The 52,500-nt window shown below is 42.1% G+C and overlaps 2 protein-coding genes across 10 annotated transcripts in view; both read right to left on the bottom strand.

The window, feature by feature from the left end:
• Positions 1-13,977: 13,977 nt before the first annotated feature.
• On the bottom strand, positions 13,978-43,645 carry LOC113575188 (Na(+)/H(+) exchange regulatory cofactor NHE-RF2). 4 transcript variants are annotated; one of them, XM_035527796.1, is made up of 6 exons: positions 42,971-43,645; positions 41,316-41,558; positions 20,895-21,098; positions 17,043-17,196; positions 16,277-16,461; positions 13,978-16,039 (listed from the first exon to the last, which is right to left on the bottom strand). In XM_035527796.1, the coding sequence occupies exons 1-6, from the start codon at positions 43,175-43,177 to the stop codon at positions 15,872-15,874; spliced, it is 1,161 nt and encodes a 386-aa protein (XP_035383689.1). In that variant the 5' UTR covers positions 43,178-43,645; the 3' UTR covers positions 13,978-15,871. The 4 variants fall into 4 exon arrangements, with proteins under 4 accessions (XP_035383689.1, XP_035383698.1, XP_035383692.1 ...); XM_035527805.1 differs by having other exon boundaries at positions 16,277-16,386; XM_035527799.1 differs by having other exon boundaries at positions 20,895-21,095.
• Positions 43,646-51,317: 7,672 nt separating this feature from the next.
• Positions 51,318-52,500, bottom strand: part of LOC113575187 (ras-related protein Rab-37) — a 28,859-nt gene continuing 27,676 nt past the window's right edge. For 4 of the 6 annotated variants that reach the window (XM_027006544.2, XM_027006546.2, XM_035530394.1 and 1 more), the window contains one exon: positions 51,318-52,500. This exon is cut by the window's right edge and continues 1,214 nt beyond it. The gene's annotated coding sequence lies outside the window, so the exon portion shown is untranslated. The other 2 variants (XM_035530395.1, XM_035530396.1) reach the window with 1 other exon arrangement.

Raw genomic sequence — 52,500 nt, 5'->3', positions numbered from 1 at the left:
GGAAGACAGAAAGCCTTTGTGATAAAGTGACTTGACTGCACCTGAGCACAGCGTGGGTTGGGAGAACCTCCCAAAACACACCTCAATGCCTGAGAGGTGCTATGTGTCTAAGACATACCAAGACATACCAGAGTAATCCCTCAACGAGAAAGCTGGCTGCTAATACACAAACTCCTCCATGTCCACATAAATAGATATAAAAAAAAAAAAAAAAAAAAAAAAAAAAAAAATATATATATATATATATATATATATATATATATATATATATAATTATTATATAATATATTATCTTTATATAATATACTCTTTTAAAATATATGTAATATATATTATTATATTTTATTATATTAGAATATATATTAAATACATCTCACTCAGAATTTTGTTAATTTGTTAGCTAAATTTGTCAACATAGTAATAAAATTCCAGGACTGGGGAGTCTGGTGAATAATGGAGAGCTCTTGAACAGAGCTGTGGCTGGTTCAGAAGAGGCTCATGGTCTCCTGTCTCGTATCCGCTATCATGAAGGATCCCGGGGGGCCCTGGGGAGGCAGAACTTAACCACTGTGAACATAGGGATCTGCTACACTGTTCACATGTGGGTTAAGTCCTGCTACCGCAGAGCCAACAGGCAATAGTATATGGACTGAACGTTTGTTGTACTGTGTATGCATGGATGTGTGTTGTTTTGTGTGTGTTTGTGTGTGCGTATATGTGTGTGTGTAAGTTTGTATGAAAGTGGCTTTTGCATGTGTGTACTGGCTCAAGAGGGTGTGTTGGCAGCTTCCCGGTATTCACAAGCACACACACACACACACACACACACACACACACACACACACACACACACACACACACACACACACACACATTCCATTGGGTTTAGGAGCTAGTGTATTTGTGAATAGGTGTGTGTGTGTGTGTGTGTGTGTCTTTGTTTCTGTCTGTGCATACACTGTAGGTCGTTTTCTTCATACCAGCCATTGGAAATCCCTGGCAATGTGATTCAGACATTAAGGTTAAAAATCACTCTGCCAGGAATTCCCCTGGCCAGTAGTAGGGCAAACAGGGGGTGAGGTTGGGGGGGGGGGGGTCATCCTAGCCGAGCGGACTCCAGACGGCCTCGTGATGCTATATCCATACCCATCACGCACACACACCGCAGGGGCTCACAGTTCAGCAGAACCACAGACTTATCCTCTAAGAACCTTAAAAGACCACGTTTTTATGTGTGTGTGTGTGTGTGTGTGTGTGTGTGTGTGTGTGTGTGTGTGTGTGTGTATGTATGTGTGTGTGTGTGTGTGTGTGTGTGTGTGTGTGTGTGTGTGTGTGTGTGTCTGTATGTGTGTGTGTGTGTGTGTGTGTGTGTATGTGTGTATGTGTGTGTGTGTGTGTGTGTGTGTGTGTGTGTGTGTGTGTGTGTTTTATCATGCTCCTAGGGGTCATTGTGGCTGTCGCCCTCTCTTCCTAGTGCTTCTTAGGGCCCGAGGTTTCTGTGGTCTTATAAAAATAGCTTTTCAATGACAGACATGAATGAGATCAGGCAGGAAGGCTGAGCTAATGTGAAGTCAAGATGCCCATACATTTGGGCCCTGTAGCCATTTAAGCAGACCTTTTTGGTATTATAGTAAATACATTTCTGAGAATATTAAAAAAAAAAAAAAGTACATTTACATTTTTTTTTTTTTTGGAATTGATATTGGAATTGTTCTACTGGGGTTTTTTTTGGCTGTTTTGTGTGGAATTCAGTGAATTTCTTAATGTGTCTACACAAATGTATTCTTTGTTATACTTCAAGATCACTTTTTTCTTGTAACTCTATTTTAGTACTAAAGTACTAAAATGTTTGTAAGGTTCAAATCTGTTCAAATCCTCTGAACTGTGTCTCAGTGTCCTATAAATCCCACACAGTCAATGACATTCCAAGACTGGAATCACCCACATGGGGAACTCCCACCCAGAACAAGGTCTTTCTCTTATGTCTGATATTTGTTCGTGTATGTGCTGTGTTAGTGTAACTGCAACAGGCGAAGTAGGAGTAAGCAGTGTCTCACCACCTCGTCTCCCAAGATCATGACAGCCACTGTTTCTGACTGCTCCCTTTAATGATCTCAATGCCGTGTGGTTCTGTGTGGAGAGATCTTGCTTACTCTCTCTCTAGCTCTCTCTTGTTTTTTTACAGTGGTGGAGAAGGTTTCGAAGTCATGCATGACTGCCTATGAAGGAAAAGCTGATTAGATTAACCGAGTTATCTTTTCCACACGATGCCATTCATCCACAGACAAAGAGGCGGAGCACTGCAGACTGGGACAATCTGTCTCAGCTGAAGGGAAAAAATGGCAAAAGATGAAAAAAGAAAAGCAGGAACTGTATAACAGTAGTTTTCGTAGAGATGTGTTCATGCATTTTCCATATTCAAAAAAACCTGCCTTTTAAAGCCATTTTGAAGGGAAATGGCTCAGAGTGATCTGTTAAAAAACCAAATATTGCTCTTGGAGGAGAAGGGTCATTTGAGGTATCGAAGCTATTTGAAGAAGGAGAGCAAATGTATTTTCCTGATCATTTTGACCACTGAGCGATTTGCCCAGCTGTCTTTGCTGTTGATGGAACAGTGTTAGGCTTAGGGATCTTGACACTTTAATTTTTCTCTCTCTCTCTTCCTCTCTCTCTTTCTCTCTCTCTTTCTCTCTGTTATCTCTTCATCCATTAATATTTTCCATCAGATCCCTCCCCCAGCCAAAACAGCGGCTATTAACTCCAGTGAGCTCAGTCTTTCCTTCCGCGAGGGCCGACCCACATAGTGGTGCAGTGGGGCATGCTCCCTACCGCCACCCTGGGTGGAGTGGGTGAAGCAGGAGGAGAAAGGGCTCACGGCTGGCCTTCATGCCTTTGATTACTTCAAATACCTCTTGTGCTCCTAAGCCAGATCCGCCTTCTGCACTGGACACTATGGGCTCTGTGAGCTAATGTACAGCAGGTCTGATGTGCAGCAGTTCCACTTGAACCTGGCACTTAAGCAGAATCTGCTGACGCACCTCAATGCACAGAAATGAAACCTTACGTGTTAGGAATTATTCTTTTTAAGGATGATCTGTAGTAGGTGATTTGGCTACTATAATATAAAAGAGAACAGTTTCATGGTGTGCATGTGTGTTTAGGTCTACAGAAGTGTGTGTGTGTGTGTGTGTGTGTGTGAGTGTGTGTGTGTGTGTGTGTGTACATGAATGGCGGCTGTTTCCCAGATGCAGACGCTCTTCCCACTTGAACTAGCAGGAGAAGGGAAGAATCACTACTGAAACAGCTGGGTTCTTCACTCTGTGTGTGTGTGTGTGTGTGTGTTTGAAGTCTAGATACACAAGAGCCCATTTACAATACCGACTTTTCCACTTTTACATTTTTTTAAATTTGCACTGTGGCTATTTTTTATTTCGGTACTTATGGCTATTCAGTTGTAAAATTGCATAGTTTGATTTTGTTGGCAGTTTATGTGTTGATACTTATAATATGGACTATTAACACTATCCCACATGGGAGAGAATTCAGGGGAGCCATCCAACTGTAGTGAAACTCCTGCTGCGGAGTTTATGGGCAACACAAAAGGTCTTTTTTCAAACTTCATAAATCACCAGCTGTAAACAAGTAGATCAGAGGAAAGGGAGGAGAGGGAGTTCAATTAGAGTGATGACTCAGTAAAAGCCACCCAACTGTGCTAGCACGACATGGCAGGGTCCAACCACCTGCATGCTCGCCTCTGTACTGGATGAGTTTGTTTACATGCTTACTCTCTAAAACACTAAGCCAAATAAAGTTCGATTCACCGCCATTTGATGGGGGCACAATTTATAACCTCCTTTCTTATATTTTTTGATAGGAAAACATGTTTTGGCCCCAGTAATGCACTGATATACATGTACTGAGAACTACATTAATTACAGAGGAAGAATTTAGAAAGCTGTTGTTGATCAAGACTCATATCCTTTTGACTGGTGTGTGTGTGTGCGCGCATATGTGTGAGTGTGTAACCTAAGATCCTAGAAGCAGCCCTTTGCTTCAGGATGCCGTAATGGCATAGGGGTGTCAGAGGGTGAATTGTTCCCTCTCTCACGCACACACACACTTAGCCACACACCCTTACACAGGAGCACATTGCACTTGTTCCACTAGCACACTGTTTCCTGGTCTCTGTCCCAGCCTGTGGGACTCCACCAAGAACTACACGAAGAGAAGCCCAAGCTGAAGGCCAGAAACCTCACTGTCTACATCCCTCCTGCTCTCCCTATCTCCCTCTCCCACTTTCTGCCCTGAACACAAAATGAGATAAACAAACGCCTCACTGGGTTTCTCTCCTCTGGCAATCGCTCGACTGTCTCCCATACCTGATCAATGGTTTTAAGAATCCACTGCAAAGCTGCATGCCTGACCTACACCTCCCTGCCCCATCGGGTTTGTGCCTGTTCCTTTGCTGCTCCACTCCTCAAGAGTTGTTTAGGCTGTGTGCCGTCTGGATCGGCCTTCCGAGCCCTGAGAACAATGAGTGGAATGTCTCAGTGCTCCACGCAGCTCCAACTTCCTAGCCTGCACTTCTAGAGCCTTTTACGACCTCTGCTCCACACGGGCCAGACAAGCATCTGGCTGGCGGACACTCGCACGCCCACCGGCTTGGACAGACAGGCGTCCTGTTCAGAGGGCCTATTTGCGGATGACCTTTTCTGCCAGACGGGATTTCTCAACCACGGTGTCTCCACGTTCACCGTTTGCCGCCACACAACCCCCCCCCCCCCACCACCCTCACGACAGCTTTTGCATGCATGACCAACTATGGGAAAATCATCACAAGTCCGGCCTCCCTGCCAGCCCTAGAGCAGAAACCCTCCCCATAACACCCAACGAGTAGAGTCTGAGACAGGAGAAGAAGGGGGACAAAACAGCGCACAGACTTTATAAAGTAAACACAAGCACCAGGGGACCACCACGGCTCGACAGCTGCCCATGCCTGCTTTCGCTTTTGGAATAGTGCCATCTGCTTGCTTACCTGATGAGGCTCTCACTTTTCTGCACTTTCTCTCTCTCTCTCATCCACGAGCTGTGAGATCGGGGCGATCCTCAAGGTTGCAGCAAGTCTCGGGGGAAGTGCCCGGCAGTCTCTTAGACGGTGCGTGAGTGTGTGTGTGTGTGTATGTGTGTGTTAGAGAGACACAGAGAGAGAGAGGGAGAGGGAGAGGGAGAGAGAGACAGGGTGTCTGGGAGCCAGACAGGGTTAGAGTGAGTGTGAGAGTGAGTGAACGAGTGTGCACAGGGAAGGGAATTCCGATTTGTATAACGTCAGAAACCCAGTCCTCCCCCTGTCCTGTGGCGTGGAGTACAGGAAGAGGCAGGGTGCAATTACACCACAGTACTGCTAATAAAAGAGCAAGCCCTTTTCACCCTCCCAGTCAGCACACAGCAAGCAATAAAACACACACACACACACACACACACACACACACACACACACACACTGCTCTTTATTCTTTTTGTTTGATGAACTGTTCCAGCTCCTCTTGCCTCCCAGTCTTGTGAGAGTGTGCGAGTGTATATGTACTGTTTGATTCATCCAACTATATTCGATGCTTTGTTAAACTAACTCTTTACAAATGCACTCAATCAAATCAGTTTGTCCTGGTAGTGGAAAGACTACATAAAATGATGTTGTGCCATTCTATTAAGAGCAAAGTAAAGTCTCATCAATTTTTTAATATTTCAGGTCATAGAACTATGTGTTGACACATTAATTATTCCAGCATTTAACTTTGCTTGCACGCACACTTCAGCTGTTTTCATGAAGCAAGCTGGTAATTTGTCAGTGAGGCTCTAGAGCCAGTGGTGTAGATCAGGTTTTGTGAGTCTTGTGGGTCTCAGGGAAGGCTACTTAGCCCTTGCACCTGTCCAGTGTTGACAACACACACACACACACAGAGACAGACACACACACACAGACAGACACACACACACACACACACACACACACACACACACACACACACACACACACACACAGACAGACAGACACACACACAGACAGACAGACAGACACACACACACACACACACACACACAGACAGACACACACACACACACACACACATACACAAACACACACATATACACCTTCCCTTGTGTCGCAGAAAAAGCAACTCTTTACCGACAGAACTATTAGACGCTTTACGACCTGCTGCCCAGCCTCTCGTCCCGGGCCCTCCTCTCTTGTGCACGCTCCTCCCTCTGCTCCAGTCACGGGTCTTGGTCTCAACAGAACAGTGCCCTCTCAGACGTCCACGCCCCTCTAAGTGCTGTACGCACGTCACACATTCCTCTCCCTAGCACACGAACAGACACATACACACACATACACACACACACACACTGTCTCCTAGCAACTTACACAAATGCATATGTAAGCAGAATGACCTGGGAACTTCTAAAATGTGAGTGAGATTTTATATCGCTCATCATTAATTAACTTTTTTATAAGAAACTATTATAATTTTGTGACGTGTGTGTTTGAGTGTGACAGAAAGAGGAAAACCAGACAAACACAAACACATTCTGCCATATCAAATGCCATGTACTGGGTTAAGATTTGTGACAGAATCAGAAGAAACAATGTTAATCTCCTCTGCGCTGACAGGTCAAACTCATGTTCTTGCAATTATTTGTGAGATCTTACTGAGATGACATACAGACTTTGGAATATACAGATAATAAATCTTTTTTGTTTATTCTCTTTGAGCTCTCACTTGTGTGAGTTATGCGATTTATATTCGGCCCCCACTGTGTGTGTGTGTGTGTTTGCATGTGTTTATGTACAGTAGGCTTATGGGATTACACACACACTGAAATTTGAGTAGACTGTTTAGTGTGTGTAGGTAAGTGTTAGAAATTCAAAGTTCAGAGTTCATAGTTCTGTTCAGCTCATATGTTCTGTGGAAGGTGAGAGACTGTCAGACAATATATGTAAACGCTGCATAGATGCACAGGTATGTGTATGTGTGTGAATGTGTGTGGATCATGTGCAGTGTTGGTATGACTGTGTCTCAGACTCTGAGTCATACTGCTATAACTGACTCTAATCTCAGCCTCAGGCACCTAAAAAAATCCAGTTTGGTTGTCATGACAGTAGGGATCTAATTATACAAGCATTCCTGAGAGGAAAGAGGTCTTCCTTCATGCTCTCTCTCTCTCTCTCTCTCTCTCTCTCTCTCTCTCTCTCTCTCTCTCTCTCTCTCTCTCTCTCTCAATCTCTCTATCTATCTATCTATCTATCTATCTATCTATCTATCTATCTATCTATCTATCTACTAGCTACTAACTCAATATTACACAATTACCTATATTTCTGTTTTGCCACAGCAGCAGAGGATATTACACACAGCATAAATATTTTAAACTATAGATGGCAGGATAAAAGCTTGTAAATGCTAAATTCATATGATAATCCTCATCTATTTTGAATAATTATAATACATCATCCACACCTTATCACAACTAATATTTAGTTAATGGGTTAGTTAATCTGGTAGATTTAGAAAAGATGATCCACAAAAGAGTACAGGTTTTTAAGTCCTTTATAATGATCCGTATAAAATATGTATGTTGTAATAATGAATATATCACCAGGCACAAATACTAAGCTTTGTGAAAAGAAAGAAATTCCATTATTAAATTTACACCATTGGTTTTGCTGTGGAGGGTTGTAAGTCTTGGAATTGGAATTGATTTTATTGTATTACTTTGTGATGATAAAAAAAAAGTTACAGCACTAAAACTGATAAATATTTATCATGTAAATAATTTGTGAATGAAACACTTTAAATGTATGTTTTATATAAATGTATGTATGTATGTATGTATGTATGTATATATATATATATATATATATATATATATATATATATATATATATATATATATATACACACACACACACAACACACGCACACGCACATGCACACACACACACACACACACACCCCTGTAAAAGTTACAGCACTAAAACTGATGATATTTATCATGTACATAATTTGTGAATGAAACACTTTAAATGTATGTTTTATATAAATGTATGTATGTATGTATGTATATATATATATATATATATATATATATATATATATATATATATATATATATATATATATATATATATATATATATACACATACACACACGTGCACGCACATGCACACACACACACACACACACCCCTGTAAAAGTGTGTGTGTAGTGCTGTAAAAGTTACAGCACTAAAACTGATCATGTACATAATTTGTGAATGGAACACTTTAAATGTATGTTTTATATAAATGTATGTATGTATATATATATATATATATATATATATATATATATATATATATATATATATATATATATATATATATATATATACATACATACACACACACACACCCCAAGTCTGAGGCCCGAGTCTGGGTCAATTCCAGCCACATGGGTTTGTTCTCTCTGACCCCTCCCCACGACAGCTCTTTCTCTGGTATTTATGTGTTGGCAGTTGCCATGGATACAAGAGATACAAACATTGTGGCAACAGGCAGGAAGTATGTTTGAACCACAATGGCGTCAGTGCGGCTCACGCTTCGCTCAAGCTCCCGGCCTCGGCGTCCAGCCTCCATGCTATTATCGTTAATCCTCACGCCGACCGCACACTTCTCAGCGTTAATATTACTTTTTCAGCTGTGTCATTCACTCTGTCTTCTATTTATTTCTACGCTAGCTAGCTGCACCCGCGGCTGAACAGCACAACCGCTCCATCTGCTCGGCTGAAGCCGCTCGCTGGCTTTGGGCTATGCGGATCACACCGGGTGCAGCGTCTGGGCTGGGCAGCTCTTTTGATCCCTTAATATGTATATGTATGTGTGTGAGAGTATACCAGGACACTGTGGTTAATGCCTGTCTCACAGAGCATTATTCATTTGCAGCAGTGTGCTTCTCACATGAGTAGCTAAGCCAGTTTATATGTGCACGTGTGTGTGGGAGGGTTTGTGGCCCTATTGCACTGTCTTACATCAGACTCCAGTACTACTGTTTATACATCATTCTTTTTCTTCTCTTTTTTTTTCATGGATGGAGTCTAAATATACCCTGTTGGAATAAGCTCTTGAGAACAGACCTCCCTCTCCTCTCTTTGGCTAAATATATCCCACCCAGACCACCTTTCCCTCTCCATACCCCTCTGGTTCTCTTCTTCTCCCAGCCTTGTCCTCCTCCCGGTTCGCTCTCTCTTGCCTTGTCCCCTTTAGCAGTGGTAATTGAATTAAAGAGGGGCCTCTCGCGGTTAAAGAGCTCTCATCCAGTCGGATAATGCAAAATCACATTCTCCCACAAAGACTAACTGTTAAAGGCTTTCGAATCAGCAAACTTGAGCAATTTTCTGAGAAATATCTTTGTGGACAATCATAAAGTAGTACACCTGGTCACACTGCAGAGGAAGCGGTTTCTGTTCTGCGAGTGTATGCAGTGTGAACGGCTCCTTCTCTAGCAGCAGACAGACCGAGAGCACGCTGAGCTGTATTTGGCTGCTTCGTAAAGACAGAATGATAGTCATTGTGAAAGAGGAACGCCTGCAGTATAACATCACTGTGTAGAAATGAAAAGTGGAGTGATGCAAGTGCTGAGACGGAAACGAAGCTGAGAAAAGAGGAACTAGAAGCAGACACAGACCTCCTGTCTCTGCCCTTAGCAATGAGCTCATTCATTCTGCTATAGCAACCTACTGTCTTCCCCAAAATAATTGTTCACCTGTTTTTTCTTGCTCTCTCCCCCTCCCTCTCTCTTTGTCTGTCTCCTGTTGTTTTACCACCCCTCCTCCCTCAGTTTGAGCCTTCATGTTAGTATTACACTCATCCCTCTCAAACACGTGTACATAGGCTACACCCAGTATTGACTGCCTCGACACACCCTGGCAAGCATGCTCAGAGTTTACAGACAGGACACTGTCCATGAGTAACATATATTCAGTAACTCAAATCTGCAAGGGTCCTCTACACTGGGAGCATGTGTGATTTTGTGTGAGCCTGCACTTCACTGTCTGGTTTACTGTGGGTCACAGTACTCGGTGTGTCTCATTATAGCACTCTCTTTATGCTGAGAAATCCTCACTCAGTTTCCACTGCCATTTAGAGTCTCAATGTGATAATTGCCACAGTTTTATCTTTTCAGGGCTCATAAAGGCAGATGCGGCTATATTGCTTTCTCATCTCACCCATTCTCTTGGCCAAATTGGACCTGCCCAGAGACTGGTTTTGGTGAGCTCACACCAAAGCATGAGCTCTACTGGTGCATCTCCGGTCCAGACCTGCAGACCTGCAAAAACACCTCTGACCTTTTCCTGCTTTGACCCATCTGTCTGAGCTCCTAAAGGTCTGGATGATTAGCTGTAATGCTGACTCAGGTGCCCCAGCAAGTAAAGCATGGAAACTTGCCATGCATGTGACACACTAACAGCATCCATTAATCTCCACGGCATCCACTATCCTCCACTAATCTCCACTAACCTCCAGAGCATCCACTAACCTCCACTAACCTCTACAGCCTCCACTAACCTCCAATAACCTCCACTAACCTTCAATAAGCTCCACTAACCTCCACTAACTTCCAGCATTCACCGGCCTCCATCCACCGATGACAGCTGGGCGGTCTCAAAGACATTTGGTCTAATGCAGACATGTCACCTACATTTCCTTACACTATGCTAAAGAGCTAACGCTAGCCAAGGCTTGCATTAACCAGGTCAGCCGCCATGTCTGAGATGTGACCGGCTACATGTAAACCTCACTGGATACAAAGCTGGATATCCTGAGCCAGCTATAATGTAAATCTGGCTGACAATAATCATATACGCTTGAAACACCACATGGTGGGAAAGTAAACAAGGAGTTATGCTAGCAGGAAGGCGAGGTGGGGGGGGGGGGGAAGGGTATAGTGATATGTTTGTGAGATATGACACAAATGGAGAGTGAACTGTTTGCCCTGTAAACTGAGGTGTGAACAAAATAGGTGGGACCACTTCCACTCCCCTGTCTCCCTGTCTAAGAAAAAAATGACTTCTGCATGTCTGCCTGTCGGTCTTTCTTTCTCTCTCTCTCTCTCTCTCTCTCTCTCTCTCTCTCTCTCTCTCTCTCTCTCTCTCTCTCTCTCTCTCTCTCTCTCTCTCTCTCTCTCTCTGTGTGGTTGTCCTTATTTGGCTCCAGGGAGAGAGAGCGAGTCTAGGGAGAGTTCCCTCCTGACTGTGACTCACTGCTCCTCTGACTCATGCGCACGCTAACAAAAACAATTCATGTTGTCATGGAGACCCATACTCCCGCCCTCCCTTCACCCCTCCCGCTTCCCTCTCATGCCTCTGGTGTGACTGCCAGCAGCTGCCCTCTTGTCACCTTCAGGCCTGGTGCGCGCGCACACACACACACACACACACACCTACATACATACATGCACACACACTGCATTTACAACTGTATGTGTCTGCTTTTTCTCCTCTTTTTCAGTCCTTATTCTGTATGAGGTAACCAAATATTAAATGCAATCAGAACTGAATTACACGCACGCACACGCACATAGGGTGCATGCACAGAGGTGCACCACACAGAGTCCTTTCCATAAGAAATGTTACAGCAAGCTTTAAAAAACATTAAGTAGAGACCTACATACCTTTCATTAGGGCCTGTTTTGTTGCATTCTGAAGGGGCTATTAGTCTAGCTGGTTCATTCAGTTCAGTCACCCACAGGTCCTTTATGTGTTGCTGGTTTCTCCACTGCTTGGGTGACAGCCAGACTATGGCTTATTACATGTACATTTACCTTATCCAAAAAAAATTACCTGATGTGAGTTTTGCTAATTTTCTTTTGTTCATTACAAGATACACTCCAAATATATTCTCCAGGGTAATGCACTATACTTTATAATAATATAATGCAAAATATAATAATATTCTATAATCTTGAAATTCCAAATCAGATCATATCTAAAATCACAACCATCATGTAAGCAATAACTGTGCCATGTGACTTTCTACTTTTTTACTTACTGTAATGTTTTTAGGTTTTTTCTTTATTGTTTGTCTCCTGTGGGACTGGTCAATGCATCTCAGGGTCAGCAGATGAAGTTCAGATATATATTTCTGACAAGCAATAAACTGCTAATTCAAACTATACAGTTTCTCAAGAAAGTGATTAGTATAATTATTATCAATTATTTTATCTTGAACTGCTCTGAAGTTATTTAATATACCTGTCAACCAAATGTATGTATGTCTAATTAAATGACGAGTGAATAAATAAATGTTCCCTAAGACCAGAACTGAACACTATAACTTTTCACTTCAGTAATGGAAAAATCTCCCATTAAATAGAAGCAGATTTCTGTTGACTGTGGGTATATTACTTGTTGACTTTATGTGCCATGTTCCAAGAGTTATACTGTTACTTGATTTGAGCGAGTGTTTGTTTATTCAAATGTTCATTTGCAATTTTACTTAAATTTGTGCAAATTGCAATTCATACAAACATCGACTTCTTCCTACTTATTTTGCCTTGACTTCTTATTCGCATACTTTTGTGCAGCATATGTTTGCAAGTAAATAATCAGTTACATAAACTTCGTTCCTGCAGGGCTAGTAGCTGTGTTAATGTCTGTTGACTCAGCACTGAGGGAACGGAAGACTAGGGAAAGTCATCTCACCTGGTTTTTCAAGTGCTACAGGAATGCAACCAGGTGCAAAAGGTTAAGATCCCAGTACTTGATTTGTGTCACCTGCATGAACCTGCATATAAATAGATTATTGAGCAGTGCTAGTTGGAAATGAGAGTTACATTGACGCATGAAAATGTTTTGTCGATATTGGCAATGGAAACTGAACTTGTCGGTGAAATTGTAACGCACCTTATGTTGACAAACATTTTAAAGCGCTAAAGCAATTTTTGGGAAAAAAAACCCTACTTAGATGGAAGCGGGACCAATTAATAATGGTGTACTAACAATCCACTACTCTGCTTACCATTTTAAGTTACTTTATTTTTGCTTTACTTGTTTACTGATTAAATATGTAATGTTTTATCATATTCACTAGTTACCAATGCAATGTGCCACGCTTAAATGTGTGTAGCCTAAACCTTGCACCATAACTACTGGACTTTCACTCCAATCCCTAAGGAAGTGTGGCTTTCTTTTTTTTCTTTTTTAAAATAATTTGGCCGATTTATTTCTACTACTAATGAATACTGATGTGAAGCGTTTCAGCATTTCCTTTATTCTAATATTTTATGTGGGTACAACCGAAATGGAGTTACGAGGGAAAAATATTTTTAAAAAGCCTAAGTCACAAATCCGCAAACTTGGAAACGTCATGACGGCACCATGTCTCCGGAATGCTGCTCGGTTCTTCCCGCTGCTCCGTGCTCACTTTTTACTGTTTCTGCGATGCGTATTTGCGGACTTTCCGCGTGACTGAGGACAAGTCCGAAGTGACAGCAGCAGCTGGACTCGGAAGACTGACGGTGAAAAAAAAGAGCAAGAGGGGGTAGGAAACGCACTGCTCCGCTGGGTGATCTCGGAGACACGTCCGCGAGGTCGCGAAAGTGAGATAGCAAGCACAGAGAAGAAAGGCCGCCCACGTGCCATCTGCCGTCTCAACTAAGTGTATGAGCGTCGAGTTCTGTGCGGCAGACCACTTGCACACCTTTCTACCTGCCCTTGTTGGTCTGTCCCATTTACAAAACCGTAAGTCTAATGCCGAACCTGAAGCTAAAAGGGGTCAGAATTTTATTCTCCAGCACGTTATTTGCAAGACACATTCACTGTCCTGTCCTTAGAGTGAATTAGATCAACAGTTATGCTCACTATTAGGTCTAGAAAGAGTTGTGAAACACTATGTGTACATTACAGATTTAATATAATTTCTCAAGATAAATACATAAGAATTATGTAAGTATGTGAATATCACACTTTATTGGAAAAAAAAGCAACCTGGCATATATTCTCATACTGAATATACAATAGCAAACCGCTGAGCTCTGAATGCATATACCATCAGGACAGGAGGAACAAGGGGGGACCCACAATAAAAATGCAGCAATGTTAGCAAACATAAGAAGTAAAACATAACAGAAAAACTTATATGACTATTCAAAGGGAGTACAGCAACGTTCTTAGTATGCACGGGTTGGGTAAAAATATCTGCGCTACAAATGCACATGGAGCTCTTGCTAAAGATGGCTTTCAGGGGTGGAAGTCAGCACGGCCCAGCTGACACAGCCTATCAGGCTTGTAGAACCAGCCCCTAGCAAAGCTGGCTGGACTGTTCCACAGTTCCAACGATTAGGGGTGTCAGAGAGGAAGTTGAGTGGGTATCCAAGTTCATTTCTGTGACAAAAAGCAGCTGCTGCAGTGGTCTCATTAATCTTCATAAGCTCTGGGGCTCGGAGCAATGCTGATGTGCACCCCTCACAACACACCTCTTAGTCCACCTGCAGGAAGGTGGGATAAACTAGGCTATGAGCAGACATGCAGATAGAAGGCCAGCTTGTCCAGTCAGGGGTCAGCATCCCTGCCAATGCCACAGTCTGCCTTAGACCAGAGCTGTAAACGAGAATCGTGTGTTGCACATCATGTTCAGCTGTCTCCTTTACTTCTTACCTTCAATTTACTTCTGTTGATAAGATTCTGTGTTGCGTAATGTTTATCACATGGGTTTGAGTCTTGGCTCCACTATTATATTCTTAATTGTCCCAGTAACTTCAGTCTAATACAGTGTAGCATTGTGAGTACAGTGGACACACCTATCTGTAACAGACATGGAAATTTTGCCTTTGCTCATACGCACATTCCATCCTTTCATCATGATAAAATCAGCCTCAATTAAGTGACTTGCATAAATGTTTCCCTCTAGTGGTTGAAACGTGCAACGTCTGGCTTTTTTCTCACTCGTCCGCCAAAGTGGAAATCAAAAGTACTTTAGCAGTGCCCTCTAGTGTTAATGACTCGATACATCTAAAGGTTCATCAAAACATTTGTTTATACTTCCAACTGCCCATCTCCACAGTACATAGCATACTAACGTAATTTCCCTTTAATATGCTGAAATAGTGGCACATCCTTTTAAAATTGAGTGTCCTGGTGCATACCAAGAGGCTGATTATTTTGGGTTACCAGTTCATGGCAGCTAAAATTCCTCCTAATTGCTTCCTATGTAATACTGCTTTACAAAAAACACAGCGCACTTTCAATGGGCCCCATCCATTCAAGTCCCTCCCATATGGCTGGATTTTTTAAAACCTTGCAAGCACACTGTTTCACACTGGTTTCGGTTCTTCCCACTGATTTTTCAGGGAGGGGTGAATACTTCTGGGTCCTTGCTGTCCCAGCCTGTGTTTTGATCAGCATCTGCCAGTGGCAGTGTGCCTTTTACAGACTGGCCGGGGGGGGTGTCGCTGCAAAATGGGTCAGTCTGAAGTAGTTTCAGAAGGAGTGGTAAACAAAATCCAAGCTGAATGGTTCAGCACAAGCTCTTCCTTTTAGAGAAACCCGCACACGGTGCTTCTGGGGTTGGTGATTGTCAGTGGCAGGTCTGAGTCAGACAAACACAAAGCTGTTCTTTTTCCAGTTTGGGGGGTGGGAGGTTGTTGGTGAGGGGTACTAATGTTTGCCTTCTAACTGCTCCTACTCTGAAGTGGTACGCTTTGTAAAACACTTTTTAAAAAAAGGGTTTGTTATTTGTACAAAAATAACAGCTTATTCATCAAGCAATCGGGTGCAGGCAAGTTGGGATGTAGCACACAGGGGTGGAGGTCAGGGGACAAAAGCATGTGGGTGTGCTCAGAAATTGCTGAAAAGCTCATATTTCTTGTTCCAGTCCATGTGGGGGGCCCTCTTCCTGGCTCGTTTGGCATGCGCCTTCTCCTTGGCCTCTGCTGCTGTGGGGCTCAGCTTCAGGCCGATCTCAGCAAAGGGGTCCAGCAAACGGTTGCTGCCATCCTCCGAGTTCTGCCCCACACACACACACACACACACACACACACACACACACACACACCATTTGACGTTTTTTTTTGTCACACAACAGAATTGCACATCAAACTAAAATGTGCACCAGTAATAAGACAGCTGTCATGCAGGTGTTTCACTCATATACTGTACATCTATATGTCCACATACCCACCACACACACACACACACACACACACACACACACACACACACAGAGCTTTTCCGTGTGCACACCTGGGTGCTGGTGTCCTGGCTGCTGTGGTCTGAGTGGGTTGACTGGGACGTGGTACGGCCATTGAAATGCGGACTCTGTGTGCCATTAGTGATAGACTGAGCCTGGCAGTCTGTGTGAGAGAAACCAGTCATGCTGCTGTTAGTGCTGGAAGCTTCAGGACACTTCTGCACATGCCTTCTCTCTGCTAATACATGCAAAACAAAACATTACAGTACTATTATAATACTATAATAATTCTGTTTTAATATTACAAGGCATATCACAAATGCAAAAGAACATTTGTGATATGCCTTGTAATATTAAAACAGAATGATAATCTCAAGGTTAAAGGCTGGGATATATTATTTTAATAAAATCATTCAGAACATCTATGATAAAAAATGTAGTGATTAGCACCTTGCATATGAGTTGTACAAAATTCAATACAGCAATAATGATTAACAAATAAATCAATGCACCTCTTACCTGCTTCAGTTCCAACACAATTCAAAACTAAACCCTGGAATTACTGTGTCATCCCTTCATTAGTAATACACAGTGCAATTTGTGCACGGACACAAAGAGACTGGGTCTCTGAAGCCGAGCTCATATATACTGCTAAGCAGTGCTTTTTCCGTGTTCCCTTTTCGGGAGTCAGTTAGCAGTCCAGTTCACTGATGAAATTAATATGATCTAATATTTTACACAGCTTGATCATTGAGTGTGTCTGTTTGTCTCCTAGATGAGTTCTACGTGACCGGATGGGGACGGGGGTCTGGGAGGGACCTTTGGCCTGGTTGCTGGAAGGGATGATGCCCAGCCTTTTGAAATGCTCATCCGTGTCCGGATCCACCACCAGCAGATGTGTCTCGTCCCCGCTGCGCTTGATGAAGGCCACCACCTCAGCATGACGCATGCACTCAATGTTCACCCCATTCACCTGTATGTGTGTGTGTGTGTGTATATATATATATATATATATATATATATATATATATATATATATATATATGAGAGAGAGAGAGAGAGACAGACAGACAGAGAGAGAGAGAGAGGACAGAGACACGTGGTAATCAAATTATGGTGTCTCTATTACCTCAGATGTGAGAGGACATTGGAGTTGGGATTCTGAGATCAAATCAGGATCACATTCATTACACACCAGCAAATCAGCATTCTTCATCTCTATTCTACATTCTAGTTCCCTCTTGTCACCCCTTCTCACTTTCTTCCATAGAGAAAGACTGAGAGAAAGAACTGAATGACAGCTTTAAAGCAATTCATTTTTAATCACATTCATCACTTGGTCACCAGAGGGCGCTCCAACCTATTCAAAGTTTCCTATTGGGACCAGAGTTGACCAAAACCGTAGAAATAGGTCAGACATTTTCCATTTAACTGTCATAATGGTTACATCTGTCTTTAGAAAAGCTTTACTAAACTAAAGTAGTTTCATTTTCCTGCTAAACTCCCTCCTGACTGGGAGAGATGGGGGCCAATGTTTTGTTGTTTAATTAGGCCTAAAACCTCTTTCTTTCTTTGGTGTCTTTCACCAAATTTGTTTCTTTTTCCCTCTGTCCCTCTCTTTTAGTCGCTTAGCAACCAGTTGGACGGCAGTAGGATCAGGTTCACTGAATGAAAGAGGGAAGGGAAGAGATGAGGAACCGAATTAGGCTTTAATTCAATCTCAAAAAGCAGCTCCTCCACAAAACTACACCAATGTTCTTTTATGAGGCTTTTTTTTTTTTAATATATCAAAACATTTTCAGCAGGGTTGGAGAGGAGCTGGAGTACAGGTAGGACAGACCCATCAAATATTGATGCAAAGCTCCTGTTGAAGCAATAGCATGGGTTTCAGGTGACAGTAACCTGGTGTGTGTGCATGCATGTGGGGGGGGGGGGGGGTCACCTTCTTTTTAAAGGTCCCTCTGAAAGTGGAGGGAAAAGCTGATGAATGGTCCCTCTACCCATAATGGCAGAGAAACCCTAGAGTAGAAGAAAAAAGAAAGGGGGAAAAAATGGAGAGATCCAGCTGGGGGTTAGTGAAAAGGCTCAGCTACACAGAAATGGTCTTCAGCTCCCCATAGCAAGCAGGGAAAGAGCTCTGTAAGCCTAAATGCCTATTTGTACTAAACCAAAGGATGTTGTATAAGTGAGCAAAGATATAGATACAGCCTGGGGTATGACTACACACTGTATGAAATACATGATATAAAAAATTACGTGCCCATGTGCACACAGACAGAAGAAAAGAAAAGGCCAAGGGTTGCTGTTTGCATGTGTTCTGCGGCATTTAATGATGACTGGAGCCGTCCTGTCTGCAGAGCCCTCAGTGTCTAGGGTGAGAGCAGCATGACAGAGAGAGTGTGATCACAAAATAAAGGCCAGGAGGGGACAGAGATGTAGAGGAGTATCAGATCCAGGTGACATCAACAGGTCCTTGTTCCTTGTGGCTTCCCATAAGCACTCTCTTCCAGTGGTGCTCTCGTACGCTAGCTCTCCATGGAGCTCAGGACAGCATGCTGTGAGTCCACCACCCGTCTTACCTGAAACCCAAGCAGGTGAGAGGCAGAAGGAAGCAGGGGGCATCGCCTACCTACTGCCCTTCACTCAACTATTGGCAAGCACCGCAGGTGTGTGTGCTGTTGGTAGGTAGGGCAGGAAGGTGCCCAACCAACTCTGAAGCCTCATCTCCAGATGGAAAGGGGGCCAAGATGCAGGGCTCTGAATCAGTCACCTGCTCCATAGAGACTCAAGCCTGGCATAGACATGCCTGAGCTTCATGCCTACGGCCTGCCCTGGGGCCCAGGAGCACAACTACTGAAACACCACAGAGGGAGCAGGGAGAGGACTATGTAACCATAGATCAGCTGGGTTACAGCAGCTTCCATTTCTTAACATTGTTCATCATTTTTGCTGAAATGTGGCTACAGAGACACATTTGGCAACTCCTGTTATAAGTGTGTAAATAGATTATAGAAATATTTTCTTTTATGAATCAGCTCACACATCAAACCAACATTAAGATGTGAGTCAAAATGAGGTTTTTAATTCAGTATTTATAGGATATTTTGTGTGGATTTTTTCCTCTATACCTATTTACTTACTTGGCTACTTACGTGGCCAGCTGTCTTAGTACTAAGTGTTTCGAGGTGAAGCATTCTCACATGTATTCAAGGTCTTTCCACAACTTTAAACTGGTAGAACACTCCAGAAAGCCCCAGAAAATCCAGAAAACTAACTTTTACAACCTTTTACAAAAGGACTGTCAGGCCAAATAAATTAGTTCAGATACCCACCAATGAGAGCCTGATTGCTTCTCAAAGCCCCACTGAGGCTAAACCCACAGAGGGTTAGGAGTAGCCACTAGAGTAATGGGGTGGGGGGGTCAGCACGCTTGACCCCTCTAACCCCGACATTCTTTCTGACTGTGATGGACTACATTATTAGTTCTGCTCCACATAAAATACCTGCTTGAGGAAATTAAATGTTGTGTTGCAGGCTAATGCAGTTGCAACTAACCTAAACTAAAGAGTACTGCATTCTAGTGTATGTTTAAGATAAGGTGTTCATGAAAATTAGCTGAAATGAACAGCAAAGGGAATATAGATGGGGTCAAAGGTTAAGGGTCAAAGCTGAAGTCTAATATGACACTGCAGTGAGCTCTGATGTAGAGGTCTGTGTGAGACTGAGGTTAAATATTTCGTATCATACCTGCAAGGATCTCAATCCAGTGACATAAAGGATATGTGAAAGGTGAGCAAGTGCAGGTTTACACTAATGTATGTGTGGGCAAGTATGTGCATTAATCAGTGCGGGCGTAGGTGGGATTCCCAGAGTTATGTCCAGGTAGGTAGGAACGTGAGTGGCATGTTGTAGCTGAGCTGAGAGGCATGTATAAGTGTGTGTCTCCATGACTACAGCATGGCATTATCTCCTGGCAGCCAATCCTGGCTAAAGCAATCTCATTTCTCAGTGGTCTTCTCTCTGCCCATGGAAGTTTTCTTTTTTTATTTTTTCAAAATGTACCCTGTCTCAGAACCACACATTCCAGAAAGTCCATTTTGCACTGTTATAAAAAATTCTATTAGATGATAATGTCTAAGCACCATATATACACATCGGTGTAAACCAAACAGAAATGAACAATGTAAACTGAACAGCCGAATTGATGAACTGTCTCCCACGCACACACCACAACCCCTTGCACCTGAATCCTTGAGTGTATTTTTTGACGCAAGCATGGCATACATAATGGGACACACGTTTGAGATAACAGCTTAAATGTGTGGTACCGCATGGTACTGATAGCATTTGAGGATGCAGACACTCGTGTTCATCTGGCAAGCACTTCACAACTCTGATTTAATGCAACTGGTAGACTGTGTGAGAAACAGCTGCAAAATTGCAAAGATTGATGTGTACATTTGCTACATACCAGTAATTACTGGTTTTGCCCACCCCAAACACAAAGTGCACAGTTATAAAGTGGTGCCAAGTGCAAAGTGAAGTAAAGCTTTTCTGTGCCCATCAGTTCAGATATTTACCACAATTTTTTGATTTTACAAAAAGCAGCCTTCAGTTACTTCTGTTAACATATTCACACTGAAGGCTATCCTCCTCCTCCCCCTCACTCACCTCAATGAGTCGGTCCTGTGGCCTCAGACCGGCACGGTTGGCCGGAGAGTCCGGGTCCAGCGAGCGGATGTACTGGCCTGGTCTGGACTTCTCACTGTGCAGGTTGAAGCCATAGCCGGTGTCGGCACGCACCAGGTGGCACAGCCTGGGCACGAGATGGGACGAGTCTGCTGAAGAGGACTTCCCTGGGACCTGCACGTCCTGCTATACACCAGCCCCCCCGCCCCACACACACACACACACACACACACACACACACACACACACACACACACACACACACACACACACACACACACACACACACACACACACACACACACACCTGAGCATTATAGCAGAGCACATCACATGGAGCTACATTAGATTCCTATATTTCTTAGGGTAGGAATGCTCCAGGCCAAGAATGGGGCTCATTTCACATGTTTGAAAAGAAAGTCATTATGTCACAATAAGTCATTGAACTCAGTCTAAACCCTTTAAACCCTGGACAGCTTGTTGGAATTCACTGCTCACTCCATAACACACTCTTGGTAGGTATTTTAGTCTGTGCCACCTCCTACACACCCTTTTTGTTGTTTTTCTCCCGCCATTGCTTCTGCCATCTTAGACGGCAAGGAATGAAGCTGAGAGGAAAGTGAGAAAATATCAAGATTTCCCTTTCTCACAGTCTCTCAAGCACACACAGGACTCTTAGCTACATATTCTATACGTGGTACAACACACACACACACACACACACACACACACACACACACACATAAGCACACACACATATATATATGCCAGAGATGCAATGGCAATGTTGCATGTAAGCTAAAAATTATCAACAAATTCAGAGAGAGGATCATTGTATTCATTTATAGGGCTGCCAGACTCAATTGTGAGGACATGGCATTGACATAGTTCTCAAGCAGCAGTTGAGAAAGCAAGAGACATTCAAATTCCCAGTCAGAGACCTGTTACGGGAGAGAGACCTGGAAGCCTTCAGCTCATGACAGGACATTGCACTAGACATACGCTGATGCTACTCAACATAATGTCAGCCGGGGGGACAATGTTCTGTGGGCCTGGTGACAAGAAGCAGAGATGATAAGGGGTTTGATACGTGGAAGGTACATCTCATGCGACGCGGCAAACCCTCGGACGAGTACACCACCGCCCTTCACGAAGAATCCAGCTCATCAAGAACCACTGCAGAGCCTTAACTCCGTGTTAGGTGCCCTCCCTTTGTAACTGGCTTGAAAAAGGAAGACAGAGACTTTTATGAAAGTCCTATGAATGATCAATACCTGATGTCTGTGTAGTATCACAACCAGATGCTATGGAAGACCCCTGTTTTAAGCCACTACGTAGTCAAATGGTCAGCAGAGTCCCAGAGAAGAAGTCTACACAATGATTGCCACTACATGTTGCCCAGGTCAGAAAACTGGGCGCTGCAAGACTATATCACACATGCTTGAAATGCTTCTAATTTTCAACATGTACAATAAACTCAGATGTATGCTGCTTCTTCTAATGAGCTGTAATGTACCTCTGCTCAGCTCCCACCACTTTTATAAACATTTATATAAACAGATAAATGACTGAATTTAAAGTTGAATTTTCCCTGTAGGTTAGCTATTTAGCCTTTGTTTATTTGGGTTAAACAAATGCATTTTGGTTAACAGTAGAGCTAAAATATTGTTTCAAGACTGCAACGGAAAGAAAAAGAAAAAAAAAACCCCATTCAGAACAGAAAGTAGCCATGGAGATCCTAAACCCTCCCCTCATCCTCTGGAGGTGAACAGTTGGGCTGAGACTCAAGCAGCAAGACTTTCCAAGCCTGTAAGAAATGACTATAAATCAAATACCGCCATTTCCAGAATAGTCCTTCTGAAACCCCCCACCAGCATGCAGCAATGAGGAGAAAAACTCTAATGGCTGGCCAGGCAACTGGAGTCAGGAAAGGAGAGAGATGAAAACAGGTTAGCACACGGCATGTTAAACCCAGGAATGACTAGGAGGGGTGTCTGATTTTGCTCAAAACAAAACAAAAACCCTGGACTCCATCTTGGATCCAGACACTGGGAGGTCTGTGGAACCATGGTTAGATAAACAAGTGAAACTCCACAGCTGGTAGCCATTATGGCTCGGAGACGAGTGTATCGTCCAGTGTGGCTGCTAACTGCTCCCCTCCATTTGCTTGCATGTTCCCTAACCCCTTCTCTGTCAAAAAGTGGAGCTCAGTCTCTCCCTCCACAATGGGTACTTCTCAGTGAGCATTCCAGAACACAGATACAGATTTAAATATAAGAGTAGAATCTAAGGAGCTATCTAGTATATATCTATACTGCTATATATATATATATATATATATATATATATATATATATATATATATATATATATATATATATATATATATATATATATATATATAATTGCATTTGCTTTTATGGCATAAAATAAGCCGTCACGCGGACATCTACTGCCTCAGTGCAGGCTTACGTGCACTGTTGTACTCTGGCACTTTGCTGGAAGGAAATAATGGTGGCTGATAAAATCTGATGACTCAGACGGCCAGCTGACCTGCTCGTCACCTGTGTTTGCTGAGGTTGGGCTGGTTGGTCAATGCTGGGAAATTTAGATTGATGTCAGTCACTATAATGACAGCAGCAGTGAGATGAGCTTCGAGACGCACTGTCCTTGTGTTTGCCCTTACCTCAGTGTGTGTGTTTGTGTGTGTGTGTGGGCATGTGTGACGACAGTAAAACGAGAATAATATCAGTTCAGTAAACCGGTAGGATCAGAAAAGTGTGTATATGTTTCTGTCTCACCACCTTGATTCTCATCATTTGTAGCTGTAAGACCTGTTCTGAGATTCTGTATTGTTGGAGTAACAGTCTGATAGTCCTGAAACTGGAAACACTGGAAAAGCTTGCTGGATTTCCATGCCAGCAGTTTTGGAATGTTCCTCTTTGTCTTATTCAAACTCATCCAACTGCAGCAGTGTTGTGTAAATAAATGAATACACTGCAACTCAAATAACTCAAACTACACATTGCTTTGTTCTTTTGTAAGAACAGATCCATTAACCAATGGTCGTAAAGGGGAGAACAATTGTAGCAGATTTTCCCCTTCCACACCTTACATGGTGGGCAAACTTCCCACCTTATGCTGCCCGGCTCCCTCTCTCATGCCCCCTGCCCCATTCCCCTGATCCACTGTGACCTAGAGCTGGCAGGACACTGGAGTGGCCGCAGCCCTGCGATACATTCCTTCAGTGTTCTGTCCCAATGGGCCATTGTGCAGGAGAGTGGGAGAGGAGCTGGTGAGAGGAGGGGCGAGTGGATCCGTGTGCATGCGGCTTTGTTTTCTGGAGCGTGAGTACCATGCGGCTGAGGAAATGAGATTGACACCTTTGAATTATTCACGTCATTCAGGCTCCAGGGTATCTAGAGTCCATTAACCCTTCAACAGCCAAACATTACGAGCACTCCGTGACAGTCACTCTCTGATGTTTGTATGGGCTAAATTTAAGTGGTCACTTGTCACAGAACACGTGTATGAAATCGGGTGACTAACCCGTATCTATGAAATTTTCAGAGGGGAGGCATGTGTATACCGTAAACTGGAGAAACACAGTTCCCCAAAACAACTCCCACTTCTGGATCCTGACAGACCGGTTGTGCCCGGTTGCTATGGTGAAACATCACTAGGGTGCATGTTGTTGAGACCTGCTTTTGATTTTGATGGCAGAAGCAGGGGCAAATCAACCTTAAAAGTAGCTTGGCTCTGGGTGAGTGCTGAGAAATAAACTACCACTACTACTACCACTAATAATAATAATAATAATAATAATAATAATAATCTACTTATTATTTTATCACAGATACATGTCACTTGCAACTATAAATATGAACTGTCAGGATCTAAGCAAAAAATTGAAATTTAACAATGGGGCTTCTAATGTGAACAAAGCTTTTGAAGAGTGCAGTGCAGACTATGAAGTGGACATCTTAAACAGCCTAAGTTAAATACATGAGGTGGTTAAGACACAACTGTTCTATAATCTACTTCTGTACTTAGTGCAAAGCACGTACACATCTGACAGCTGTTATTCAGACCGTGCATCAGAATTAGGTTACATTTGAATGGATGCCACTAATTGTAATTGATGGGACAATTCTATGACACAAAAATGCAAAAGTGGAAAAGATGGCACAAAAACACAATATCCTAGAGGTGACTAAAGTTGAATATTTTCTATATCTTCCATGGATAAATGTTGGAATCACTAAACTAGACAACATTGCAACAGTAAATTCAACATGACAATCTACATAGCCTAATGCAGCATCACATCATTCCTCAAACATGTTGACATTGAGACCTTTTCTGATGACCTAACGTTAGATACCACTGAATTTCTCGCTTCTCTGACTCTGATGTAATTGGCTAGATGGCCTTTCAATCTATCTAACATGACCTAAGTGTGTGTGTTTTCAGATACAGAAGTCCTACTCTAGAGTAGTTGCGACACCCACGCCCCAAAAGGACAGCCAGTATTCTAATGGAAAACCACGTGGTTGGGTAACAGCCGTGTAACTGGAGTGCCCAGTTCCATCTGGCCCGCAACTGGGTGTGGTCCCAAGGGACAACAGACCACAAAAATATCATTGGATAATCAACAGAGTGTCACCCTCCCTAGACTTGCAACCTGCTTTCAGCCTCTGAAAATGTAGGTGAGGTGTGTGTGTGTGTGTGTGTGTGTGTGTGTGTGTGTGTGTGTGTGTGTGTGTATATATATATATATACATACATACATACATTTATATAAAACATACATTGTTTCATTCACAAATTATGTACATGATAAATATTTATCAGTTTTAGTGCTGTAACTTTTTTTTTATCATCACAAAGTAATACAATAAAATCAATTCCAATTCCAAGACTTACAACCCTCCACAGCAAAACCAATGGTGTAAATTTAATAATGGAATTTCTTTCTTTTCACAAAGCTTAGTATATATATATATATATATATATATATATATATATATATATATATATATATATATATATGTATATATATATATATATATATATATATATATATATATATATATATATATATATATATATATATATATATAAAAATAAAATTGTAAATAATATACAGTAGCAAAATTATTTACAAGGCACCAGAAGACTTAGAAGATGACTTATTCTTATTCTGTCCAAAATTGTCATATGTGTGCATTCAAAAGTTACTCCAGAAGGGGAGAGAAAAGAAAAAGCCAGATGGAAAAACACATTACGAAGAGAGAGCAATGAATCCTGGGAATCCAATATGAAATGTTATAAAATCCACTATTATTGATTTCAACATGAACTACTGCCCACATCTGGTTAGGTGCAACATATGACAGCAGTAAAACTTTCTCTGTAATCCCATGAGGTGTACTGAGTAGCAAATTGTCAGCCAGGCCCTCCAGACTTTTGGCTGTGCTACCTGGAATTTCCTTCCAAAGCCATAGTTTGAGATGCTCCAGGGAATGCATCTGTTATACCAGCCTTAATGGAACAAGAGACTAACCAGCCTTGTGAGGATGTCTTTTAACAACCATCTTCAGAATGTTATTAATCCAATCTTAAGTGCGATAGCCAGCTAAGGACTGTCAGACAGAGTCAGTTTAACGCAGTTGCTTGCTGTGAACCTTTATTCCCTCATCTTGGTGGACTGGTGCTATCTAAAGGCAGATAGGCTCTGCTGGGCTTTCTGGAACAGGCAGCATGGATAACTGGCCATCTTGCATTATTCGTGGCCTCAGTTCATCAACTGATCAATTAGTTATGGACCTCCACTGATCTGTGTCCCAGACAACAGTGAATTTGGACAAAATATGAAAGAAGGATGACATTTCGCAAGCAAGGAAGTGGGACATCTACTTGTTTTGGAAACCAATGACAAGATAACACTGATATGGAATAATATATGCATGAGTAATCCGACTGAAAGTCCTGCAAGTTTGACATTCCAGATGAACTTGGTCATGCTCAACAGCAAGATCAGTATAACACTTCACTTAGTTCAGACTGAAACAAGCTCATCCAATTAAACTGGCAACTGTGTAGAATAAAGACAAATCACACCCAGCCAACACACACAGGCTAGCCCTGCTCACTAACAGCCCAGACACAACCCTCACAAAGCCACTGAAAGAGAGCAGCTCAATGTGCCCTTAGTTAGGTGTCCAGTACAGAGAGATTTCAGTGGAAAGATATACCAAGTATTGACACACATGCATTCGGAATAAATGTCATTATTTGGGGAGGTTCAGAATTTTTGGCAAGCATTCCATTTATAATATGACACTACATGTTTGTGTCTACAAGGGTTCCATTTTCTCTTGTCCTGTTTGTGGCATGCAGCACTATGTAAACACTGAATGCCGAGGTTAGCGTGCAAGCGTCCACCATTCTGCTGCTGGTGGCAATGGTCCTGCATGCAGTATTTTCCTGTTGATTAACCTGCGTCTGACTCACGTAATGAGGGTTGGCGCATGCCAGGAAAAGAGCCTGGCAGGAGGAAGAAGGAAGAGGAGAGAGGAGAGAAGAGAGAGGGGAGAGGGGAGAAGAGAGAGAGAGAAGAGAGGAGAGGAGGGAGAGGAGAGAAGAGAGAGGGGAGAGAGGAGAGGAGAGGGAGAGAAGAGAGGAGAGGAGGGAGAGGAGAGAAGAGAGAGGGGAGAGAGGAGAGGAGAGAGAGAGAAGAGAGGAGAGGAGGGAGAGGAGAGAAGAGAGAGGGGAGAGAGGAGAGGAGAGGGAGAGAAGAGAGGAGAGGAGGGAGAGGAGAGAAGAGAGAGGGGAGAGAGGAGAGGAGAGAAGAGAGGGGGAGAGAGGAGAGGAGAGGGAGAGGAGAGAAGAGAGAGGGGAGAGAGGAGAGGAGAGGGAGAAGAGAGAAGAGAGAGAGGAGAGAGGAGAGGAGAGGGAGAGGAGGCTTAAAGGAGAAGGCCCTGCACTCTTGCAGCCGTTGGCGATCTCACATGATCAGTGCCCACCCACTCCTGTCACACTCTACCTCTGCTGACAAATGGTATGGATCACACCCAACCCACAGCACCTCTCTGACAAGTGAATGTACTGATCCTGGATCCTTTCCTTGCTGGTATCCTTGCTGGCTGTTTACCAGAATGCCCTTAGAGGCATTTCACTTTCGGATCATGAAATATTCAGATCATTCTGAAGAACATTCAAATGATTAAACAGCATGAGTATATATGATTGTTTGCGTATGTGTACATTGTGTAAGCCTTTGCCCAAGGGCATGAGAATAAGCACACGCTTTCTTTTGGCTAATGTGCTGAAAGTCACACAACAGATTGGGCACATGACCAGCGCACCCTAGACTTAGTAAATCGAGCTATATGACAGTCGAGTGTCATGCTGCATTCTGCTGGCAGTGGAGGCTGAGATATGCATGAGTGCAGCTGAGAACATCAGTAAAGTTTCTAGCCTTGCTGGGTTCCCAGCCAGTGCTATACAATATTATTGCATTTGTTTGTGACTGGTTCAGATGATTTGAAGAGACATACACTTAACCTGTATCTGTGTATCTCTCTTGGCCTAGAACATTGAAGCTCTTCATACTTGTTTTTTACTGTCAGTTTTGACTTCCTACGGGTATGTTGGTAGGGTGCTGATGACCCGCCTTTGGGCCCACACCCTTGTTATCAGTGTAGCACAGACCCCCTCAACCCCTGTGGCCCCACCGCATTACAGCACCCTGGGGTCGAGGCTGGGCCGTTCCGGACGGGAACTCCACATGTGCACACACTCATCCAGCACAGGGGCCCTGCACCTTGGCCATTTGAGCAGGCTGTAGTTTTGTGTAACAGCCACAAAGAGACTGCCATTGGATGTGCAGAGTGCTTTTACCCACTGGAAGGAAACTCGGGTGGAGCAAACAGGATGCACTTTGAGCAGGGAGGACACAGTGGAAACATGCATGCAGATATATACACACGTGCAGATATATACACGCATGCAGATATATATACACCGACATGCTGATATATGCACATGTGCAAATATAGACACACATGCAGATATATACACATGCATGCAGATATATATATATACACACACAAGCAGATATATGCACATGCGCAGATATACACGCATGCAGATATATACACATGCATGCAGATATATATACACACACGTGCAGATATATGCACAAGCAGAAATATATACACACACAGATATATACACACACACACAGATATATACACCCACATGCAGATATATACATATGCTCAGATATATATATAAACGCATGCAGATATATACACACGTCAGACAATTTGCTCCAAGTTGTGGCTCTCAAGTGACTAGTGATGTATTGGTTCTATAGATAACAATGCCCTCAGCAATACCCACCCCGTTCCCCACACTAATCAATCCTCTCTGTTCTCTTCAACCCTCACCATGCCAAAATGAGCAAGCTGAGGAACAGAATGACTGATGATCGTGTAGTTAAGGTGTGGCACCATGTCCTGTTTGTCCTCGTCCTGGAACTGGCAGACAAACTACTATGTAATGTTATGCAGAAGAAAGTGTTTGCATGAGGATATAGAGTTTTGAAATTGAGTTATGAATACGCCCTCTCCAAATACTTGAAAATGAAAATAATCTCTGTGCTATCTGTCCCTTCTCAAAAGGTGCATGAAAACCCCTTGACTGTGATGGAGCTGCATCTCACCTGCCAAATTCTGTCACTTTACAAAATCTACCGAATACCATTTACCCGATTGGGTGCAGTGTAACCATACTCCAACCATACTCCAGCATGTCCAATGCTCCCAAAATGATTAGGGCCTCTTCAAAAGCTTTCTGAATCAATTATCCAGAATCAGCTTGCAACACACACATACCCGACAACACCCGTACACCCCACAGAAACAGCTGTGTATCCGACCCGTGTTCCAGAGCGGACCTTTACGAAATTCCACTGGGCAAATTCTACTCTCCATGGTCATTTTTATGAACACAGAAAAACACTGAACTTAACAGACACAGGAAAGATGGATAAAGTGTATGTTTCAACAGGGACTAAAAGAGTCTCTTCTCCAAGCTGAGCCGAAAGCTGCAAACACAAGTGCTGATGAATTTGACATGTTTGCTTAGAGATGGGCTAGATGTCAGTCTGATGTCCGTTTGTGATCTGATCAAAGCAAAGTGAGGCTGCATGGATGACGGTAAAGAAGAGAGTGTGTCACTCATGATCCTGGGATGAACAAACAGCCCTGCATCCCATTACATACATCAGCGGAAAACCATTTTTATCCAGCATAAGTGATTGAGTGGGCAGTGAAGATTCCCTGGCACGCCTGTAGCCCACCCTGCCTGACCTGGATCGTTACATCAGTGCAGAGCTGGAGGGGCTCAAGAAACATGGTGCACTAGCTGACCTCATTCTCAGGCAGACAGCTGTGATGATGATGAGGAAGAGAAGATGAAGGAAGAGGAGGAGGATTGTGTTGAGCAACACTTCTGTTCCATGAGCAGCTGAAGGAATCATAGCTGCACAACTGAACGGCTGCGCAGGAGACCAGAGCCCACTCCAGCCTGGTGCCAAGACTGCCTGGAACAATTGCACAATGGTGACGTGATGTGTGTGTATGAATTTGTGTGTGTGTGTGTGTGTGTGTGTGTGTGTGTGTGTGTGTGTGTGTGTGTGTATGCATGTGCATTCATGTGTGTTAGCCAACTGCAAGCATGACGGAGAGTGACGTACTGAAAACACAACCAGCAGGCAGCCTGCAACTGATGATATCCCATGATTCCTGCATGGCTTTAACGGCATTGTGGGGGGCAGGTCTGGTTAAAACTAAGTGCTGGAGACAGAATGAGATTGCTGCCCTGCAGGTTAATCGGGGTAAATGACCCTCCCAGGGTTGCCTGTCAGCAAAGCGGCTGGAGCTTGCAGGGAAGCACATGCCTGTGTTCTCACACGACCCACCCCCATTCAGTCTTCTTCCAAACCTTCCCCTCCTACCCACGGCTGAAGCCAACAGAGGCCCTCCTCAGGCGCTCAGGCCCACAGGGCCCTGCAAGACACACATCTGGACACAACACAGCTGCCTTTCAGCAACCCCTCCTCGCAACTGGCTCCGGAGGGGGAGGGGCCTGACAACATGGCGTCTGGGGAGAAGCAGTACATGTACTTGCTGGAGCCATGCCTTCAACATGGGTCAACATAAACTACAGACAGGAGGGCTGAATCTGCCCTCTCACATTTGACTGAAAACCTGCACAAGCAAACTGAGAAGGGGTCCATGGGGAACCAGCCATGGGGAAAACAGGGAGAAACAGGCCTCTGCTATGCTTAAAAGGACAGGCCTCTGCTATATGTAAGAACACAGCCATATTTAAGATATCCACTCTTTTTTTTTCTATCGCGACAGCTCAGTCAATCTAAATGTCTTGACATAGTCTTTACAAGGTTTGTTTACACCTTGACATGGCACAGAAACACATAAACACAAACTGACAGTATTACTCCGTTTGATGACCAAGAAGCAAGATACATCAGAATTTACTATCGTCAAAAAAAGTCTCTGCAAATACCAGGAAATTATACAACATACATCCCCTAATGACAGGAGATATCTTTTTCCCATTAGTATGCCAATCCAAGCCCCACACAATCCTAGCTGAAAACCATGCGGAGGGCAATGCACAGCCTGTCACATGAAGAGCTGGGTGACCAGAACCAGAACCACTGGAAAGAACATGCACCAATGCAAACAAAAACAAAGCCAGACCAGAGGGCTCTGAATGGTTGCTCAGCATCAAGGGGATGGAACACAAATAGGAAGTGGCAGGGAATTCAAACAAGTTGTGAAAAACAACAAAACCAACAGAACAGTTCAATGCTGAGGAATGGCGTAATGCTCTGCAGTCTCTTAATGAAAACACAAAAAGCATGGTGTGCTGTTAAATGCTGAAAAAGCATGATGCACAGATGTTATGAAGATCAGAGACCTGCTGTTTGCCTACTCTGCTTTACTGGTTCCTTTTAGGTGCTTGATAAGAAGAAGGGCAGGACATACACACACATACACACTCACAAAATACACACACAAAAACACATACACACACACACACACACACACACACGCACACACACACTCTCTTCTGGGTTCCCACATCCAATATTAGTGTCTAGCTCAACTAGCAATTGTTTCTCAGATTATGACCTATAAACCTTAATTCTGAATCCCTGATCTTGGAAGTGTGTTCTCTTGAAGCCAAGTCTCCCACGCAGCTTGGGTTCCACCACTGGGCTAGTCTGCTCTGCTGCATACCATTCCACACTCCACTGTTCCATGCACAAACCTGCTGTATCTTTATTGGATTCAAGCTGAAAGCAGACTGACCTCGCCTTCTTTACAGCAAGCTCATTCAAGTCCACACACAAGCACATGCACAATTTTGTTTAGACAGATGTGCAAAGGTGAAATGCAAAAACACAAAAGGGAACAAGGAAAGAAATGAATGAGATTTGACTTACAATCTCACACTGAAGGAGAACATAACAAGCCCACGTGGGAGCATCTGAAGTACACCAAATCACGGTCAATCCAGACCAGATCTCAAGAAAGTTCTGGAACTGGATTTCTCCAGTGCAGGATGATAGTCAGTGCTCTCTCTCTCTCTCTCTCTCTCTCTCTCTCTCTCTCTCTCTCTCTCTCACACACACACACACACACACACACACACACACACACACACACGCACATACAGTGTGGGTTTAGACATGCTTAACTACCACAGGCTCGCTCACTCTCCACACCTCCTCAGTGCTTCAGGACCCAGACCAGATGTGCGTGTTCTTGTGCGAAAGGGGTCCAGCGTGGGTGTGTGCGAGTATGAAAATGACTTGGGAAGCTAATTATTTGATAGCCCACACATAAATCCATACCAACCAGGCAGGAAGGGTAGGAAAAGTCTGAATATAATGCTTAGCACTGATACCAAGACCTACTTTTTAGAAAGTGAATCTGAATGCTAAAAAAATGCATCATTAACCATCATGAAATTGGTCCCTGGGCCCTGTCTCATTACCAGACATCTTTTGAACTGACAACCATCAGGACTGTTCGTCTGATATAGGCAGTGATAAGTGTGAAGTTAAATGTAGGCATACCAGACAAACGTGCAGTACAAGAGTACAAACTCCATCCATACTATAACAAAATCAATGCGTCCTGCAAGCACTGCAAAAAGACACTACTGGGTGATGCGGTGTAAAGGGCAGTGTGAAGAGTGGATGAGAGCCAGAGCAGCACAGGAAAGTAGCAGTCACGTCAGAAGATGATGAACAAGCAGTGGCAGGGGATGTGACCATCCTTCTGATAGAGTGCAAAGATGTTGAGGACAGTAGATGTTGAATCCGTGGGCTGCTTAAGGGTGCCAAACTTAAACATAAATCTCAAAATCTTGTCTTTAGTATTGTGGCCAGAATACGTATGAACCAGAAAAGTGTTGAATTCTAGCCAAAGTACTTATAAAACTCATAGACCAGAATATTAATGAATTCTATCTAGAATACTTAAGAATCATGAACCAGAATACTCATGAATTATGACCAGAATACTTTATATGAATACACCATATGTGCAGGAAACCTTTGTGACCATATTGGTTTTGTTCTTCTATAATCACATAGGCGGCCCTGAGGCAGTGACTGATGCATCTTGTTCAAGGATGGTTATTTCTCAAAATTCCTTGTATTACTATGCCAGTTTCACTGGCAAACAGGTCTGTGGTGTCCCCAGTGAGTAATACTCCAATCTCCACAGTTGAGTATTTGCTCACTCTTTCCCCACCCTCTTTCACCATAGGAAGTGTACAGTGTTCAGAGCCCATGACAGATTATTTAACATTTTTTCCCACAGGAATCTGAAGCAGCTACCAGCTTTTAATGTTGCTCTATTGCCACCAAACAAACTGTTCAAGTCAACAACAAGTGCTGTTTTTTTGTTGGCTCTGCTGCCAGGTTGATGCAGTGGCATCAGTTTATCAGCTCTGCTGCCTCAATTCTGTATGCTCTTTTGTCCTTAATGTTAATTAGCCCAATTAGTGGGACATGCTAGCTGAAGTTGATGACATGGTGGTTGCTAATGCTTGGTAGTGCAGTCACAGTTCAGTCCCTGGCCGAAGCCATCTGGGGTGGGACTGGTATCAGGAACAATGCAATTAGTTCAATATACCTTTTTCATTCCCTGTAGTCTCTCTGTTGAGATCACTGTAAGTTTGAGCTTTCGTTTCTGATAGCTGGGAACATGCATATCATACAAGGGAAAGCTTCAGCTGGTAACCAGATACACGTGTTGTAATGGATGTGTTCTTAAAGAAAAAAGAATTACGATCTCTCCTCTGCAGAGATCTACTATTATGCATTTGAGTAGAAAAAGTGTGACAAAAAATGTAACAAGTTCCAAACAAAAAGTCAACAATCCCCTTTATGAAGCAAATATCTAAGTAAGACTGCTTTTCTGAATAGTGAATTACAGAATCACAGTCATTAGGATATAAAAGACAAAAACTGGTCAGCCTGCATATGAGCTCAGCTTTCACTGCAGTGAATCCAGGATCATAAAATCAACAGCCCACATCAAACGATAAAATATTTATTTCATTATATTTGTGAGATTCCCATACTTCTTTCTGCAGAGAAGAGCAAGATCAGAAAACTCTGTGGCAAACAAGGTAGTGCCATACGACAGCTGAGATGGTCAAAAAGAAAAACAGAGACTCAGTAAAGGGAGGATCTTAGGGAGGGACAGACTGCAAGAACAGCCCAAACATCCTTGAAAAGTCAATATCACAGAGTAAACTGAAGCCTCACTCCTTTTTTACCATTCACTTCTCTCCAGATGACTCCAACATACAGTTTTTTGACAAGTCATTGAGGTTAATTCACAACAGGCGAAACACTGTTGAAGTACTGCGTGAGGTAGATAGAGTTATTTGTAGCTAAACAAAACTTTAGCTACAAATCAAACACAGTAGGGAGAGAAATCATAAGTCTAAATCTCATGTCATTAGGACCAGTGAGAACTTAAATGCATGTCTATAGGACATTTGTACAGTGTACCTATACATTTGCTTAAGTGGCATCTCAACTTCCAGTCAGTGATGTAGTAAAAAGCATCCCCTCCTCCACCTGCAGCCCTCCACACATCAGTAGCCTCAAGGAACAGTCCTGTGCTTGGAAGAGATAAGCCTGTGTGATGAAAGCACCTGCTGTTTGGAGCTGTGTGCGTGTGTGTGTGTGTGTGTGTGTATGTATGTGTGTGTGTGTGTGTGTGAGTGTGTGTGTGTGTGTGTGTGTGTGTGTGTGTGCGCGCGCGCGCGCGCACCCATGTGGATGCACAGGCTGACGTCTCGAGTAACAGATTGGAAGAATGCAAAGTGTTGTTCTTCACGGTGAGAAAGTGACACTCAACACTCAAACATGGACTCTGGTAGTGGAGAAGGGCGAGGCCATGCCCCATCCGGTACAGAACAATGTGTTTAGCCAATCAGAGGAGGGGAGAGGGCATGAGGACTGGGTGGCGTGGGAACAGAAAGAGTACTGTGGAGAATATTTCTACCCGAATACACCAGGGTCAGGGTCAGTTCAAGTTCCATTCTGACAATTCAGGGTATGTACTTAAATCTGAGTTCAATAACTAGAATCCCCCCATAAATTTCTATGGAGATGTATCAAATTTGTTTATGTAGAGAAACATTGAATCAAATTAATATTACTCCATGTTGTTAAGCTTTAGAATTAGAAAGTCATACTCAAATGACTAACAGTGTAAGTTAACTTGTCATATATCCGGTCTGTAGGAGATTTAATAAGCGTAGAAGGCCATGTGTAAATCACATGTAATAGTTGATTTGTGCAACACTACAAAAACACTTCTCTGCAATCAGTAGACTGAGTGAGTCACAGTTAGCCTAAAAATATCTCCTGTAGGAAAGAGTCAATGCTGACAGGACCCACAGGCCTTTGCTAATATCCTGTGCACAGCACAAGCCATCTATAGGCTTTGTTCATAGATTGATAACTAAACTATATCCTATATGCCATAAGACACTGGTCTGCACCAGTGGTGTAGATTTCATTTCAACTTTGGAAGGGATAGTGCTCACACGCCCCCCAAACCTAACACATCATAGGAGTAGAGTGAGTAGAAATTATTGGGGAGGAACATGTCCCCTCCCCCCCCAAAAACACTATGCCTATGGTCTGCATAGAAAGCATTATTTCCTGAACCTCCCTGCAATTCAGTCTGCTTCATGTTTCTATTAGTGCACACACCAATATCAAAAATAATACCTACAATATAGAATCATAAATAACAAATGTGCTACATAATATCCTCTAACGAAATAAAAATGTGGTGTTATTTCTCTCAGAATATCATCTGTGTAATCAGCAGGTCCACTATGAGGAGAACGAACCTTTGCTGCCCAATCCAGTCCTGAACTGTTAAACGAACTGTGTGAAGAGGGTATCTTATACACACTCACAAGCTAATTTATTACAAACATTTACCTCGTTCATGCCCTTTCTGGCGCACCTGTCTCATCATTGCATTTTATAAGTGTACAGGTACAGACCCTATTCAGCACTGATCAGTTTCTGACAACAGGAATGCCTGACTCGAGATTATTTCATTGGTGGACCATTCTCGACACAGCACTAACACCAACATGGCAGTGTGGGTTGAGCCAGTACTTGTTTAACAGGTAAAGAAGTGTTGCTGGAGTTCTTACATATCAGTCTGCTCTCAAAGATAGCCGGTGAATAGCAGTCCTGTGGTTAGAAACTGACCACTGACGAAGGGCTATTGCATTTTCACAAATTATGCATAGCTATAGGGTATAACTGTACTGATCATCTATAGCGTGTTACTAATAAATGACTGGGGAATGTATTAGCAACAGGAGTCACCTGTAGATCAGGGGTCACACTGAAGGAATACCTCACCTATCACTGTAATGTTGCTAATACAAATGAGATCATGCACACTGGCCCACACAAGTCTGTGCCACTCACATTGAACTTCTGAGCTGATGATTAATGTCCATGTGTCTCATATTGTAAGATTATACTGGTCCTGAAATTCAACGTTAAGTTACGATATTCACATTCAGATATATTTACACCTGTTCATATAGTTACCACAATTTTGGATTTAATGCTGGACTACATATAAATAGAAACTTTAGAAGAAACACTTTATATTGTGCAATATTCACATTATAACACCAGTCTAAACGGTATTAGTGCAGGTCTCTAACCATGCCAAATAACTACTTGCATCCAATTATTTTGCACAAGGTCATGTAGTTTCTCTAGTGGTGATGCAGAGAGCCAAACTATCATCTCAAGACAGGATAATAAAAACCTTTCACCCTTTCTGAATTCCATTTCACTGTTTAATTGTGCTACAGAACACCATCACTATTTCACAGTTCAACTGAGAGCTTGTGCTGCGTTCATCTTGTTTACTCTCAGAGAGAAGAAACAGAGAAGGAATGTGCCGGAAAGGAACTGGCGCTGGGCAGGAGAAACAAATCCATGGTGGATCTGTGGTGTCATATATCTACATCACATAGACACTAGTGATATGACCAGAATGAGTGCGTGCCCTCTTTGAAACACACACACACACACACACACACACACACACACACATACACCCACACACAGACACGCCTGCGCACAAACGTACGTACGCACACTGAACTCTGCTGCTGCTGCTTTATTAGCTCCATGTGTTCCATTAGCGCTGGTGACATTTATGAACTCTGAAAAACGAGTCCGCAGTTTAGGCTCAAGTTTAGCCTCAAGCCTCAATTCCTCCTTGGGACAGGAAGTGCTGGAATTCTTGGTAACCTTAGGAGTCAGGCTGCCATAGCAACAATGAGCAGGGCCCACATGAAACATTGCATAAAGCTCATGGGTTGCCTGTGCAATGAACCTCTGCATCACCACCTGCGCAGGTCTGAACCTCTCTGCTAACGTGGCCTCTGAATGAAAAACTGCAAAAACATGTTGCATGTTTGAAGAAAACAGCTTGCAGCTAAGGCTCACAGGATGAGACAGATTTTCTTCAAAGCAACAGAAAAGACCCAAACAGAGGGTACGGCATCCACTTCCACAATACCATCATCATAGCTTCCTCCAAAGTGAAGAGTGTCTCTTGACGAAGCAAACTCACACTTGCCTACATTCCCTGTACCATGATACGGAAAGAGTTATTTACTGAAGTGTCAATTCTCAACCAAAATATAGTTAATAAACATAGGAACTGCATATTTAAGAGCAAAATGCAAACCAAAGATGTGTGTTGGTGAGCAGTTAACCAGTGTCTGCTCCTGGAGTGAGAGAATTAGCCCTGAGAGGCAGGAGGGTTGCAGGGCAGTAACAGTCTGGCTGACCTGCTGCCTTGCTGGTGCTGCCATCGTAGTGGCAGGACTGGAGCGTCGCCTCCAGTCCTGGTGTGTGTACAGTCCAGCGTACTGGTGTGTACAACTCATCAATTCATGCCTCTCTCTCCAAATTCTGATCTTCCCATCAGCTTGGTGCAACACAAATCTGCATTCATATGACCAGGTGATGTTTTTCCACTGCTCAGTGATCCAATTTTTTTGCCCTATTTTGCCCACTGGAGTCTTGCTTTTCTGCTTCCCTTGGACAACAATGGCACTCAAACTGGTCGTCTACTGTAATAGCCCATCCATGCTAAGGAAGGACAAATTGTGTGCTCAGACATAGTAGTTGGAGGACCAGCAATATATGCGGTGGCAATTGGCTTGATTGTGCATCACCTGTTCTTCAGAACGATTCTTGACATCCTCTTCTGACTCCTTTTGTCGATTAGTTGTTTACATCCACAGGATCCCCTTTCAATTGATATTTATTTCCTCAGTCACAACATTCTTAGTATACTTTCAACCCCAGTGCACAAGAAAACCCCACAAGGTTGTCAGCTTTTGAAATACTGGCCCCAGTTAGTCTAGCACTGATGACCATGCTTCAATCAAAGTCGCTCAGATCACTCAATTTTCCCATTCTTATGTGGATTCACACTGAAACTGATCAATGGAAAACATGCTTACCTGATTTTTCCAATTGTGAAAGGACAGGTGTCTCTAATAAAGTGGCCATTCAGTATATGTACACACATACATACACACATGCCTCCCAGGATACCCAGACATAACTCCCTACACCATGTTCCACAGACAGGGGGACCCATTTCCTGTTTCACTAACTCACTCAAATTATTTGCTAAGTCTGCTACCCCCTAAACCTCATAGTAATAAAGTACACTAGAAAACACAGCTGGGATAACTACCCCACTCAAAATAATAGACATACACTTTTTTGTAAGAAGTGTTACATACTCAAATGAAATGTACAATCCTTAACCATATCTGAATCCAATTACCTAGGCATCAATTAAAAAAAGTGTTTTCTATTGGGATGTATAGGTCCAGCTCTTACCAAACCTTTACATGGATGCTTGCATGGGGGGCATCACATGCAACCACTATCTTAGACATGTCATTCCGTGTGTCAAATAGTATGTGGCATTAAATGTGTGGAAAGAGCTTAATTTTTAAAATGTGTCTTATTGGATTTTTCAACACAGCTAATGTACCTACAATTAAACTTTAACTGCTCCATCAGCTATGCGCATTTACAGTATAATGTTATTTCTAGGCTCCACTTTGTTCTCAATAGACACTTTTCCATAGGTTTTCAGTCTCCATTTCTTTTTGCCACTTTGGAATGATTCAGCAGAAATACAGCCAGTAGTTCTAAACTTCTGGCCCCCAGCTCTGAGCCCTTTTACACGGTTGGCAACAATAGCTTGTGCCTTTCCAGACCCCAGTCCATTCTGCACACACAATCATTCACTCATTCACTCTCTCTCACTGACTCCACTTCAGGGAAATTCAGAATAATTTCTGCTCAGTTGGTTTCATAGATAAATTTAATCTGTGTCTAGATATATTAAAACTTGTCTAAAACTTGTGCCCTAGTGACAAAGCACAGCCTGCTGATGGTTGGCCTTTACATGTTCTTCTGTATCATTAATCTGTGGTTCTAGTCCTGTGCACCACCACATAACAAGAATGCTGAACTAGGATCAGCTTTTAATTTTCATATCCAAAGGAATGAATGTATGTAGATATGAAGCATCTGTTCCTACACTGATAACCTTATTCTTAGGCTTTAACACATACAGGCATTTAAACCAGCTCTTGTGGTTGTGGCACAGCAAGAGAAACACAAAACACAAAAACACGCACACGCATGTGCAACACAAAAATTCAACACATGCACACTGAGCTATGACATAGACTGTTGACAGCATTTGTGTAGAAACTGGGCTGAATTATGCTTAGATGTTGGTAAGAGGAGAGTAAGTGAAAGCAGATGTGGGATGGACATATTAAAAAGAGACTGAGGGAGAGACCAATCCACAGATACAGCGGCTGCAAGACTTAAACCAGACGACTTCTGCAAAGAAACTTCCTGTGTTTCAAAGTGGACAGCCTGTGTTTTAGAAGATGCCTCAAAACAAGACAGAACAGATCTTCACCTTCCTATGATGACTATTTGTGAGTGTCCATGCACTGAGGGAGGTTGTTTGAGAGTGCATGTGAGCACCTTCACCTCATTACAATACAAATAATTTTCTTGGATTTTTATTTTCCTAATAGTACCATGCATTACTTTTTACCATGGGCACCTACAAACATTTTAATTTGCACTCTTTTAATTGTGCGCTACGATTTTTTTTATGAGTCTTCCCAATTATAAGATTAATTATTCAGTGTCACAGAGTTAATGTGATGACCCTGGGGTGACTTTAACCTCAGAACTGGGCAGTATGCAGTTCTGTAAATCATCTCTGAAACAGATGAAATCATCTTTAAAATGATGTTTAATGCAATAACGGCGGGGAGTACAACTAGTGCAGCAGATAAATCGGAGGTCAAAGCCTTATGGAATGCTAGCAAATCAAGCATCGGCTAGATAAACAAAACTTGATATGAATGATGATATGAATATGAATGAATCTACAGCATGACGTGTGTGCTTCATCACTCATACACCCTTACCTTTGTGACAACACCTACCTACACTGTGAGGGTGGTGACCTATATTCAAATCAGCTGGGAATCAGTCAGTGATTACTCAGACATTTGACAGAGTACTGACCACAGTCTTTTTAGAGTGAATATGGCTGCACCCTGGATAAGCACCTAAGGTCAGATGTTGAAAGCTCAGTGTAGGGCAGAAGCAAACCTAGCCCTGATTGTTAGCAGTTGCAATTTAGGGCTATGTACCTTCTTTCCAGCGTGTGATGGGGACCTCCTCCTGGGCTTTGGCACCTCACCAGTCAGGGCGGCCGGCGGGCTGGACACAGAGCCATTCTCCCGCTTGCCAGGGGGTGGTGCAGGGGAGGGGCTGACGTTGGTGGCCATGTCCTCTGTGCAGGTGAGACGCAGGCTACGCAGGCACTCGTCCGTTTGGCGATCCACCACCAGCAGTCTGGTCTCGTCCTCCACCGCCTTGATCCTCTGCACCACCTGAGCACGGGTGGGGGGCATCATGGACACACAACAAACATCAAGGCCTGGCCTCAGCAACACCCCACTCCAACAACACTACTTCTTACAGATTTGTGGAAGGCCCCCAGAACTCAAGCTTTCTTACTGGTGATGTGCAAAATGTTTATTTCACCTCCAGGAGTAAAAGAACAGGATTTAAAAGTTGCTTATTGCATGTTCTCATTAACTAGTTTGAACTCTGCACTTCTGAATGAAACATAACAATGAATATTTATATTCAACATTAAAGTTCACAAGCCTATAGGTAATTTAATGCACTAACTGCATGGAAAACCCAACTACATGAACTGTTTAGTTGGTGTAATTATTGTTCTGCATCATTAATAGATGGCCAGCATGCCATCCAGAGAGCAGAGAACTCTTGTTAGTTAGAGGGATGACAGCACTTGTGTCTGAGGATGCATTTGACCAAAAGAGTTTGGATGCTATTTAAGCACCAGCAGTTACTGTCTTTATTTTATATATATATTTATTTTTGCTGGTGATGACGTTCTATGTCCCATACAGTGAGTCACACAGGCAACCAGATATACAGCTCGGAAAAACATGTCAGAAAGAGTGTGCCGGGGCTACAGTGATTAACTATCTCAACCTAAGTTCTGTATCATGTTTATAGCGGAATTCATCTGAAGCTACAATTCAGCAGGGTCACATTTAAGTTCTTGTACGGAACTTCAAAACACAAGCATGCTAAGCCTACATTCTGGTGTTTAGCTCCTTTACAATGCAGGAATCCTTATGTATTTAATTAAACGTTCGCACATTTGTGTGATGGTGACATAAATGTCTGTTTAGGTTCTTCTGACTTATTTGGAAAGGTAGCGTTTTTAAGTTTAAAGCCAGTGTTTATCCTGGATAAAGGAAAAAATACAATGTGCCAAACTTTGTGATGCTGGGAAAACCAATATCTAAGACTCTTGTCACATTTTGAATGCGCACCAAAACTCCAAGACATCAACGGCCTTGTAAGTAGAACCCAAGTCACCCAGTTAAAACATAATAATAAACAAAGATAGCAGACGTGACGCATTTCAAACTGTCGTCACAAACTACTTGAATTCTAAATATCCTTTAGTCAGCAATTTCATTGCTGCTCCAAAGACAACGCGCGTACTGCTTGTGGTTTTCTAAAATATTAGGAATACTTCAGTACCTTTGCGTTACACTCGTGCCCCAGATCATTTTAGACCTGTCCTTTAAAACTAAAACATTTATAAATGACATATACATGTTTCCCAAGCTTTAAATAAGTTACTTTTTGTTACTAGTTTGAATGAAACCTTATCATGATGTATACAACTAATCGGTTTCAACAGAACGTTATATTGTTAATGGTCAGTGGGAATAGGTAGCACTTGATGTCTACTCACTTGATGGTGGGTCTCTCTTTCCACATTTTCACCGTTTACCTCGACCACACGGTCTCCCGCGCGCAACCCCGAAGCTTCAGCGGGCGACCCGGGTTCCACTTTACGAATATATTGTCCGCTCTTTCCTTTCTCTCCATGCAAATGAAACCCATACCCATTCTCCGCCTTTGTCATACAACATAGCCGAGGTTTTAGATCGCTTGCCATACTTTATTCGCTTCGACATCCAAAGTCTTCACAGATCGAAAATGTGTATTTTCCAAAAATAAAGAGTATTCCAAAAAGACATGAGCACAAATGGCTCACACTCAAACCAGCATTCTCTTCGTTGGGGCACCAGCGGTCTTTTCTGAGACTACGGTTTAGTCTGCATCACAACAAACGGATAAACATGTCACTTCTCTTTTTCATAATTCCTCAGAATGGAAACTCTAAGTTTTTGGCTTGCTACGGATCAGAACGCGCACAAAATGGGACCCTATTGCGCAAGACACTGCTTGCCCGTATCCAGATCGCCCAACTGCTTTTTCCCCGAAAGTAGAACTATAATCTTTGAAAGTATATAAATTGCATGTCAGTTTTATCGAAAAGAACCAAGATAGCGCCTGTACAACATGACAGAAAGAGCAACAGGCACTATCCACTGTCCCGACTTCCATCCATATTCGCCGGCGGCGGCTCCGGCGGTGGTGATGGGGAGGGGAGGGGAGGGGAGGGGAGGGGAGGGGGTGTCCACCTCTTCAGTGAACGTGAAGCCCCGGAACGAATGAAATCGGTCGTAGCTTTCTGAAGCTTGCGCTAGCACCGCCCTTCAGCAAAATTTCTGGAAACAAGCTTACTCACTGGGCTGCTTGTATGTTTGCCTCTGAACATGTAACGGGTATCATGTCTTTTTTATTGTTTATTTATTAAAAAGTTACCAGGTGTCATACCCACAGTTCTGCGTTTATTCCAACCATATGTAAAGAAAGCACCAATAAAATGTGTATGACATACGCATGGCATCATTTTGGAAGGATTTCCATCAGGATATGACTGTCACCGAGAAATTACGAGTGCGCCAATAATGCGAACATAATGCAAACAATGCTGCCCCCTTTTGGAAGATTTTTTAATATGATGAGAATATCAGCGTTATTAGGTTATAATTGATTTATAAAGTGAAATTAGTATTAACAATGTTGTGTATTTTGCAAAAATATTAAACATATAGTAGCTTTGCTCAAGTTAAACCACATAAATAAATGGGTTACATTTTAGAGTTTAAAACAGATTGGTGAATAAACCACTACACCAATATAAATTATCCCAACGAAGGAGTGTATTGCACAAAGTTAAAATCTCCATGTTTCGTCCAGCCAACTGCTGCTATACTGCTCGATAAGAGAATCAAATCTTATTCATGTACCTCTGGTTCACCAGACTTTAAACAAATTTTTCCATAATCTGCTAGGAGTCTAAACTATTGTTCAGGAAGACCACCTGTATTGGACACCAGAAAGGATGCAGCAGGTCTGTGAGCTTCTTTAAAACTAATCTAAAAAGTTAAATCATCATTATGGAAAAAAAGCTAAGTTTGATTGTTTTAACACTGGCTCACGGCACAGCTGTTTCCAATCACAAGTTTCAATCGTGCACTAAATACTAACAATCCAATATTTCTTTTGAGTTTTTAGTACTTTCATTAAGTGTTGGCAATATTACGCATTTTATACATGCTATCTGTATACTGTATAAATTCATTAAAAATGAGGGCTTAGCTGAGATGCTTTCATCTACTATTATAAGTTTTATATAGACACTGGGAATTAACTCAGTGAAAGAGCTTATTTGATCTGTATGTATATGGAAATGTCATATGGCTATGTCTTTTGTCAAAATATGATGTAAATAAATGATAGCAAATCACAGATTTCAAAGGCTACATTTAGCCAGCAAGATGAAAATCAGATATCCTTGTTTACCTTTTCTTATTTGATACCTGGGATAATTTGCATAAAAGAATAATTACAAAGTTTAGAGTAAAAGGAAAAGATCAAATGCATATCAAATTTAAACAAATCTACAAAAAAAAAAAACAACAACAATTTTTGTAACTCTTGTAGACTATCTCATAACAGGTTGCAAATTAGCCAAGTGACTTTTACAGTTTTCTCATCAGGTCAGTATCAAGTTAGTACAGCCTTTGTCTGTTCTGTGGGCAATGCCAAGCCTTGTTTAATATTCCATTCATGGAAACATTTGCTATCAGGTATATGTCACAGTGCTATGCCACAAATATGTTGTTATAGACAGCTTTTTCTTGTGTTTGTAGCAATTGATTCAAGCCTTTCCTCCAGTAGGGCTCAGCACCGGGACACAACACCCACCACCTGCAGTTGGATTGCCTGGGCCAATCTTATCTGCCTTCTCTTCAGATGCCTGTACCTGGAGGGTGTCGTTCTTGTGCCCAGCTTCACAAGCCTGCTCACTGCACATGCTGCCATCTTCTTTTCCCAGAGAACTGGTCGGATCAACGTTTTTGTCACAGTTTACCAGCATGTTAATGATATGCTCCATGAAAGCATTGTGGGGGTGATGCCAGTTGCTGGTGGAAAGCAAAGCTGATGGCACAGGTGATCCCAGAGGTTTGTAGAACAAACTATTGTATCACTTGAAAGGCTGGGTCATATTTCTCCGTGCCCTTTTTGTTCTCATTGATGGCGTCCTGTTCAGGACCACTGAGGTGGAGACAGGACGCAATTGCCTTAATCCTAGCCTGGGACATCACTATAACAGTGAGCTAAAACTTGAAAAGCATTCTGGTGCTCCAGTAATCTTCAGTAGTCTGCAATGCTTGTTGCCTTCATCACCCCTGTGTATAAGGCCGATAAACTTGTAAAACTCCTTCACATTCAGCCCTTTTAAGAAGTGTGGTCCTTTTGCTTTTAGGGCATGTTTATTAGTTTTCTGCATGAGTGTGCCAATGATGTATGGGCTAAAGAATAACTGAAGGATGTCAAATGGGGATCATGATTGGGACTGGCAAATCTGCACTCCAGTGTTTGCCTTTGGCCTAAAATGTAGTGAGGAGTCCTCCACTATAACAGATTTCTGTGTCTCTTGAACAGCATAAAAATGTTCCTATTTCTGGGCCTCTACCTGGCAAAATCTGACTGATCAGAAATATTTACCCCCCAAATATATAATACATATAAATATTTATGTTATCATATTTTTTTTTAAATCAAGGTACATATAGTGTTATTTACTAGCATATAAACATTAAACAAACATAAACAAAATTGTACACTTCAGTGACGACAGGGGTGACAGGCAGCCTATGATGGCAGTTTTGCTGTGACCAGTTAAAGAAACTGCCTGCTGGTGACTGGTTGTTGCTAACTGGGATTGCATGGGGTACTTATGAATGATGTAACAGGCTGTGTTGGACACACCCAGAAAACATAAGAGTAGGGCATGGTATCGTTTAGTCTTGTGCTGATCAGAGACATCATTAATTACAATTGGTGTGGGAACAGGGAACATGGCTAATAATCCTAGTGGCCATCCTTTTCTACTCCCTCTGCTTTGCATACCAAAAACAGCTGTGTCTCCTTTATTGTTTTTAAATGAGTGTCACAAGCTTCAGTTCAAAGCACTGAAGACAAAAGGTTAGGATTTGTGCCTTGGTTAATATAATTGTAAGAAAAAGTGTGAACACTTTGGAATGACCTGGATTATTGTATGAATTGCTCCTGAAATGTGTTTTTACCTTCATCTGAATCAAATAAATAAATACACTCTTAACAAATACTTTGCCATATCTTTAATAATCAAGTCAAAAGTATATAGGCTAATCCAAAATATGCAGGCATGCATTCTTCTGTTTCTGGCTCTGGGTGGGACTGGACTGGGGCTATGGTTTGGCTGCTTCAAACAAGTCCTTCATGAGCTGCTTAAAGGATGCCTTCTGTGCAAGTAGCATTGAGTTCAACAGCTAGTTGTACAAAATTAAAACTTGCAACAGCTCGGTCCAAGAAATGCTGAAAGATTCCCTGTGCCACGTGTCTTATGGAGGAAGCAGCACTGACTGATTAGAGCATCTTACAGGTCTACTGCACTCTTAGGTTTATTGTAGTTCAGCACCGCTCCAGGATGGGAATATTTTTCCCAGTTCAAACACTCTGGCTGTCCATCACCCTTCTTGTGATGGTTTTTCCTCATGAAACATTCAGACGAACACAAGAGCACTTTACTTGGTGCCTGTCCATTTCACAACCACCAAGCCATCTGTTCTTTATGCCAGAGGTTTTTCATCTCCACTGTCTTAGGGAGGTCATTTTCTTTTGTAGGTGTAAAGCCCATTAAATCTGTTACATCCATCATATTATATGCACCAGTTTGGAGCTGAAACACATGTCCACCGTGTTCCTGAGTTCCCAACAACGACATTACACAACAACAACATTTTTAACTGAATTACTTTGTCTACTAGCTTAGACGCTTATCCTATATTTAAAAAAAAAGCCAGGCACATAAAGATTCCCGGTAAAACCTGGCCAGCACAATTTATATTCAGAATGAGTTTATTTACTGTTTAAAACCAGTACAGGCTGGGATTCTTTCTTTTATATACAGAAGTCTTTGGGGAGGTATGATGTTTTACAGGAGGGCACGAGTTCTTCACAAAAGCTGAACTTAAAGAGAGAGTTACACCTTCCAGTCCCCACCAGATGTTTTCATCAGTATTATAGTCACAAACATGACAGAATCATTAAATGGTCAGGAATCTGCCTCTCAACATTACTGAAGAGGGGAATGGAAATTATAACCAAGCTTTAGTAATCAATGCTTCAGTAATCAATCACATCTTTTACTTTGATAAGGCCCCTATAAAAAAAGGAAAAGAAAATCAATGTAGTAATAAAACCTTCACCCACTTATATTTTGTCCTGGGACTAGATGTCTTTGTTTAATGTCTTTGAACAATGCAGCTAAGAAACTGAAACGATGGGGGGGGGGGGGGGTATTTGGAATGTTATAATCTTTAGCCCCAGACATTTGCTCAGGTGCAGTTTTAAGTTTCTGTGGGGCCCAATCCCCATCAGACATGCTGTGCCATGTATCACTGTTCTCCACTATGACAGGAACACTGAATCTCTCCTGCAGCCTTTCTGTGTACTAACAAATGTGAGGCAAGACGAGGACTGAGCCTTTACACCATAACACTGCTACTGGTTTACAGTGGTACTAAGGCTGAGGAGCTGGTTTTGTCTCTTTGATTCCTCTGAAGTGTGAGATGAGCCCCTAAGGTGGAGAGAGGTGGAAGAGGGTGCAGGGTCCTATGCCCTTAACTGTTTCTGAGCAGGTGAAGGTTCTCAGTCTCCTTTACAGATTTGAAAAATGAACAAAAAACAAAAAAAACAAAACTTTGCGGCTTACCTGCTAATCAAATACATATAATAAAGTCAGGAGTTTTCCATAATAAACTTGTTTTGGTGCAGACATGCACTGTCAGACTTGAATGCACTGTCGCGAGGTGACGTTGAAAACTATGCCACGTGTCATTGTTTACAGAACTTCAAAATCGCGGATTGCTTGATCTCCGTATATGAACCCGTATTTCGACTTTCCTGCTATATATTGTTAATTTATAGTACTTACGTGTGCCATGACTGTTTCGTGTTTAATCTGCAATTACTGAAATAGTATTGCGTTACAGATACCGCTAGCTATCCAGCTAGTTATCCAATAGGACATGAATAGCTAACCCAAGCCAGCTAGCTCCTATTTTACCGTACCTTTGGATAACTTTTAGGTCAAATGCGCCACTTTCTATACCAGCGTGTGTTGCCAAAATATGTCGCTTTTACTAAAGGTTCATATTCATCATCTTCGCATCGTATTCTTGTAGACCTATATAGGCAACGTTTAGCCATTACAAATATCGGTAAATTAAACTGTAGATTTATTACATAAGATACACTGTTTGCGTTGGATGAATTAGTTGGTTCTAATAAGTTCATATAAAGAAATGTATAACTCCATTTTGGTATTAAATTAACACTACAGCAAAACCAGTAGTTTTGTTAAAATGAAAACAATGTAATGAAAAACTAGATTATCACTAAAAAAAAAATGAGCACAATTAATGCTCCTCAAAAGTGAAAATAACGAGTAAAAAGAGCATATATTAATGATTAAGTTACATATACTTGTGGCTATTTACGACTACGTAAAGCAATAAAGCCAAACAGCTATTTAAATAAGGATGTGGATAGGGTAAGGTTTTTACTGTTTGATAGCTTCACAATAAGACAGTTCTTGATGCAAATAAGTCCATGTCTTTTTTGAAAAACATGCCTTTTTTTCTTTGCACAAAGACAATACCTTGTGTTTTTGGCAACACTGTAAGTCACCAAGACTCTGCCAAGACGACTATAGTGTTTTCTGACTGGCTCATGGACGGAAAGGCATGGGCTTCTTTGAGATCATGTCAATGTAACCTCTACACAGAATGGTACATGAGCTTTCAGAGCAGCATCTTGTCTTTCAAAAGACCTTTTTCCCCCTAGAAATACTTTTCATATTCATTTCATCAAGGATCTTTGGACCTAGGGTCTCTTCAGATACTCAACAATAATACAGGGAACGGATACGTTCACAAAGGCTGAAAATCAAACAATTTAGCTTTGCTAACTGCTGGTGCTGCAAGCACTCTTTCAGTTTACATATGGTGAAATGTTCTTTGCCCCAAGTTTTTTTTGCACATGTATAGGTACAGAGAATCTATGTTTGCTTCTCTGTACAGCACAAATTCCTAGAGTTGCATCTACACAAATGCTCTGTAGATGTGTTGCAGCAGTTACATCTCTATCATTGAACAAATGTTTCCTGGAACAGCCTGATTTTTTTCAAGTACATCAGAACAGTGAGAACCTTTAATCTTTTTGAGCATTTTTGAAACTGGAAAAGACTTCTGTGGGGGAGTGGCCTCAGGCAGCAAAGACTCTTCACTCATTCTCTGGTCTGTTGTTCTTGAGGACAGAAGTGGAAGCAGCAGAGAGTCTGCTGAGGTGTCTAGTTCTGTGCAGCTGACAGGTGGGGGCGCTGGTGTTAGTGGCAAGAAGGACCGGTTAAAGCTACTCGTGTTGTGGTGCTGGTGAGTGTTGAGTTGTAGAAGTTGTGGCACCTTGGCAAGCTTGCAGATGGGCAGTTTCATTTCTCTTTGTGCAAAATAGACAGTGGTAATGGCCTCTATATCTACAATCTAGGTTACATCTTTATTACAAATTCCGTTGGCACAGATAAAAACCTGATAACTACAATTCACTATATATTAAATTCCATGCCTGTGATATAGGTTACCAGTTTCATACCTCTGTAAGAAATTCCATTTTTAAGATGAATTTCAATATGCCTCTTTGTTTGTGAAAATGTTGTGGGCTTAAACAATGCCACAGGGCACAAAAAACAAAAGCCATTTATGTTGTCGTCCTTTGTCATATGTATGACCATTGTCGGCCACAGGATAGCCCCCCCCCCCCCCCCTCCCTTGAGTCTTGGTTCCTTTCAAGATTTCTTCATCATGCTTCTAGGGAGTTTTTCCTTGTCACTGTCACCCCGGGTTTGCTCACTGGAGGCTTGGACTCTTGGAAATAAAATTGACTTGACTTACGTGCAACATAAAACTAATAACCTAATCTGGTCTAAAATATGCAATTAGTGTTCTCAGCCCTTATTGGAATGATTAATGTGTGACTGGTGTACAGGATTAATGTATAGGTTTGCATTGCTTCAATGACAAGATATTAGTCACACAAGAAAACACATTAAAGGAGCAGTCATTTTACGATCATAAACTATCAAAGTTTACTTTTTTTTTTCTATAAACTGCAGCGTGAATTAGATCAAACAGATTGCTTAGTAGTCCCCAAAGGAACCAGTTTATATTCCTTTAAGCGGGTCCCCACATGGAGTTACACTTGTGTTTGTGCTGTCTCCTGATAATCAGATCACAGCCATTCATGAAGAAGTTCAGATCTCGCAATATGAAAAGACCAATAATCATATTTGACAGTGTTTAAGATAACATATGACCAGTTTATTCCCCCCTTCACAATTGTGTATACAAATATAGAACGTTCATAGGCCTATATAACAAGACTAATAACAGTCCTTTCCATCAACTGTTTCAATAACGCTAAATAAAAACACGGAGACTGTTGCGGGACCTCGACCCCAATTATACCTCAAAACCTGCTTGGTCGAGGCACAGACTGACTTCTCATTTTACAAACGTTTTAATAGTTAGCTAGGTTAGCAAGCTGTTGTTGAAAGAGATGCATTCTTTTTTGCACTTTACTTTTAAACAGTCACACTTTCAGAGCTGTCATCTGAGTCGCAACCCGCCTTTAATGTCACCTCAGTTTCAGCTGGATTCTGTACATTAATCATGATTTTGACTGGATTCGTTTCTTCTTTGATATTCTTTTCCTTGTGCTTACAATGCCGTGGCAATGCCGTGGTTGTGCCCTAACCCATGACATACAAGTTCACCTTTCCATCTGTATCATTTGGTGTTGACAGGGCTGTCACATGGTTCTCTGGCTATCATGGATCCTGAAGCAAGAGGCAACAATGGATTTATAGCACAGATATTTCAAAAATACTGTGGTTTTATATGGTTCCACTGATTCAGTCTTGGATATCATGGAATTAATATAACTGATAAACCTATTACATTTTAAGTTTAAGAAAACCATAAAAAGTAAAAAGACTATCAATTCCATGTTACACTGTATTTTCCTCATACAAGCAAGAAAGACTGTATTCAGTTCCTTTTAAAGATGTTCACAAGATGTTCATTAGCCAGTTAACAGCTAGCTACCAAATCAAAACTTTTGCTGTAACAGTTTATAACATGTTGCTTGGTATAATGTGACTTGTATAACACAGAAAAGATCTCATTGCTTGTGAGGGACACACTTGTGGGTATTATAGTATGTTCCATAGAAACATATAGCACTGATAAAAACCAATAACATAAGTAAAAAGCTTATTTTTCCCCAAATACGTTTAGAATCATTGAAATTATTCTCATATTTTCTAGTTTTACCCTTTTCCGTAAAATAGGTGTGTGATATGATCGTGCTATAAACAGCAAAAGAATACAGATGAATGTTTGGCTAAAGCGGAAGAAACACTTCCAGAATTGATTTACCACGTCTTTTCAGACCTGTTACAGTCTAGTTTATATTTATACTGAAAATGTTGACTAATTAATGAAGTTGCATGTTGCTACTCGAGGACAGATTCATCAGAATAATTTCTAAGAAATTTATTTCAGTCATTTATGGCTTCCTCTAGAGTTCTTCTTTACTACAAAACTGCTATCCCCCTATCTCAAATCTGCAGAAGTAATGAGTACGTGTATATAATCTATCTGTCAAAGTTGTCACTTTTGGGAAACATTTCTGTTTTGGTTTTCTTCAGATATCTTGTGACATCTCAAGAAAGACAGTAACACACAAAGAACACAAGTCAGT

Source organism: Electrophorus electricus, chromosome 1 (assembly GCF_013358815.1).
Source record: "Electrophorus electricus isolate fEleEle1 chromosome 1, fEleEle1.pri, whole genome shotgun sequence".
Lineage (NCBI taxonomy): Eukaryota > Metazoa > Chordata > Actinopteri > Gymnotiformes > Gymnotidae > Electrophorus > Electrophorus electricus.
This window is presented reverse-complemented; position numbering and strand designations above follow the sequence as displayed.

Bases quoted from the DNA above. Each gene is read 5' to 3' on its own strand.
- LOC113575188 (XM_035527796.1), bottom strand. From the start codon at position 43,177: ATGGCAAGCGATCTAAAACCTCGGCTATGTTGTATGACAAAGGCGGAG. The intron at 41,559-42,970 runs GTGAGTAGACAT...ACCCGTGCTCAG, and splicing joins AAAGAGAGACCCACCATCAA to GTGGTGCAGAGGATCAAGGC. The intron at 16,040-16,276 runs GTGTGCACACGG...TGTGTGGGGCAG, and splicing joins GCCAGGACACCAGCACCCAG to AACTCGGAGGATGGCAGCAA.